The sequence below is a fragment of the Zingiber officinale genome, chromosome 5B (assembly GCF_018446385.1).
Source record: "Zingiber officinale cultivar Zhangliang chromosome 5B, Zo_v1.1, whole genome shotgun sequence".
Lineage (NCBI taxonomy): Eukaryota > Viridiplantae > Streptophyta > Magnoliopsida > Zingiberales > Zingiberaceae > Zingiber > Zingiber officinale.
Window position 1 is genome coordinate 24,884,751 of NC_055995.1, and position 72,089 is coordinate 24,956,839.

The window sequence follows — 72,089 nt, forward strand, 5'->3', positions numbered from 1 at the left end:
ATGGGGGTCTCCTATTCTAACCGCCGGATCAAGCTATAAACAGTGAAATCTTAACTAAGATAATATATGAAATTTTAGAATTTTTAGATGATGATTCCTAAGTCACCAAATGGAGTTTGCAAAAACATTCTAAAAGTAAAAATTTTCTTTATTTTGCAGTTAGTGATTTTTTTTTTTCAAAATTATCCTTCAATATTTATCCGATACAAATAAATTATAGATGGACCATTCGTCATTATGATGAGATCGTGATTACAATTTAATCATAATTAATTACGATCTCTCCTTAGATTCATCATCCCCATATTATATTTTAAATATAAACGAATGACATCCGTCCCCTGACGTCTGGCCCTCCATCATCCATTTCAACATAAATTATAACATGAGAAACGATAAATCTAAAATAAATCATAATTAATTACGATAAAATTACCATCATGACCTAATTACAATTACGAATAATACATCTCCTAATCCATTGGTTTTTTTTTTAAACTTCTCCTGACAATTTTGTCAATTGACAATCCGCCCCTATTCCCAACTCTGCGGACTCCCGAGTCACGATCGCGGAACCCAACTCGCGGAATCCCAGCGGATGCTTTCTCGTCCCGCGAAACCCTACTCCGGCTTTCGAACTCGGCGAAGAACCCTAGCGACGTTCCACTCGCGAAGGCGCGGCTTTCCCGACTCGCGATCGCGAAGAACCCTAGAGGTATTCCAGGTATTTATTTGATTAACAACAAGATTTTGGGATTTTGTTTATCCAGCACAGATCCGTTTCTGTCTGGTTGGTCGTCGTGGAAGATTTTGGTATTTATTTGATTAACAGCAAGATTTCGGCATTCTTCACTGTTGTTTTTTTTTCCCCATGAAAGACCGTGTTTTTAAGCTGAGCATTTCTCCTTGTTTTCTTCCTTGGATATCTCGGATGAATTTCTTTGTTCTCTATATTTACAGTATTCCTAGATCTGGGCTTGTTTGTTTTAGCATTGTCCTGCTGCCCTTTTGCCCTTTTGTACTTACAGCAAAGCTATTGAGTATGGCAATGAATGCATTTTATGTAATTTCCTTGACTCGGTGATCATGTAGTTTTGATTTAGTTAACTTCTGTTAGTTCTTGCTAGTTTGCTTCATACTCTGAAATAATGATGTATCCATTGATGTCCATGTTATTACTTTGATATTTTCCTGCCAACTATCTCTTGGTTCAGGGATAATGCTAAATCTTGCAACTTGTAAGTTGGACCTAAAAGACTTAAGGAATCATTTTTAAAATGCCACCCAGCTGGATGAAAGATTCACAGCAGTATGACAATTTGAAAGATGACAGTTTCTTTGCTCGTGCTTCATTTGTCTAATCTGCAATTTTTGAGCCTTTTTATTCTTCTTTATCTTTATGATCAGGATCAACTAACAGTACTCAAAGATTAGTGATGCAATTTTCTTTTATCCTTTGTACTTCCTAGTATCAATAGTTTCTCAGATTGTCCCCATTCTTTTCTTTGTGATAGCTACCTTGATATGCTTCTTTCTGTTCACTTTAAGAGATTGTTCTGCAACTACAATTATGCATTTTATTAACACAGATAATGCTCAGTTCACAAATACTATTTAATGAAGTATCATTGGATGAGCATAGCCTTTCAAGATCAACCTCTGAACTAACATATAGCTATGTCTTTAAGTAGATTCATTGTGCTCGGGGTGTCATTATCTGGGGTTAGCGTCCCGGTCATGCACTTTTAGCTGTATACCTGCATTTATCTTCCTCCATATCCGTGGGACTGGCTCCAGGGGGCTGCTGATGTGGCGGTTCCACAATTTTTTAAAGTAGATTCATTGTGTTTTAGTTTTCTGTCTAATTTAGGCTTCTTAACTATGTTCTTAGATGACTTTTACTTAGATTACTTAATTTGTTTTTGACTTGACTCAGCTGCCCCCTTTTGGATCTCATTCTTGATGTGCGATCTCATTTTAGTCTTTTTTTCGTCGTTAATGGAATCGCTCCTAATATTGGATCCTTCAATCTCATTAGGGTTGTAAACAAGCCGAGCCGAGTCGAGCTTTGGGGTGTTCAAGCTTGTTTGATAAGGTAACCAAGCCGAGCTGAGCCGAGCTTAAAATAAACCAAGCTTTTGAAATGAGTGTTCAAGCTTGGCTTGGTTTATTTTTTATGAGCTTGAGCTTGGTTCGTTTAGATGTTATCAAGCTCTCAATTCAAGCTTGGCTTGAGCTTAGTTTGAGCTTGGTTCGTTTAGATGTTATCAAACTCTCAATTCAAGCTTGTTTGATTGTTTGAAACTTTTATTTGTTTGATTGGTTATTGAACTTGATAATTTAAATTTATTTATTTTATTTTATTATTTATTTAGCATATTGAAAAGATTTTTATTAATGAATATGGTTCATGAACATTGTTCATTAACGTTATTCACGAACATTGTTCATGAATGTTGTTCGCGAACATTAACGAGCTGAATACATATGTGTTCAAGCTCTTTTATTTAGCTTAACGAGCTGTTCAAACTTGTTTGTTTAATTAATCTTATGTATATTGAACGAACATAAACAAGCTCTTACCAAGCCGAACACCAAGCTTGTTCACGAACGCTTGGTTCATTTACAACCCTAAATCTCATTAAAGTTTAGGGTTTTTTTATGCTTAAAGATCAAACCAGATTTTTTTTAAATATTACTTCTTTAAAGTAGTTGTTTCACAGTCAGATTTGTGGAAATGTTTTGCTTAAGCAGTTTTATTAGGTTCCGTAAGAGCAAGAACTTTATTTTTATTTATTTACTTTTTTGAGTAATAACTCTGAACTCAAGGCTTATAATTTTAGTCAGGAGACATGCTGCTTTTAGGTATATATATTATGTATCCTTCCATTCTTGTTGGATCATAAATAGCTTCAGTGTTGTGGTTTGATGAAGAAGTGTTCTGTTAAAACTGATAGCATGATTTTGAGTTTAGGTTGGAAGCATGTAGGGTGTGCCATCTTTGCCATTAATTTTGATTCACAAAATATTATGGATCATGGAGAAAGCTTTAACCATGCTTGATTCCTTCTCCTTATACTCGCAGTGTCATTTCTTTGTAAATATAGTTGCACTTGTATCTGATTGGTTAATAAAATTATCAGATGAACCTAAAGTTATTCAATGTAGTGGATTGCAATGAGCTAGAGTAAGATAAGTTTTTTTTCTTGATTATTTCCAGTGCACCACTAGTTGGTATCATCTATATGAATCTCATCCTATCATTGAGAATTTGAGATCTATGAAATGTTGTAGAACTAGTAATACTACTGTCATTTATTTATGTCTAGTTTTATTTGGTCTCCTGTGCTCTTTCTACCACTTACAATTTTTGCCTAATTTATTTATCATTTTATTATTATGTTTAGCCGATCCCACTTAGTCGGATAAAGATTGGTTGTTGTATTTAACTATTAAGTCCGTTAATTAATCGACTTTAATACCCCCATCTTAATTTATTTTCTAATGTTTTCTCTGTATCTTCTCAAAAATGCTGATATCTCTTCTAATAGTCATTTAGATCCATTGTAAGAGTATTTTACTTCATAATGATGCTCATAAGAAGAAGAGGGGATAGTTAAACCGTGGTGTCATTTTACATTGCATTCTCTTTCTTAAATACATGTTATCACTGAAGCAAAACAAGAAACTACCCATAATCTGTTTTAACATTTATATCCCACCAAAAATCATCAACCTGGAGCAACAGGAAATTACCTTCACATGATTAAATAGGAAATACCAAGATTGCTAATGGAGGACACAAGAATAAAGGGCTACCTATAAATATATTGGTAACAACATTACTAATGGTCACATTACTCTTAGTTCCTCCTTTGCAAGTTGGGTCCATAATTCTTCTATCTAGTTCCAAAGGGAGAAAGATCATTCTCTTCTTTGAGGATGTTGTCAAGCCACACCTTATGTCCAGATCCACTTTGAAACTTGTATTTGATCCCCCTTAGCCTAATTCACAAACTTAGCTCACCGTCTCCTTAATATAAGATTGTGTATGGCCAGCTAGAGAAGAGGATGAATACACTCAAATTTTCAATGAAGCCATGCATAAATACAAGCTTAAATTCAAGGTTAGTAATATGTGCGTGCGTGTAATAATTAGTGTTGAAATCACAATAGAAATAAAATACAAAAGAAAATAGCATATAACAACAACCAAACCTTATCCCACTAGGTGGGGTCGGTTATATGGATCATTTTGTCATTAAGCAGTATCTCCTATTATATCATCATCTATACTTAAATAAATTTTATCTTATTTTATTGTTGCTAACTAAGTTTTTTTTGTCCTTCTTGTTTGATGTGCGTGTTTGCCATAGTTTCACATAGTTTAATTGGAGCATTTATTGGTTGTCTAAGTATATATCCGTACTATCTTAAACGTGTCTCTCGGAGTTTTTCCTTAATAGATACAACTTTGATTTTCTCTTTAATGCTCTCATTTCTTATTCTATTCGTATGCCTACACATCCACCTTAATATCCTCATCTTTATAACTCTCATCTTTTGCTCATGTGCTCGAGTCAGCCTAACGCTCAGCTTCATATAACATAACAGGTATAATTTTATAGAATTTTCCTTTAAGTTTTAGATGTGTTTTATGATCATGTAAAGCATCTTATGCTCTCTTCTATTTGAGCCATTTGTTTCTATGCTATGTAGGACATCTCTCTCAATTCCTTTATTGTTTTGCAAAAATAATTCTAAATGATTAAAACACTCAGTTCAAGGCAACTCTTCATCTCATGTCGTAACAATTGTCTCATTATGTCTAATATTGTTAAATTTAAATTTCATATATTATGTCTTTATTCTACTAAGTCTAAAACATTTTCCTTTTAGTATTTTTCGTCGAGATTGTAGTTTAGCATTTACTCTTTCACATGTTTTATCTACCAAAATAATATTATATGCAAACAATATGCATTTTTTTCATCTCTCTCATTCTTATATAAGGAACTAGAGTAGTTACTTTCCATTGATCAATTTTTTTTAATATAGTGTTAAATAATTTTATAAGTCATTCAATACCTTATTTCCCTAGACACTTCCATACCTCTATTGGAATATCATCTAGTCCAACGATTTTTCCATTGTGCATCCCATTTAAAACTTGTTCTAGTTTGAATTCTATGATAAAAATTTAAATTTTTATACTCATTTGACTTATTTAAATTACTTAAGTTAAGTTGGTAACCAAACCTTCATTAAAAAGTTGATAAAAATTCATTCCACCAGTCTTTTATTTCTCTATCGTTTACTAGTACCCTATTATATTCATCGTTAATACATTTTATTTGGGTAAGATCTCTTGTCTTCTTTTTTCTCACTTTAGCTATTCTATAAATATTTTTTCCTTTTTTTGTATCCAATTTTTGATATAATCGTTCAAAAGTTTCATTGTTTATTTCATTCACTACTTTCTTGGCCTCTTTATTGGCTATTGTATATTTTTTAAATTTTTTTTCGTTCTTACAAATATATAATTCCTTATAGGTTATTCATTTTTTCTTCACTTTATTACTTTTTTATTCCACCATCAAGATTCCTTATTTAGTGGTGCATATCCCTTTGACTCATTGAGTACACTCTTAGCTACTATTTTTAATTTTGATTCTATCTTATCCCATATCATATTAGAGCATTTCACCTAATGCTTGTACTACTATTTTCTCCTTAAATATATTTTGCTTCTTATCCTTTAACTTCCACTACTTAATTCTAGGAGTCACACATATGTTCTTTCTATTGATACTATACTTGAGGCGTATATATAACATTACTACTCTATATTGGGTAATTAAACTTTGTTCAAGGATGACCTTGTAATCTTTACAAATGATTTATTATTCTTACTTTTGAATGTAATAAAGTGGTTTTTTTTTAAAGTATTAGCTAATATCATGACATATGCTATCGCAAAATTCAATATAGTTTTCCTTTTTTCATTTCTCATTTCAAATTCATAACTCTCATTTACCTTCTCATATTCTTCATTTTTCACTCCGATATGTTCATTTTAATCACCTTCTATTAAAATCATTTTATTTGGCGGAATATTTTGTAATATTTGATTTAGGTCGTCCCAAAATCTTGATTTGGTAGTTTCATCTAATCCCGCTTGTTGTGCATATATGCTAATTACGTTCATAGTGTTTTTTGCCACTATTATCTTAAGGGCTATAATTCTATCCCCTTTTCTAACTACTCATATAACTTCATTTTTTTTATCAAACTATCTACAACAATACCCATTCCATTTTTTCTTTTGCTCTTTCCTGTATACCATAACTTAAAATCCAAGTTCTTTACCATCTTTACCTTTTCGCCTACCCATTTTATTTTTTGTACACACAAAATACTAATTCTTCTCTTAATCATTGCATCTACTACCCCCATTTCTATTCTATGTTCCAAATCTTAGACTATTAGTTTTTCTATAATATTTATTCTTATTCCACATATGTTGTGAGAACTCTTGCCTTTTTAACACTACACCCAAATTCTCATGGAGATGTAGCGGTCTTTGTTGATATATTACAGTCGGATTCTGTAACGTGAACGCTTGCATATTTAGCACCACACCTGAATTCTAGAGATGTAACGGACCTTGCTGAGACGTTACAGTCAGGCCTTACAACGCGTTCCTTCCGGAGAATAATCTAACATTAACACAATAGTTTAATGGATCTATTTATTGATCATTTGCTATAGTTTAACGTTGGTTGGCAACCTTACGCAACCCTTCTCTTTTATCTGGACTTGGGACTGGTGAAAATAGCAAAAGCCTTCTAAATATCTAGTGTGGTTTAGTGCTTTACTCTTACTCTACAACCTATGATGATTCTTGCAAATCCATTACCACTGCCTACTACCTTATAAAATGAGTCAATGGGGTAAGTTTCTAATAGGTTTGCAACCTCCAAAGATAACACCTTGACCTAAATAATGGTATTTTGCAAGCTCTCTCTGCGCTTGACCCCATCCAAGATTTCTCTTAATAAGGAATCTTCACTTTTTTCATAAAGATGAAATTGGGAGACTAGAAAAGAAAAGAAAAGAGGTAAACTACCAAGTGCTTGAAGCCTTAACCTTGGTTCAAGCTCTTGGATTCCTTTGGGTACTTGATCTTGATGAGTATAGAAGTTTTAGATATTTTTCGGGAGTTCATAGCGCCTAAAAGATTTCCAAGAGCTTATATTCCCTTGACTCCAACCTTCAATTCAGAAGGATGAAAGTAAGATCTTCAGCAAGGTTTGAAATGTCATTCGGGAGGCACGGACGGTTTTTATCATCCACCGGGCGGTCGAAATCGGCACGGGAGGCGTCCCCGTCTCGACGGCGCCGGAGGAGACGTGGGACGCCTCCGGCGGCATCCCGCGACACCTTCTGTGCCGCCGAAAGCCTCCGGTAGGGTCGTCGAACGCTTCCGGCGACCCTTCCGGCGCCGCTGGAGGCGTCCGGCGCCGCTGGAGGCGTCCGGCGACGCTTCCAGCGCCGTCGGACGCCCCCAGCGGGATCGACCTCACGTACGCAGGTACGCAATTTTTTTCTGTTTTTAATAATTATTTATTTTATTTAATTAATTTAAACAATTCCCAAGGATGTGAGGAGGATGTGTGATATTTCGAAGAGGTTTTTATAAACCCTAATTAAATTATCATAATAAAATATATTTAAAATTAAATAAATTTTATTAATTAATATTCTGAAAAAATAATATTTTAAATTTCATTTAAAAATTTTAAAAAATATATAATAATTCTTATTTATATTCTAATATATTTTTTATTATTTTAAATTTTTAAAAAAATTCTAAAAAATTTTAAAAAAATTCTAATAAATTATATTTATATTCTGATATTTTTTTAAAAAAATTTACTTGATATTTTTTACTATTTAAAATATATATTATTTAATTAATAATTATTTAAATGAATAAATAGTTAATTTATATAATTATTATTAATATAAAGTAATATCTTGTATTAATTTATATTCTTATTATTATTCTTATTCTTATTATTATTATACTTCCATTTTAATTTGAATTATTGATATATTAATTCTATTTAAATAAAATTATTTTTTCTAATAATATTAAATTATTCAATAATTGAGAACTTATAATAAATCAATATACAACTTATTTTTATATACACAATAAACATATTTATCTTATAATTACTATAGATAAATAAAAAATACCGGAACTGTATCGGCAAGGCACGATACGATATCGAAACCGTATCGTTCCGGTCTGAGACTGAAACCTCGGCACGGATCGAAATTTTAAACCTTGATCTTCAGTCAACTGACGTTTGCTTTCAAACGACTCATCATACAAAATATTAACATTAAAAACCCAACAATATACTATTTAGTTGAGTAAAATGACCATCTAGTCGATTGTATCAGTATTAATTGAATTGTATCACCATCTAGTCAACTGTCAAAATCATTCTATTTGCATGTTAGTTGATTTAAATCCTTATTTTAGTTTAATTAAATCTTCTTTTATAGAAACTTTTTTGACCAGTTATAGTGTCCGATACAACTTGTAATCTACTGTTTACTTATCTTTTTAGTCGCATCAATTTATTTGTTATGAGATCCTTTCCATTTTGTAGACCATACTCCAATACAATACTGTTCGGTCCCAGCGCATATTCATCAGCAAGAATCATGCAGGTTACGTCAAAACTCTTATCTGTTCATTATTTATTTATTTTTTTTCCATTCTGCTGCTGCTGAATTTCTGGCTAGGCTCAAATGTATTCTAGAAAATCACATAATTAAAGATATAAAATTTTCTATGGAAACAAAGTTAGTAGTCAATAGGGACATAGTAGAGAACCTGATTACTTTTATTCTCTTTACATGGAGGGATAAAGTTACAAAACTATGTGGTCTTGAAACGTTATAGGCCAGTTTAATCGGTGGCATACCATTTAGATTATGCATTCCATGGTTGTCAAAATGTAACAGACCTTTGAAATATTTTTGCATCATTGCATTAGATTGTTAGGATCGATGGATCACAATTATTCAAAAACCAAGAATAAATAAATAAATTATATTTGTATTATAATTCATAATTGTTCAGTTTGATATTGATCTCAGATTAATGATAAATGTATTAGCTCTATTACTATTTTCCTTAATATATTTTATTCTTATTATATTTCAGTAGCAATAATCAATATAGATGAACAAATATTTTTATTTAAAAATTAATTTGGTATTAAATTTAATATTTTTAATTATAATGTGATATTATTTATTTTAAATACAATTTAGATAAATAAATAATAGAATATTTGAAGATATCAATTATTTAATTTTAATTTGATAAATTGATGTAATTACTAATATTATTAATTCCAAGATTAATTAATTAAATAATTTAATTAGTATTATTATTGTTTCTAATTAATCCAATATTAACCAATGATATAATTATCTTGAATATTAATCAAATATATTTTACTGATTCTCATTTAATGAGTACAAGTAACAAATAACTAATATATAATTACTGATTACTTAATATACTTATAATAATAACAAATTACTCATTCACATAGTCGGCTTGTTTGGTCCTTAATCTTAATATCTTATGTCTTTCATAATTAATCTCATCTTACACTATCTCATCAAATTACCTTTGATTACTTCCTAATTAAAAACATATTACTTATACAACAGTTGCAGTATATTAATAATTCATTAAGCACCTACGTGCACCCAACCAGCCACCCAGATTAGCAAATACTAACGTGCATTGCCAAATAAGTAGATTATTTATCCTGCCAATTAGTATATAATTATATAATTAATATATAATAACAGATTACTTAAAATACATAATATAACAACAATAACCAATCTTTATCCCACTGGCCAGTTATATGGATCCGTTTACGTCCTTTTACGTCATTGAACTCTATTCCCTACTATATCATCATTTATACTTAAATAAATTTTATCTTGTTTTATTGTTGCTAACCAAATTTTTTTTGGTCCCTTCCTCGTTTGATGTGCGTGTTTGTTTTAGTTTTATATCGTTTGACTGGAATATTTATTAGCCGTCAAGTATATGCTCGCACCATTTTAAATGTGTCTTTCAGACTTTTCCTCTATAAACACAACTTTGACTTTTTCTCTAATATTATCATTTTTTATTCTATTTATCCTCGTATGTTCACACATCGACCTTAACATTCTCATCACTGCAACTCTTATCTTCTGCTCATGTGTTCGTCATAGCCACATAGCAGGTCTACCTGTGTTTTTGTAAAACTTCCCGAAGTATTTTATGATCACATAAAACATCCGACGCTTTCTTCCATTTCAACCATTCTGTTTGTATTCTATGTAAGACATCTCTTTCAATCTCTCTATCCTTTTGCAAAAATAATCCTAAATATTTAAATTTCTCAGTTCCAGACAACTCGTCATCTCCTATCTTAACAATTTTTTCATTACGTCTAATATTGCTAAATTTAAATTTCATATATTCTATCTTGATTCTACTAAATTTAAAGCCTTTCCCTTCTAGTGTTTCTGACCAAGATTCTAGTTTAGCATTTACTTCTTCACGTGTTTTATCTATCAAAATAATATCATCTGCAAACAACATTCACCATGGTATCGTGTATTAAATGTGTGCTGAATTCGTCCATAATTAGTATAAAAAGATAGGAACTTAGAGATGATCTTCGATGTAACCCTATTTTATTGGAAATGCTCACGTTACTCCGCCTAAAGTTTTTACTCTAGTCGTTATATCCTTATACATAACCTTAATTAGTTATATATGTTACACTAACACTTTTCTTTTTTAGAATTCTTTATATAATTTTTCTTAGGACTCTATCATGAGTTTTTTCTAAGTCAATGAATATCATGTGCGGATCTTATTTTTGCTCTCGATATTTTTCAATTAGTTGTCTAAAAAGATGTATAACTTCTATTGTCGACCTTCCAAGCATGAATTTAAATTGATTTTCAGTCTCCATTAATCTTTTTCCTATTACTTTTTTTCTAAAATTTCATGGTATTACTCATTAATTTAATACTCTTATAGTTTACACAATTTTGTACGTCTCCCTTATTCTTATATAAGTGAATTGTAATACATACCCTTTGTTAATAAGACATTTTTTTATTTTCAATATCATGTTAAATAATTTTGTAAGTCATTCAATACCTTATTTCCTTATGCACTTCCATACCTCTATCGGAATATCATCTGATTCAATGACTTTTTCATTGTGCATCCTATTAAAATTTGTTTTATTTTTGAAATTTGAATTCTATGATAAAAATTTAAATTTCTATACTCATTTGATCTACTTAAATTACTTAAGTTAAGTTGGTCACCAAACTTTCATTAAAAAGTTGATAAAAATATTCATTCCACCAGTCTTTTATTTTTTTCATCATTTATCATTACCCTAATGCATTCATCTTTGATACATTTTATTTAGATAAGATCTCTTGTCCTCCTTTTTCTTACTTTAGCTATTCTACAAATGCCTCTTTCCCCTTCTTTTGTATATAATTTTTTATATAATCGTTCAAAATTTTCATTATATGCTTCATTTATTACTTTCTTAACCTCTTTCTTGGCTATTATAATTTTCTTAAATTTTCTTTATTCTTACAAATATATAATTTCTTATAAACTATTCGTTTGTTCCTTCACTTTCTTTTCTACTTTCGCATTCCACCACCAAGATTCCTTACTTAGTAGTACATGTCCCTTTGATTCATCGAGTACACTCTTAGCTATTATTTTCAACTTTGATACTATCTTATCCCATGTCGTATTAGTCACTGTATATTTCACCTAATGCTTGTACTCCTATCTTTTCTTTAAATATATTTTGTTTCCCATTCTTTAACTTCCACTACTTAATTTTAGGAGTCGTATATATTTTCTTTCTATTGATACTATGCTTGAGACATATATCCAATACTACTGACTGGGTAGTTAAGTTTTCTCCAGGAATGACCTTTTAAATAGTTGGCTTAAAATATATAATAATAGTGACAAATTACTAATTCACATAGTTGGCTTGTTAGGTCCTTCATCTTATGCTTTTCAAAATTAACTTTACTTTGCATTATTTTTATCAAATAAACTATTATTACTATCTAATTTAATGCATATACTCGTACAATACTTGCAGTATACTAAACATTCATTAAGTACCTTGCTGCACCCAATTAGCCACCCAGCAAGCATACTAGACTGTAATTTATTTCCCCACATGTTTTGTTGCTTCTTCCTGAACTGAAAGAGGGGGGGATTTGATCCTCTCAAACACGAACCGGTGTCTATGACTATGCAGTCCTGCTCAAATTCTCACGTAGTTGCATGGAGCTCAGTTTTGGCTCTGACTGTGTCTTTACACAGTGGATCCCATTGATAATGATCCTCATGTCATAGCAACTTTCCTCTTTACCATGTTCATCTTTTCCTCACCAAGTCTAGATCTAGGTCTCATTGAATAAGTTGGCTCGATTTTATCTCAGTGAAAAATTGGCTGATTTTCACTAATAATTACTGATTCTTCTTGATTTTCTCTCAATTTCAGTGATTTCATTTGAGAAATTTGCAACTTCCAAAAGTTAAATTTACAAATAATTACTTATTCTTCTTGATTATCTCTCAATTTCGGTGATTTCTTTTGAGAAATTAGCAACTTCCAAAGGTTTAGCTAATCTGTACAGTTAGCTGAGTTTAACAACCATGCCATATTACTGGTTCACTGTTTGACAATTGTTTAGTTTTTTTGTTTTTTTCTTATTTGACTGGTGATTGTGCATGTGAGTTGTTATATTTTTTTTACCTAACCCAAAGCATTTACCTGCTATTTCTTAATCAAGAGGAATTACACCTTTTAATATACTAAGCATAAATTATCAATCACTTGCAGGCATCAAGAGCTAGACTTTTTAAGGAATACAAGGAAGTGCAACGAGAGAAAGGGGTAGACCCAGATATTCAGTTAATATGTGATGATTCAAACATATTTAAGTGGACTGCTCTTATAAAGGTAAAGTGTAATTGAAGATTAAGGATACTATTTTATAATCTTTGATTGTCTGACTTTTTCTGCATTAGGGACCTTCGGAAACACCATATGAAGGTGGTGTTTTTCAGCTTGCATTTGCTATTCCAGAACAATATCCTCTATTACCTCCACAAGTTCGTTTCCTTACCAAAATTTTTCATCCAAATGTGCATTTCAAGGTAGCTTCTTGGTTCCTCAAGTTTTTGTTATTTTTCATTTCAAGATTTTTATGTATTGCTTATCAATTCAGAATAATGGATTCTAGACATGCTGATATGTTTGGAAAGTGTGTCACTCTTTAAAATTGTAACATCTCCATGAATGTGTTACCTCTGGACAAAAATTTTATGGTGAGTTGAACAATGAATTGTAGCTTCTCTAGGGATTCCAGAAATTTGATGGTGAAATAGTTTGTTGAGACTGACAATTTGATTACATGATGTGGAGACTTAATGTTGAAAATATCACTAATATTTTCATCATGAGGCGCTTGATATATTGATCATTCTTAACATTGATTGGTGCGAACCACTTTACCTAAAAGCAATCTCAAGTTATTAGAACCACTGCACTTGTCCATGGGAGGCCAATGATCATGGAGCGTTTCCACTCAAGTAATTGCCATGATGCCCATCATGGCTTATAGAGATATATTTTCTTTTATTTTTTATGACAGGATTTGAGCTTAGAGATTTGATACCATGTTAACAATAATTGGCTAACCATTTATTTTAAAAGCTTGATATTAGGAAATAGATCAATTTATATTTCATGGATCATCACATTTGCCCATGTGGAACCAATGAAAGTGGTCTTCTAGCTTCAGTAAGCTCCCTCTTGCTCATCATGATCTAGAGGTATGATTTTATTTTTATAATAGGCAGGATTCAAAGCTCAAACCCCCTGTTCCAATACCAGATTAACATTGATTGACTAGCACTCATTTAAAAGCTTGAGTTATTAGGAAATACCAATTTATATTTATATAATAGACCACCTGATGCAGATTAGGAATAAGAATCAAATTTCGATTTTTAAATTCTGGTTTTGAGTTTGGTAATTGTTCAATTTTCATTTGTTATCTTTTAATTTGGTAGCCAATCTATGGAATATTTTGTATTAACCACTTAATTATTTCCTATTTTTTGTTAATATCAAATCTATGAAAGTATCTTTGTTTTATTTAATAGTTATCGTCTTGTTAATCAATTTCGTCTTAATTTTCTATACAATTGCGGCTTAAATTATGATCGCACATTAGTTTAATATCAAAATTTTCTTGTGTCATATCAATTTGGTTTCAGAGCATTCTTTTGCTACATCAATTTGATAATGGAGAATGTTGTTGTCAATATTGTAAACCCTAAACCGCCTATGAATTTTTTGTTAACTATTTTTTATACATAATATTATAAATAATCATCATGCTTTATGTAATATATATAATTAAATGATATTTATGTATAAATAAGCTTCATATAATACAATTTATATAAGGTACAAATAAATATATAAATACAACTAACAAGATAATTAATAAAGATTCATCATCATATTAATATTAAAAAGGTAATATCATTGCTTTTGGTTTGTTGTCAATATTGTAAACCCTAGACTGCCTATGAATTTTTTTTACTATTTTTTATACATAATATTATAAATAATCATTATACTTTATGTAATATATGTGATTAAATGATATTTATGCATAAATAAGCTTCATATAATACAATTTATATAAGGTACAAATAAATATATAAATACAACTAACAAGATAATTAATAAAGATTCATCATCATATTAATATTAAAAAAGTAATATCATTACTTTTACCAAAAGTCTTAAGTTTAAAATTCAATTTCAATACAACATTACAACAAGCCAACAAGGACTAGACTAAAATAACTAATCTTCTAAACCATCAACATATGCACCATCAACTACATCCATAATCCTTTCATCATCGGACTCAAAATCGACATCTTCACTCTCCTCTGATATATCTAAATCTTCATAAGTTCTCTAATGGGGATGTTCCTTGCACTCCTCCTTGGTTGTAACACTTATCCGCTCTCGTGGCCTCCAAGACCATTCTCCAGTTCCAAACCCGACTCGACCTCATCTTCATCACCATCATCAACAAGCCAACCTTCACTAGCTTGATATAAGCAAATCTTCGTCTATTTCTCTTTACTCTTCTTCTTTATAAGATTGACGTTGAATTTGACATATATAAGATCATTCAATCTTTATGTCTCAAGTCTATTCCACTTCTTAGTATGTATCTAATCAATTGGAAAATTATCAAAAATAACAAAAAGAAAGGATAGATAATATAATTTATGAATTACTACTTACTCCTTCAAATTGACTCCAATTTCTTTCACACCCCAATAAACTACTTGTAAAAAAGAGAAATCTTATTGCCATTTTTTTTTGTAAGTTTGGAATGTCACCACCATGATTGGATCATCATCCAACTTAAAAAAGTAAAGATATAAAAAAATAATAAACCAAAAAATAGATAAAGGAGACATATATGTTAGTGAATATAAATAAAGGAAAGAGATATACTTGGATCAAAGTCATGGTACACATCCACCTTTTCATATGCCGCGACCGCTATTTTTCTTCAAAAGTTCTTGTGGGCTTGACCCGTCTAATTTGCAACCTAAACTTAAAATTTTCAACTTTTTCTGTATATTATTTTATTTTTTATTTTTTATTTTTTGGCGGGTTGCCCGTCTAGTCCACAACAAGTGTTGGTTAGGTGAAGGGTGGCCGACATTAGCATTGTAGGTGGCGGCGGATGCTATGGGTGATGAGCGAGAGAGATAGGGAAGAGGAGTGCATGTAGAGAGAAGAAAAAGAATTAAATAATTCTTGACCTTTTAAAAATACACTAACTTAATTAAATACAATTACCCCGAACTATCCTATATAAATAAACTTAGTTTTATTTAAAATGAGTCAAAATAAGTCCAAATCGAATTCATTTGGGATTTACTTGATCTTAACCATCATTCTACTTATAGGCTCTTCCTAACCCTAAAATAACTTTAGTTGAACCTTAAAATTCAAAATTATTGATTTGATTTAGCCTAATTAGTTATTTATTTTTTAAAAAATAATTTAAAATGTAAAAATTTAAATAGGATGAAATTTGATATCTAACATATATGAAAAAAAGTTCTCATGTTTTTATTTTTGTGATGTTGGGAGAGACTAAGATATCATGCTAGTTAGCGACGAAAAATCTATAGTTTGGTGACCTTGTATCAAGATTCTTCTGTTATGTTCTTCTAACTTGGGTTCAAGCATCAAGGAACAACTATGGTTCGACATGATGCCTTGATTAAATAAAAATTTATTTGATTATGAAAAGAATTAATTAATTTTTCTTTCATTATTATTTTTATTTATTTCATTGGAATAACAGTGAAAATACATGATCATTGCAATAATTGTGTATTAATCATATTAGATTAATTTTTCTAAAAAAACACTAATCACTTCAAGTTAATTAAAGGTATTAACAATTTTCAAAATTTTAAATTCTAGTTTTTTTTTCAAAAAATCTTGAATTTGAAATTTTAAATCTAATAACAAAATTCAAAATCTAATTTAGATCTAAAATATAATATTTTATCTCCTAAAATTTTTAAAATTTTGGATTTACTTATTTTTCACTTCATCCATGAGTTTTATTTAATCTTATCGAAGAATATTTAGTGTTTAAAGTTCAAATAAAATTTGGATTTACCTATTTAGTGCTCATGAGCAAATTTCAAACAAAAGTACGTCCTCAACAAAACATCTAAATAAATTTTAAATTCAATTTATATAAACCCATAAAAATATACAATTTTTTAGAAACCAAAAGTACACCCTCAATAATCAACATTCGTCAGGCCTTTAAATTTGAAATTGTTCTAAAAATCAAAGCAAACCTTAGTTTACAAAGGAACAAGGAATGACTCATTTATTCATTTGCCTCATTCCAACATTCTATTTGTAAAAGTTGAATAGTTTATAAGTGTAAATTGTTACAAAACAGAAGGTATACAATTTAAAAGTAATTTAATAGTGATTAAAGCTAAAAATTAAAGTTTAATTGGTTGCAAACATTTTAATCTTTAAAATATGTGGTAATCAAATTATTCAACAAATATAAACAAAGAACAAATGTGTATTATAATTACGTAAAAAGTTAATTATAGTAAAAGTTAATTAAAAGTTGTATCTTTATATTAATTAAAATTATTCATGGTATCAAGAATTAAACTTGAAAGGGAGCATTGGTGCAATGGTATACTTGTCATATGACCTAGTGGTCGCGGGTTTGAGTCGCAGAAATAGTCGCTTGCAATGCAGGGCAAAACCGCGTGCGATAGATCCTTCTCTGGGACCTTGCATTGGCAGGAGCTTCGTGCATTGGACTGCCCTTTTATTAAGAATTAAATTTAGCAAAACTTATGAAAACAATTCAAATTATCGAATTAGAAATTCAATACTAATAGTGGTTGATGTTGCAACAAACAAAGAGAACTCAAGCTTCTATTGAACTTAAAAATAAATTATGAGCAATAGTTTATGGCCAGGATTGGGTTTCTTTTATAGAACCCCATAATTATCTAATCTCTTAAAACCACCAATGTCTAAGATTACCTAATCTATTATAACTAGCAGGAAGTTAGTAACATAATCATAGGTTTGAGGTTTTGTGAAATTATTGTTTTAATAAATATTACTTAAAAATCTAATTATAAAGATTGAAACTAACAACTACATGAAGGGTATTTTGGTATAATGGATGGTTGGAACCTAGGTTGAATTTTTTTTTTCTCAAATAGGAGGCTCAAACTCAGAATTCTTCGTCTGTAGGCATTTAATCAGGTACTTTCCCATCATAGTATCCTTTCAAAGGTGTGAACTCAGAATTTTTCATACAGTTGCAGTAGTTTGTTTTGTGAGCATAACTTACATTGCTAAAGAGGTCTACGCCAAAGCTAATCTGCCTGAAAGAAGTGCAACTGTGTAAATGGTCTCTGTCAGTACTCGTTCTGGATCAAATGGATATTAGGTTTGTTTTATTGGAGCCTATGAAATTTAATGTGCAAATTAGTAGAAGATAAACTTTCTACTCATCAATAGGAACAGGAAGATTATTTTCTGATATTTTTTACCAAAAATTTCATTTAGTAGTAAAATTGACAGTCATTAGGCATGCCAACAATATCAGTGGCATATTTTGAGAGATTAGAATTGTAAGAATGCAATATTAATTTTTCTTGCTGCAGACATAGATATACACATATCTTATTAGCTGTTGGCAGTTACTTTGTAACTTTTCTTGATTAATCTAATTTCTTGATTCTGTTATGTTTCCAGACAGGGGAAATTTGTCTCGATATTTTGAAGAATGCATGGAGTCCTGCATGGACCCTCCAGTCTGTTTGCAGAGCTATTATTGCTTTAATGTCTCATCCAGAACCTGATAGCCCCCTTAACTGTGATTCAGGTTGGTTCTTTTGTTTCCGAAGTTTTACTTATCTAGGCATCTTTTACTTACTTTGATCCAATTTGATAATAAATTATTTTATTCCTAAATGGGATTACTAAGACTTGTTATTCTGCCTTGAGCTTGCTAGCATGACTTATGAGATGCTTTTATCTCAACACTTCTAATGCATTTGTCAAAAACTGTTGCAGCAGGTAATGCTAGTTATCCAATTTCAGAACTACCAAATTTTAGAGAGTGGAATTTGTTCACTCGTGCATTATATAAAATTGAGACTACAAAGTGAGTGCTAAAGTATTTAAGACCACTGTGCTACAAATAGTTGAGCAAGCTAGTGAAAAAAAAAGCCATTACATGTGTAATAGATAGTGCATTTTGCAAAGTCACTCTATCATAATCTGTCTGAAGTGGAGTCGGTATTCTGATTCTCCAGAGCCAGACATGATTTCCCCAGATTTGGAGATCTGCTGGATTATCAGATTGAAAGACCAATGGACATCGCTGCCTCCAGATGCAATGTTGCCAAGTTTGAACAATTGCTCCAAAAGTCTGCCACATCTTCTTAGGAAGTGAGCTGAATAGATTAAACTGCTCAATTGACTAAGTTTATCCTGGCCAAGAAATACCAAAGATGAAATGGATCTGACGCCAACCAAATAGAGCCACCATGCTTTTGAAAAAAATGGTCTCAAGAGCTGCTCCCCCCACAAAGAACACAAGTGAGATCTTTGAGTGGCACCTTCTTCCTCAACAGATCGCAGGAGTTCAACCACATGAAAAACCTTCACTTTAATAGTAGCAGAAGAGGACCAAATAATTGCATGCCTAGGCACCTCCTTGTCCGTGGAAGAAATCCACTAGGCTGATCTAATAGAGAACCACTCAATACACTAATTAATAAGTTACAACTTGTCGTTAGAAGATAACAGGTTAACTCATACAAAAATTAACATACGATCTTCTTTGAAAGAACATTTACAAGTGACAGATTAAACTTAAATTGCACTATGCCTTCCGACCATCCTGGAAAAATATAGTTGAATTCATGTGCACATCTAAACACGTAGTTGTCTATTAAATATAGTCATGAAAAAATCAAACTGTTCCTCATTTTTATCTCGGATGATCATACAGGCAATCTCCTTCGATCAGGTGATGTCAGAGGATACCGGTCGATGGCTAGAATGTATACCAAGCTTGCTGCCATGCCAAAGAAGGGTGCTGAGAGCAGCCATACATTATGATGTTTGTGCACTGCCCTATCGTTGTAAAAGAGATTTAAATTCTGGGTCATCACAAATAATTGAATGCCTTTGGTGGGGTTTCCTCGTTAATCAAGCACACTGTTGTAAAAGAGTCTCTATGGTCGTTCAATGATATTGTACCTAACCGTGATGTGACTTGCTGATGAATTGCCATTCCTGTGTCATTCCACAATGTCTAAAAGTGATGGTAGCTATCTGGATCTGCTCAACAGGAAAGATAACATTTATCATTATTCAAGTTCATGCCTCTCCTGTTTACTTTCTGGTAGATTGATATTCTGTCATAGAAAGTTGGCAGCAAATAATTTCTCATGACTTTATGGAATAGATGCTCGATTTGTCGCTGTAAAATTGCGATGATAATGTGCTGTCATAGATGGCCTTTAATTTTGTGATGAACTCTATTGCATAGGAGTGACAATCTCTGCCTCTGGTGTTTCTATCCTTTGCAAAAGCAAACTGAAAATTGGAAACAAATGTTTCAATTTTAGATTGCAATCCTCTGGCTATGACTTTCGACATTATTTTGAAGTGATGCGTTCAGATATTAATCAATTGATTATAATATAGTATGTTTAAATTTAATGGATTTAATCTATTTATGAAATTTACAATCAGAACTATATAGAAAAAAATATTATTATTTTTTAAAAAATAAAATTTTAAATTAACCGAATTAAAATGTATTTTTAATGAAAAACACAGGATCCATGCCCGTCATTAATCGACATCAAGTGGAAGAAAAACAAAACATCAATTTGATAAATTTTTAATTGGGCTCATCCTGCAAAATTAACTAATTATTAAATAAATAAAATAAAATTACTGCCGACAATTACCAGAATAATAAATATAATTTTAAAATGATTCCCGCAGACAAAATTGTTAGGTGTCGGTCTCAGTCTGACCTGCCGCGCGGGCGAAACGTGTCACCGGTCCACCCCTGTGAAAGCACCGCTTCAGCGGACCTCATGCTCCCTCGTTTTCCTTTTTTTAATTGTAATAGAGCTGCTGATTCGTAGCGTGGCGCGGCGTCGCATTGGCGGGTCTGTTCGTGAACGACTAGTCATTTGATAGGCCAGTGACGAAGCCGCGCCCACAGATCCCACCACCGTGATTGGATCAGGCAACACGAAACATCTTCTTACTTTTTTCCCACTTTGTTAGTTTCCACGCGTCCGCCGCCGGGACGCCGCAGCGACTCACGGACGTCATCGCGTCAACGTGCATCAAGGCGCAGTTGGTGGCAGGCGGTGTGACCGCGTCGCTGCTGCTGCGTTATGTTATCGCTCCGCGTACCGGACGATGCACTGATCGTAGCATATTTGCTGTGTGAGTGGATATAATTTAAATGACAAAAATAAATTTTTTATAAATCATTCAAAGATGTCTTCTTAAAGTAAAAAAATAAAAGAAATGCTCTTTTTTTAGCCATTCCAAATAATTCTGAGCTTGATAACGGCACGCGTGGGTTATTTTCGGAATTCATAACGGTTCGGGAAATCCTCAGCACGGTGTCGGTCGCATTTCTCTCGATCTCGACGTTGGTTTTAAGGCACTCACGATCTCAGATTAAAAAAATTTAATTAATTATTTTTTTTTTTTTTTGCCTCTTTCTCAAATCGTCCCCGAGTTTGCTTCGATTTAAATTACTGAATTTGTCATCCTCGCTTTATCTGTGGCTTCGTCTCGCCTGGTGAAGTGCGAAGTTGCGTTTGGATGCATCTGAGGATCACTGGAGAGTTCCGCGAGATTTCGAAGAGATCCAGCCGCGCTGTCCATGAGATTGAATTCGGTGTACAAGCGGATGTCTTCCAGGGAGCGTGCAAGCACCCCTGATATGGGCGAGGATGATATCTCAGGTGCGGCCGCTTCTTTTCTTCTTCGGTTGCTCCTCTCTTGGATCCATGTTTCAATTAAGATGTTAGATTTTGCTTTCAGAGAAATTGTTGGATCCGGCAGATCAGGACGGTGGCAATCCCTCTTGGAAGCATTCTTTGCCGCACGTCTGCGTCGCAACCATGTCATCCTTCTTGTTTGGGTACCATCTAGGGTGAGTGTTTTTGGCATGCAAGTTGCTTACTTGTATGTGTTGATCGATAGAGATTCGAAAGGTTGTGTAAAATTGTGTGTGTGTTTTTTTTGTGGATCTTTTGAATTCAAGGGTTGTGAATGAGCCGCTCGAGAGTATTTCGACGGATCTTGGGTTCTCAGGGAATACGCTAGCGGAAGGTGGTTTCCTCTCTACTTGCGATTGTGTTATCTGGGTCACAGATGTTACATGACAGTATTGGTTGCTGTTCTGGCTCAGGACTCGTTGTGAGCATGTGTTTGGGCGGCGCGCTGATTGGATGCTTGTTTAGCGGATGGATTTCTGACGGAATTGGACGCCGCAAGGCCTTCCAGTTGAGTGCCCTTCCAATGATTATCGGGGCTTCTTTGAGGTAATATCTCGATATTACAGAATTTTTCAGCATTTGTCATTTTATTATGAACTGACAATTTTGCGGTACTTCTTGTGCTCTTGAGAGGTTCTCTCCACAACCCTGTGTTAGTGCATGAATTATTTGAGTTTCTTGACATGCTTTCGCAGTGCATCAGCAACTAGACTAGCGGGAATGCTTCTTGGAAGATTTCTTGTTGGAACAGGGATGGGTCTAGGACCCCCAGTAGCCTCCCTCTACATCACTGAGGTAGCAACATGAGTGTTTCAGGTTATCTGATTGCAAAAAACCTTCATTTACGTTTTTTTTTTCCTGATTAACCCTGAATTGCTTATCTGGTCAGGTTTCTCCTTCATCTGTGAGAGGTACTTATGGGAGTTTTATTCAGATTGCAACATGCCTGGGATTGGTAGCATCACTCTTTATTGGAATTCCAGTCAAGGAATATGTAGGATGGTAACTATTTATTCAAGACATCACATTGGCTTCTCACTCTTTAAGCACTCCTGGTCACTCATTTTTGAACCTATGCAAAGATAAGTCACTTATGGAACTTATGGCTGCAGGTGGCGAATGTGTTTCGGTGTATCTATTATTCCAGCTGCTTTACTTGCTCTCTGTATGCAATTCTGTGCTGAAAGCCCTCATTGGCTCTATAAGGTCATCTATCCTTTGAACTCTTTTATGACTAGTTTACTATTTTACCAATGTTTTTTTTCTCTACTTTTTTCTACCTTATGCTTTACACGGATCTCTTTGGAAAGTGTTGCCAATTTGGCCTCACAAATTATTCGGCTGACAAATTAATACTGTTGAATTTCAGTTAAATTTCATCTCACATAAATCAGTTTAGGCCCTCTATTAATACTGTGGTAGCTTAGTTAGTACAAACTGTCGAAAAATTTGCCTTAGTGGTCTGAGGACTGAAAATATTTTACAAAATTTATTTTTGCCAAAAGTTGGTTTTGTTCAAATCAATGTCACTTTTCCTTTCAACACTAAATGATTGAACATCTTCCTAGATGCTCGTTTACTATATTCACTTAGTCTCATTCATAACATCATGTTTTGAGACTTCTGTTTCAAACTTAGTTTTGAACTTTTAATTGACACCATTCTCATGCTGACATGTTGTAAATACACAATATGGATGTAAATGTGCTGCAGCGTGGTAAATTTGGTGAATCTGAAGCTGAATTTGAAAGACTTCTGGGAGGACAGCATGTCAAATCAGCAATGGCAGAATTGTCGCGGTTAGACAGAGGGGATGAGGGGGAGACTGTAAAATATTCTGAGTTATTCCATGGACGACATTTTAGAGGTATCCATTACATGAATCAATATATCTCAAATATTCAATGCTTGATTCCCACTGCTTTAGTTTATATGTAATGTATCTTTTTTCATTGCAATTCCCTTTTTCTGCTACAGTTGTTTTTATTGGAACAATGCTATTTGCTTTACAACAGTTGTCGGGCATCAATGCTGTATTCTATTTCTCTTCTGCTGTGTTTAAAAGTGCTGGGGTGGCTTCAGATAATGCCAACATATGTGTGGGATTTGCAAACTTATCAGGTTAGATAAGCAAGTTTGCAGCCTAGTTCTCTTCTGCTCTGATGGAAGCAGACTTATATTCTTTTCATGACAGGGTCAATCGTAGCTATGCTTCTTATGGACAAACTAGGAAGGAGGGTTCTTCTTCTAGGAAGTTTCCTGGGAATGGTAAACTGGAAGTATACTTTTAATGCCTTTTCATTTGCATTTAGGTGGGCACATATGTTTCATATTTATCTTCTGGTTCAGGCAGCAGCAATGGTTCTTCAGGCTGTTGCAACAAATTTTCATCAGGAAGGTTCCTGGCATGTCTACCTTTCTGTTTGTGGAATGCTATTGTAAGTATACTGGAATGTCTCCTCATTTGACTCCTTTTTTTCGAGAAAATTTCTCAGTTAGCCATTCCAAATGACTATACTCTGGTATTGGAACATGGATTAAAGTAGGCATGCTGGTATTTTTCAACAATTCCTCTAGGCGTGCATGCTTTTCTTTTCAAAAAAGGGTACAGTTGTATTTCAAATCAATATAAATGATTCTACATGCTTTGGCCAATAGGTCAACATATATTAGAAAAGGTTAACATGTTGACAATTGGTATATATTGGATTGTTTTTACATACAAACACTATTAGATTGTTTATCCTCAACTAATGGGCAATGGATGGCTTCACATCAGGACACTCCTAGTAAACCACACACACTGCACCTAACCCCATTTCAAACTAGGTCAAGGATGTCAGTGATTTCAGCTTGATTGTTGTCCATTCTTTCATGCTTATTGTGTGGGATGTGGTGGTTGCTAACTTACCTGCATTAAAGGTTGAATTGTTAGCAGGATCATAATATGTTGGCTGGGCCAGCCAAAGATATTTCAGCTTGATTGTTTTCCATATTCTCTCATGCTTGAGATAAGATATGTGGGCCTTCACATGAAAGGTTGAATTTGCTGTTAGGATGATAACTTGTTGGTTGACTACCGGAGACATGAGACCATATGTAAAAAGATATATACATACATAGGTACATATGTATATATCAATTTTATGCAATTCAAATGCTTTTTTTTTTCTTATGTTATCCACAACTGTATGTATTTTTTTCTTGAATTTTTTTAACTACTAAGGCCGTCTTAATACTTAAATGAAGCTAATTTGGCTTATTTTGTGATATGAGTTTACTTAGATGTGAGATTCAGCTTATTGCATAATCTGAATTTACTTGTCCTCACAGCTTGATTCTGCATGTAGTAATTGATTCCTGAACTAACACTAAGCCCCCTTGTTATTTAAGTTTGAGCCTTTTTACAAGTTAGTTCTTCACATTTTGAGGGTTATGGAGAATCTTATTTCAGATTTGTGACTTGTGTAGATTTGTTCTGACATTTGCGCTGGGAGCTGGGCCAGTTCCTGGTCTCCTTTTACCTGAAATTTTTCCCAGCAGGATTCGTGCAAAAGCTATGGCTCTGTGCATGTCTGTTCACTGGGTAAATTATCTGTAAATTTCACTTTTTGCACATAACACTGAAACAATGCTTTTGTCAAGACACTTTCATACAAGGCATTTTTTCTATTACGCAAATCAAATTGGTTAATCAGAACTGTTAAATGTAATCTTTGTTTGCTACTTAACATGAATCATAACAATTCATTGTTTCATAATGTCACATTAGTTCAAACTATTTGGAGCTGGCTACATACATCTTATCTTGCTAAGATTGATATTTAAATTGATTTAATCATTATGATTGGTCAGTGTGTGCAGTCAAAATAGAAACTGAGGTGATAAATAGCTTTTGTATCATTGTCCTGAATGAGCTTACTAATATTTTGGGGGTTAAGAAAAATGGATTGCTTTAACTAAATTATCTTTTGCATGTTATTGCAGTAGTAACTTCGTTTATGATTTATTTTTGCTTCTAATGTTGACTGGTTGGTTTTGGAATTTCAGGTTGTAAACTTCTTTGTTGGTCTGTTCTTTTTGAGGTTGCTAGAGCAGTTAGGAGCCAAAATTTTGTACTCGATATTTGCATCATTTTGTTTGATGGCAGCACTCTTTGTGGCAAAGAATGTAGTTGAAACCAAAGGCAAGAGTCTCCAGGAAATTGAAATATCACTCCTCTCACCTGTGTAAAGGTATGCTCTTCCCCTAACTATTCACGTATTACAGTTTTCCATAAGGTATGCTACATACTTTACATTATTCACTGTAGTTCTCTATGTCATGATTTGCGGTTTCTATACCATTGATTATAGTATTAAAATCTTTTCATGTACAATGATTTTTGAAACCATATACTGTGGTTTTTTAAACCATGTACTACGGATTTAATTGTTCTAGTGATTTTGATTGCTGCCACCCTGTCGTAGTAATTTTACACAGGAACTTTCATCCTATTTACTGAATCATGACCATCTTCTATAGGCACAACCATCCAAGAGTTGGGTGAGTTGCCTCTTTGTGGACGTTCTGTGGTTTGATATTTTAATCATCCATGGTGGTTGTCCAGGTTTTAACATTGATGGATACATGGAAGGCTCCATCATTAAGAACGTCCGTCGTACTCGCAGCTGTTTGGCTTCATAGTGGTATAGCATAGCCACACGAGATTTTATTGTAATGAGTTTCTAGTATAAAGGACAATTTATATTCTATTTGTAGTGCCTTGATGCCACTTTTTTGCATGTAGCTCATTGCTTAATAATAGACAACCATTTTGCAGCCCGTTATTGTGGACTGCTGCTCAGTTTTCCGACAAGGGACAATGGCTTGTAACACAGGCTGCTTCCGTTTGAGCCATAGTGGAGCACCTTTCTTATCTCTGTTATCGTTGTTCACATTTCAATTGAACCAAGAAGAAGCCTTTTTCTAAGATAATACATATGGAAGTAAGTTGTTTTGATGAAGACAAATTTGTAACCTAAGAATTTTTTTTTCTCAGTTTGGAAAAGGTAGCACCTAGTTCTATGCATTCTCCAAGTGGAGGACCAGGCTTGGGGTTAGTGGTAGCACCTAGTTGATCTAATTGGCTTTGTTCTTGTATGCACTGGTTTAGCACAATACCAAAATGTGGGAACATATCGACATACCAAGTTGAGTTCAGACATTGGATCACTATTAGCAACCTAGCCGACCCTACTAACTCAAAGTTACTTTATGCATTTGTTTGACATAAATAATATTGAGTCATGGTATGCACCTTTTAAGTGCAAGGTCGGCCTATGTGTCACTATTAGCACCACTTTATGCACGTGTTGGGTGCAACATCAATGCATGCTTTAGATCGATTCTCAGTGGTGCGGAATGACTTATTATGGGTACTTATTAAGAATATAATTTAACTTGAGGATGCATTGCATAACTCAGTCATTCCATCCATCTCAATCCTTTATATATAGTCATTGACCATAGTCATCCAACACTAAAACAGAATGCATGGTCATTATGTGCACCTGTTGAGAGTAAGGTTGGACTTGTTGAGCACCATAATAAAGTGCAAGGTCAAAACTTGGTATTAGGACCCAATTAACTAGTGGCTTGAGGTCGTTGTGATCTAGACATAAAGCCACTATTAGCATCCTTTTGCCCAAACCTGACACCTCAAGGGGGCAACTTCTTCACCTGAGAAGACGTTAGGACAAGGCAGAAAAACAAAAACAAAAATAAAAATAAAAAAGATGAATTTTATTCTCTGGGATGAGACATTTAGCTAGAAATTTGTCTAGCACCTAGTCAAGTTGTTCGACAATCTCACTTTAATGAGCTTTTCAATATATTTTTTTAGTCAATTGAAATGATTTTCAATCAATTAGAGACTATCATAAGTGGACTAGTAGATTGACTATAGGGTGAAAGGCCGTCTATAGGACAGACATCAATAAAATAGAATGAGATGGATGGAATTGATTCTAATACCAAGTAAAATAGGATTATAGTGTAGGATCGAACGTATGCGATAGAGGGGGATAAATATCGTGCTTTTAAAATTTTTTCTTTTTTAACATTTTAAAGACAATCAGAATATATAGTGAAAAGTAAATGACTCGTTTAGTTACTTGGTTCAGAGCTTAGGTCGACTCCTACTCCAAGACCCGCAATCCTTAATTGCACCATTGAGCAATTCACTAAAACTTTTTTTTTCGAAAATCTCGGAAAGAAACAGTGCGTACAAGAAAATGGGTAAGATAGTAACAACCTACTATCTTACTTGAGTTAAGTACAATGCAAGTAATAAAATAAAAGTATACCGACAGTATGTTAAAGTTGAAGATCGGTCGGCACTTGAATGAAGTAATTGCTTACGAGTTGTAGTAGCAATAACATGAGCAACTTTCACAAAGATAAACTTTGAACCAACCAAAATGTGTTTTTCAGCCTCGGACCTCGAGCTCTCTTTATAAGAATCGTCGGTGTTCGGTCGACCGATCCTTGTGTTCGGTCGACCGAACTAGCTCCCTTCCATCTTTGTTGAGATCTGATGCTGATTCGATCTTCGGCATTTAATGACCATCAAGGGTTCGGTCGACCGATCCTTCTTTCCGGTCGACCGAATAGGATCCTCCCCTGTTGGTCGAGATTTGTCGAGATTCACACTTACTACACCTTTAATGTGATGATCGTTCGGTTGACCGATCCATGTGTTCAGTCGACCGATCAGCAAGCTTTCCTTCTTTGCTTCTGCTCGATCTGAATTGTGTTGAGTCATTAGGGTTCGGTCGACCGATCATCTTGTTCGGTCGATCGATCAAGCTTTGATCAGACCCTGCTCTATTTTGGTCTGAACAAATATCTGCTCCGAGTTGGCCTTGTTCAGTCAACCGATCAGGCCGAATCTGCAAAGTAGTGTTAGATAATAATCTTGCAAAACATATATTAGCACAGTAATAATAAATACATGAGTAATAATAATAGACAGTTCAACTGTCTTGATCTCAACTTGGAAACCTTCCCGGTTTCGTCAGTTTGATCCTTTCAGGAACACGACCTCACTGTCGCTTCTCCAGTTGCTTACCTCAACTTACCTGCAAAACATTGGTGCTCCAGACTTGTTTGGACTTTCTCTGCTCAGTGTCTAATCACCTGATCCACTAAGGCCTTTCATGCAATACTACATTAACCAGCAACAATAATAGTAATACAGAATGTTATGGTAAAACTAAACTTAGAATCACCAAGATCCGCTGGTCCGGTCAACCGCGCGATCAACTTTGCTTGGAGTTCACTCCTTCAAGACTTCTCGTTACCTAAGGTTATCTCCCCCTAGGATTTTCTCCATCTGGCTTCACTCACCAGAACTTAAGGTTACTACCCCTAGGGTTTTTTCCACCTGACTTCACTCATCAAGACTCAGTATTCGGCTACCCAGGGATCATGTCCTTCAGATCTATCCACCTGACTTCCACGATCTACCGAAATTTCCCTTCCTTAGCTACAATTAAGACTTAGTATTCGGTTACCCAAGGATCAGGTCCTCCAGACCTATAGAATCCACTTGACTTTCACGATCTACCGAGATTTCCCTTGCCTAGCCTACAACTAGAACTTTCCAAGACTAAGCTCCATTAAACATACTTAAATATATTTATTGGACATTAAAATCTTGAAGGTAGATTGCACCAACATATAGTTCATAGGCTAGTAGCCAAGGTAAAATCGAGGTAAATGTCTCCTTTATGTGCTAGTCACTATTCCAAAGGCTAGTAGCCATCCACGATTTACCTCCTTCGTGTTGGCCCTGGGACGGGTTGACGGGGACGCTGGGGGTGAACGTATTCGCTTATTTTTTACCACCATAGATCGCCTAAACATGATTAATACTATACAAAAATTAGCCACGAGACTCAAGTATACCTTGGATTTGAATTTCAATAGTAATTTTATCCAACAAAAGTATTGATGGTCTTCCTTACAAGCACACTTTGACGATGGCAGAGCTGAGAACTACTTCCCAATTTAAGTAGCTACCTTGACTTGTCAATTTGGAATTTACAAGTAGTCACCACCTCCTACATCAGCCAATTGCCACATCTCGCTCCATCACAAGTGAAGCTAGGGCATAAATAAGGTAACCAAGCTAAGCTTAAAATGAAATAAGCTTTTGAAATAATTGTTCAACCTTGACTTGATTTATTTTTTAAGCTTGAACTTATTTGAAACTTGATTTGAACTTGATTCGTTTAGATATTATCGAACTCTCAATTTAACCTTGGCTTAAACTTCGTTCAAACTTGACTTGAGTTTGATTCGAGCTTGATTCATTTAAATGTTATCAAACTCTCAATTTAAGCTTATTTGATTATTTAAAATTTTTAATTATTTGATTGGTTATTAAATTTGATAATTTAAATTTATTTTTTTATTTTATTATTTATTTAGTATATTGAAAAGAGTTTTATTAATGAATATGAAAAACACTGCATATTGGTGCTCCCTAATTTTTTAATATTTATCATTATCAAAGCTTTAGATGTCTGCCAAATCAACGACACCATTCAGAAATTGAGCTAGTGGAGCATTATTTCAATGAGAAAGCCTGATTGTTAGGGAAGAAACAGAATCCCAAAAGCCTGCACCAACATCTCCACTTGTTTTACTGTGCATGTGGGGACATTACAGACAGCAACATAGGTTTAAGTTGTAGAAAAATAACTAGAGTAAAGCAATCGATCAGTGAAACCCTAAATTTGATAACTAGCTAGCTGTCGGCCACCCAAGTCAGAATAGATACAAGAGGGACAAGCCAGGTGTTTGGTGAACACCATCCTCCTTGGAATGAACTTTACGCAATTCCAATTTTTTTTCTTTCCAGATCACTGGCATCCATCAGATGGCTGATTCAGATGTCCAAATGGAACCATAGACTGAGTTTCGAATAGTAAATAATGGCTAATCAGTCGCAAACAGCAATCCAAGCATTTATATTACAATTACAAGGGAAACTCGCAGAAACTCAAGCAAGCATAGTCCAACAAACTTAGGTCCTGACTTAAGCATCGGAATGTAGTAACACGCCTAAATAGTCCATTCAGAACAGCAAGCCACAAAGCATAAGCTATATAAAACAATTGATAACTAAACCCTTTCAACTTCCATTCTCAAATACACTTACAGCTATCTGATTATTGTGTCCATGATAATGTGTCTATTTCAGGTTCTTGCATTTCTCCAGGGCCCTTGGGGCTACAGAATCAATCATAGTTTTGTTAGTCTTGAGGTTGCATGGAAAATGTGAGCAAAAGCAAGCAACTTAATTGTGGCACAATAAACTCAAACTTCATTTAAGGACACACTATAACATGGAATGAAGGGATATCGAAAATCCAGAAAATGAAATGTGAAGGAAAGGATTTTACTGACCAAGTCCAATAGCATCTGAACCTTTCATGATCCTCAACCTCCTGCATGAGTTTGTGAACATCCTGAAATATTTCATTTAATTAGCAGAAAATAATGTGAATGGAAGTTTCAGGAACAACAAATAATTCATGACCAGAAAGACAAATTGCTTACATTACGTCCAAATAGAAATATACAGAATTAATGAAACAGAAAACACATGAACTATGAAAAGCAAATAAGGTTACTTACGCCCATGGCACATCACCGACAAGCATCCAGTCTCCATCCTTGTCTTCATAAGTAATGACATACTCGGAACCATTCAGGAGATCCATCAAATGATTCTCAGATAACTCCTCTCTGCCTGGTATTCCATGAGAATCACACCGACCTGAATTTGAATGGAAAGGAGTCAACTCCCCCTAAAACTTGAACATTGACAGAACCAACTGAGATGGAACTAGAGAGGAATTAGAAGAATGAAACTCCATCATATCATTTGCACCATATTAAGTTTCAACTAAATGAATTTGATTTGGATAGACAGGCTTCCATCCATGATTTAATTTATTTTCTCTTGGCAAAAAATTGAATTAAGGGTTTGATATTTGTTATTACATGATTAAAAAGAAAATAAAAAAAATGAGTATTGTTGCAAATAATGGCATAAAGAAACATATATCTGAACAAAAAACATTCTTGGTTATTTCTATTTCATTTAAAAAATAATAATAATAAGGAATAATTAAATCTCACCGATTGTGAAGCCGCTGAACATTTTCTCAAGTGCTGATGAAAGTTCCTTATAGTTTTTGTACATTTTGAGATCAACTTTCCTCAGATAAGGAGCTCCATCCATGCTAACCTTCACATAAAGACACCCTTGCCCTTGTATTCCATCAGCATCATCTTTAACCTTAGATGGATTTGTAATCATAGTATTCTTCCGATAACTACGGATTGGTGGCCAACCAACCACCTGTGCTCTGCCATATGCATGCCCGTTACATGTTCAATGTTCTAACTTCTTTCAGCATAACAGAAACAAACTAAAAATCCCATCTACATAATTAATTACATCTGTATCGTACATGATCAATAAGTAGAAGATAATTTGGCAGTAGGTCTATGGAAAAATTATGCATCTCATGTCTGTTCCAAAGTGTTATGGTTTCCAATCGAACATAAAGTAATTGATTAAATTACTTTATGATTTCAGTATCAAAACACTCAAGTCTAGAAACCCAGAAGTAGACAAAACTTGAATACATATGTTAACGTCCAAGGGAAGATCTTAGTCTCTCAAAAGCATACATAATATTTTACATAAAGTAATTGATTAAATTCCTTGCTTAGTAATGTCATTTCATGGATACAAAGATCCTGGCGCAGAGAAAAAAAAATCGATTCTTCCTATTAAATGAATGGCAGCGTTTATACCATTGCAAACCCTTGTTGAACCACAAACCACCAAACGGATGCCGATTGTCACCCAGATTCTACGTTTGTGCACCAAAAAAAGACTCTATTTTCACCGAACGTAAGGAAGAAGGGGAAAAAACAGTGAAGAGCAAACAAGAAAAAGAAAAAAATCAGTGAAACGGCGAGGGAAATTATAACAAATTCGATTAAAAGATCCAAGCTCTGCCAAAAGGGGGGAAAAACAAAAAACAGAAACCAGAACGCATGAAGATTTATGAATCTATGAAAGAAAAATCTAGGATCATTTTTATCACACTTACTTCGCTGCAGGAGCTACCGGACTATCATTCCCATCAGAACCACAGCCCTTCGGGGTGACCTTCCGCTCCTGCCCAGCCGCTTTCACCGCTAGGTCCTTCCCCACATTCCCTTGCCCAGAAAGCTGCCCTGCACTGCCACCGGACGCAACCTCCCCTCTCCCCGAAAACAAGCCGCCACCTTTTACCGAGTTCACTTCAGATCCGCCACCTTCGGCGGCAAATCCCCACGTCCCGCCCCCATCGTTGGCGTCGGAGAATCCCCTCTTGGCACCGGAGACGAAGCTCTTGGGGAGCAAATCCAGGGTGAGCCCGATCTTCTCCACGCGGTGGGGCGACTCCGACCCAGGCAGCCCCAACCTGAGTTCCGTGGCCTTGAGGTTCAGAACCCCTCCCTCGACTCCGCCGGCAGAGGAGTTCCGCTCCGACAGACCTATGTAATCATGCTCCACCGTCGACGACATCAACCTCTGCATAGAGAACAGGAGATCATCAAACTGCTGAAGATTCAAAGGTAGTCGAACAAACAATCGCAAAGGGCAGAGGAGTAAAAACCAAAAAAAAAACGGAGACACCTTTGCGTCTGGTTTTGCTGATCGTTAGCAGCTTCCTCTTCCTCCTACATTAGACTTTGGGCTTATCGTTAGCTTACAATAAACTCGATTCTCACTGGTCGATGAAGTTGTTTGTTTAGTTTTAACCAAACATAAAGCATATCATTGTCTAATCCTGTCGTTGAAATGGGAGAACCCAAAAATTAATTAAACTAAAATAATTACTTTGACATTTTTTTCAGGTATATATATATAAAAAGAAAGCCGAATTTAATTTGATAAAAAATTAATTTAAAACATTTGCAATTTATGTTCTTGCAATCAGAGGCGTGGGGGAGGCAACCTGGTACAGCCGGTGAAGGCAGCGACGGCGACAGCGGCGAAGGCGAGGCGGCCAACCGGCACCTGTCGCAGCCCTACTGCCGACATCGTCTGCGTCCGCATCTTTCTCTCTCCCCCGTAAAGAAAAACCACTACAAACAACCGCGCGTGCAGGGCACGTGGCTTGCTCTTCCATTAAATGCACTGGGTGTGCGGCGTCCCTATTGGACGGACAAGGCGGGCCCAGTGAGAGCTCATCCCCTGTCACTCACGACGCACGGAACAGGAAATCAACTCGTCGCGACCCTCGGAAAATTGCTGCCTGGGGTCTTCGCCGTACGACCCCACGCCTGGTTCCTGTCGTCAGATGGTCAGAATATCCTGCGAGCTCATAAAGAAGAAAAGCAATCAGTATGGATAGCCGGAGGACCACAAAACTGGCGAAGCAAGTGAATTAGTTGGGAGAAGAAAACAAAACCGAGTTGAATGCATGCGTGCCTTTGTCCGCATCAATTTCGTATGCAGCAAAAACGAACCGGGTCGGCTTTCTTGTGGTTCGCGAGGGCTCAAATAACCGGTCCAACCTAAATTTCTTTTTTATTATCTCCTTATAATTTTTAATTTTTAATTTTTATTTTAATATATTTTTATTATTATACTAACATTTTATTATTTATTTATTACATAAAATATTTTAATTTTTAAAATAAAATTTAATATAATTTTTAAAAAATACTTAAATTTTAAATTAAGGTCAAATCCAAACCGAATCTAACTCATTAAAAAATGTCCGCTATATTTTTGAAATCTACTCACAGATCGTATCCATTTTTAATAATCCTATCCATATGTTATGCAGCTAAGATTCTCTAGATCGTAATTTACTGTCTAGATGATGGACCACTATATTCATTAATTGATGAGATAGATCTCACGTATTAAATAACTAGAATTTATCTCCATCAATCAATCAACCTGTATGATTCATCCTCTGGATCATAGATCTATGCTCTATATTATGTCGATCCCATGAGTCATCTGAGATGATAAGTGATGATATATTTATCACATAAGGTCATTGGGTCGAACCGTAAGATTAACGGGGCGTAAATTCTTGAATCCTGTGTAATTCATCTCATCATCATTTACTTTTTTGGCTATTATAATTTATCTAGCTCATGAGGTTGAATGCGACGAGAATATTAGAGGCGAACGATTTCACCTTTTGTGGTTGTTCTATGTCATGTCCATTAAAAAAATCCAAACAAAAACAAAAAAAGGCACACGCTGTGCACCCACGAGCGCACCCACGCACCGAAGCTTGAAAATTTGGAGGAAACATCGATTGCGTCGAGTGCGCGACTCGTGAGGTTGTTTTTCTTTTTCTTCCATTGTTATGAGCCGATTTTAATGTTGTTGCTGACTATTCCCCTGTGGGCCCGACCTGTCTCCTCACCCCTCGACCAACTGGGCCCTACCGGTTTTGATTATGATTTGATTAGCGAATCCATTTTCCTCGCCTAAACTTTACCTTGCACTGTTATAGTTAAATAATATATATAAAACATTATAACTGACACTAAGAAATAAGAGACTCCGTTAAAAAGTAATCGCTTGTACTATTATAATAAATCTATCATTTTTAATAATTTATTTTTCACCAACTAGTATTATTGATAAAAATCAAATGAATATTTTATGATTATTATTATTGGCATGGTCACGAGCGCCTTTTTAATTTATTATCAAAGGAAGCTTCATCCCTCTGCTTTATATTTTATTTTTATATTATTATAATAGTTATGCATTCATAATTATTAAGATATAGATATTTAATTTTTTATCAATATAAATAAATTATATTATAAAAATTATGATTAATATTATAATAATATTTTATTTCCCATCATATTATGTTATAATAGCTTTGACTAATAACACTATTAACTATAATTCATATTACCTTGTCCCTAAAATTAGGGTGTCTTAATAAGACATCTAAATTATCATTCAAGTATTCACTATTCAATTCTTACTTATGATGTATTTATAGAAATTTTTTCTTCAAAAAAGATATGTAATTAAAAGATGTTGAATTTCTGAGTAAGTCGTTATACGTATTTTTAAATTTATCCTAATGATCGATAAAAAATTTCCATGAAATCAAACTGATTACCTAAAAATAATTCATGACGTTCACTGGATTTCTCATATAATCCACATTAACTTTCTTATCTAAATTATATAATTACTTTTTTAAATTTCAATATCTATTTTTTTTTTACTAAATCATATATCAATTTCTATATTTTGACTCCTAAATAATATTTAAGAAGTAAAATTTATTTTCTAATTAAAAAAAATATTATTCATAAATATAAAATTTAAAGATAGGATAGTTAATATAAATATTTTTTTAATTACATTTTCTAAAATTTAAAATAAAATCATTAGATACGTCAAAAACATATTGTACCAATTATAAATCATACGAAATATAATTATTATAATATAGAAAATTTTATTTATTTTTATCAAATACTAAGTTATTATTATGGTGTAATAGTTACATAAGTATAACCAGTGGCGGATCTGGGGGAGCGGAGGTGTGCTTGAGCACCCCTTTGCACCCGAAAAATTCCACCAGTATACTGTAGTCCGAGGGACAACGAGAAGAAAGACAAGCTTCAGCTCCCTTCTTTGAGCACCATCTTTTTTTTTTGTCTGGATCCGCCACTGAGTATAACGATTATAATTATGTATTAAAAGTAAAATGTAAAAAAAACGGGGGATATTCTTTGATAATAAAAAAAGAACGCTCTTAATTATTCCAATAAAAGGTAGTTTTCCCATTATTATTTGAATTTGTGGCGACCACTCCACCTTTATATTTCATATAAAATATTATTATATACTTGTGCATTCTTAAAATATTAATTTACCAATAAAAATAATGTTTTACTCCATTGAAAATGCTTAACTATATATTAATTATAATAATGAAGATTAGTTTAAAGATTAAATTTAAATTTAATTTAATATTATTACAATATTGTATTTTTATTTACTAATTCTACTATGCTACTGTGATATGGAAAGGGAGACACAGAGGGGCAGTTTTATTATTTTATTATAACACTTTCAATTAAGGATATTGTTAATAGAAGAGGAAGGAAGGGGGTCCTCGTGGGTTTTTTCCGCCGCCATCACCCAAGCACAGTCGAGCCCCCTTCCTTGGTTTGGCGTCGCCTAGTTAAAGGACTAACCATCGCCTCGCTGAAAGCCTCGCAGCCGACTCCCCTCTCGTCGATCTCCTCTCTTGTAATCTCCAACGCTAGCAACAACCCCACGTCGGTCGCCTCTCTTTCAGCGGCCAAGCCGCCTCCCTCATCGTTGGCGGCCAGCAACTGCCCCACGCTAGTCGCCTCTCTTTCAGAGGCCAAGCACTGCCCCCCTCATCGTCGCTGGCCAGCAGCCGCCCACGTTGGCGCCTCTCCTTCAGCAGCCAAGCGTTGCCCCCCTCATGCATCCCGCAGCCTACATGCCACCTCTGGCACGCCGTCGACAACCTACAACATCGTAGCCAACTTTCACAGCACAACGTCGCAGCTTTTGCGTGGCCTCCGGTGTTGCTGTCGCCTCCTCACAGGCACGCCAGCAGTCCACGTGTCACCACCTCGACACACTAGCAGCCTGTGCGTCGCCGTCGGCGCCCTCCTTTCTAGCATCCACAGCTATTGTCGCCATCTGGCCCTTGCCATAGACACGACCATCTGACTTGTGTTCCGGCCCTCGAGCCATTATATTTCAGCCCCTGTGTCACCATCCTATTCCGGCCTGCATGCCGCCATTCTATTCCCGCCTGCTTGCTATTATGGTCCAACCTACGAGTCATCGTTATGCTCTAGTCCCTGGCTCCCCAGATCTAGCTCTTCATCCAGCTCACATTCAGCTACTCTTCCGGGTCATGATAACTCGATCAGTGCTACGACCAGCTCACCAGTCTACTAGAGGGTGCCCTTGGGCCAAGGTATGATTTTCATGCTTATTTTCCACGTACTTCATTATTCTACTATTTAGCCTACGTATATATTATTGGGGCATGCCTCGAATATCAGGGTGTCAGGGATTAGGGCAACTCGGCCCCTATCTATAGGTAGCGTTGACCAGAGGTCTTCTGGCGACTTGGTTAACATAGAAAGTAGCTCATCATACCCTCCCCCTTCGGGTCATGGCAACTCGATCAACATTCCAGCCATATCATTTCAGTCTTTCTGTCTTCTCAACTTTCTGACGGGATTATATTTGACGTCGTCTGTGGGAGTTTCACCTGATCTAGAACGTGAATATGGACGACGTCGGAAAATTTCCTGCATCACTATGATCCCGGAGGATTTCAGCAAATACATTGTCGCCACAGTACAAAATGAAAATGGAACTTTTAGGCATCATTCTCGGTTGACCGGGGTGCTCGAAGATTACGGGTCTTCGTCCCGACGATACCCTTATTCTCTAGATCTTTAGGCATCACAAGCGTTAGATTCTTATTATTTTATATTTCCCCCACTCCACGAGTATTCGGGAGTCAAGGGACCGAGTCAGATCCTGAGCTGATCAGTAGGTTAGTTTTTCTATTATATTTACTCCTTCGATCACAGGATCTACTATATCTCCCTGATTAGGAACTAGGGGCATTATTCTCCGATCAGGGATTAGGGGCTCAGCTTCCCGATCAGATGTTCTACGGGCTCTGCTCCCTCATATTGCTAAGGGCTCCGCTTCCATTGATATTAGGACTCCACCTCCCCTGTTTGGGGTTGAGCTATCCCCATCGGTCTCGGACCGAAGTATCACCACCGGTCTCGGGCATGAGTATTTTCAAGGCATTCGGGTCATATACCGCACTCCTAGATCATTCCCAAGCCGTTCGGCCATATTATAACCAAGCATGCTCTCACACCATATTCTAGACTCCCAAGACATTCGACAGGGGTATAAGCGAGCATGCTCTCGTGCCATATTCAGACTCCCGAGCATCTCGGTCGGGTTATAAGCGAGAATGCTCTCGTGCTATGTCCTAGACTCCCGAGCCAGTCAGCTCGGTTATAAGTGATTATGCTCTTGCATCGTATTCCATACTCTCGAGCTGTTCGACCGAGTTATAAGCGAGCATGCTCTCGCGTCATGTCCTAGATTCCTGAGCCATTCTGTCGGGTTATGAGCAAGCATGCTCTCGTACCATATTCCAGACTTCCGAGCCATTCGGCTGAGTTATAAGCGAGCATGCTCTCGTGTCGTGTCCCAGACTCCGGAGCCGCTCTGTCAAGTTATAAACGAGCAGGCTCTCGTGCCATATTCCAGACTCCGAGTTGTATGACCGGGTTATAAGCGAGCATGCTCTCGTGCCATATTCCAAACTACCGAGCCATTCGGTCGGGTTATATGTGATCATGCTCTCACACCATATTCCAAACTCCCTAGCTGTTCGGCTGGGTTATAAGTGAGCATCCTCTAGTGCCATGCCCCAGACTTCCGAGCTGTTCAGTGGGGTTATAAGCGAGCATACTCTCATGCAATATCCCAGACTCCCTAGCCATTTGACCGGGTTATAAATGAGCCTGCCCTCGTGCTTATATTCTAGACTCCTTAGTTGTTCGACCGGGGGTTATAAGCAAGTCTGCTTTCGGACCAGACTATCGCCACTGATCTCGAACTATAGTATCTCTATCAGTATATCTTCTACAGGGCTCAACCTCTCTCATTCTGGGTCGAGCTATCTCCATTGGTCTCAGACCAGAGTATCACCACCAGTCTAGGACCAAAGTATCGCCACCAGTCTAGGACCAGAGTATCGCCACAGTCTAAGACCAGAGTATCGCCACTGGTCTCGGACCAGACTATCGCCACTGGTCTCAGACTAGAGTATCTCTATTAGTATGTCCTATTCAGGGCTCAACCTCCCCCATTTGGGGTCGAGCTATCTCCAATGGTCTCAGACCAGAGTATCACCACTATAAGAGTATCACAACTAGTCTTGAACTGGACTATTTCCACTGGTCTCGTACTATAGTATCTCTATCGGTATGTCCTTTTTAGGGTTCAACCTCCCCCATTAGGGTCGAGCTATCTCCACTGGTCTTGGACCAGAGTATCATCACTGGTTTAGGACCAGAGTATCACCACTGGTCTCGAATTACTAGAGTATCGTCACTAGTCATGGACTAGAGTATCCCAAGGGCTTTGTGCCCTTCGATCTCACATGGTTCGCGCCCACTAGGTTCACTGGCTCTATGCCCTTCAATATTTTGGGATTCGCTCCCACTCGGCTCACGGGCTATGCTCTCATTCCTTTCAACTCCCGACACCTCATTCGTCGCTCAACTGAGCACTCTGTTTGCCTCGCTCGCCATTTGGGACTTATCTCAATTGTCACTCATCGATTGGTCGACACTTGTCTCACTCGGTGCTCACATCACTTGTCACCCTGCTTGCCATTTGTGTACTTCTTGCTGAGCACCAAGATCGCCTACTCGGCATTTGCCCGATCACTCTGCTTAGCATCCACTAGGCCTTTACTAGGCCATCCGCTCGGTATTCGCAGAATCGCCGGCTCGGTATTTGCCCGATGGCTAGCTCAACATTCACCCGATCGCCTGCTCGATTATTGGCTTTGTATTATTTTTCGTTGCTCACTCAACACCGCTTTCTCTATTCACTTGGCATCGCCACAGCTACAACCAAGATGTTATATGATGAGCCCAATGATCTGACTCTATACTCGGGAGTGATTCAACCTTTGTGATGGACTGTCTAGTTAGTCGGACTTGCGCCTCCTTCGATTAGACTTGAAGGGGAGGCTTGTTATGTGGTGATATAAAAAGGAAGACACGTGGGCAAGAGGGATAGTGTTATCATTTTACTGTAGCCCATTTTATTTATTGCACTACTCATCGAAGAGGAAGGGAGGGGGTCTTCGTTGGTTTTTCCCGCCGACATCACCCAAGCATAGTCGACCCCCCTTCCCCGATTCAGCGCTGCTTCCCTAGAGAGCTTGTCGCTACCTCGCTAGAAGCCTCGCTCACAGCCGACTCCCCTCTTGTCGATCTCCTCCCTCGTGATCTCCAATGCCAACAGCCTCCCTGTAAAATACCGGAAAATAGGCGAATCTTAATAAGGGAATTGTTAGGAATTTTTCGGGAATTTTTCGGAGCTCGTACGGACAAGTTAACGGGGATAAAATGGGACCGGGGAAAAGCCTGTTTAGGCTACCCCATTTAAGCGAGGAAAAGTTTGCTTTTCTTTTATTTATTTTCTTTATTTGTTTTTTTTCTTTTCCTCCGGTTTCTATTTGTCGCCGTTCCCTCTTCTCCTGCCGAGCCCTCGTCGCGCGCCCGATTGCTCCATGCCCTAACCGCCGGCCACTCGGCGGTTCTCTCCTCTCCTCTCCCACGCGTGCATAAGCCTCGGACCAAGGGAGAAGCCGACGCTTTCTCCTCTCTGTGCTTGTGCCCGCGCGAAGCCTCATCCGAGCCTCCACTTGGCTGTGCCCTAGATCCGCCGCCGGTCGAGTTTTCTTTCCGCACGAAGCCAGCCGATTGCCGATCTCTTCTTCTGTGCTCAGCCCGTGACTTCTATCTCCCGGACGCACCTCGGCAGAGCACCTCCTTCACTGATCTCTCTATCAGTTTGTTCGAGCCAGCACCGTGTGTTCAATTCACGTGCCCTAATTGATCAAAGGAGGTAAGCTAGTTGGAATTAGGTTAAATCTTGGCAGGAATCTCCAATTTTGATCGTGATTTTCTCTTTGCTACTAACTTAGGTCACGGAATTGGAGAGGAAGTGGGGCTGTGGTGTTAATTGATCAGCAACAGTAGACTTAGTCCACAGAAATGAGGGTTGTGAGTTGAAGGAAGAATTACAGTGGGTTTCTATGTGCTGTGGATCAACAAACAATTGCTTGTTCAATGTTTTAGCAGCAAGCAACCTTCACCGTAATCTTTTGGATTGTGAATTAGGGTAAGGATTAGGTGTATTTGAGTTCTGTTGTAGATCATGTTCTGAATTGGAGGATTTAGTTAGACGATCATGTGTATATTGATTATGTTTATGTGTTTTTGGTTTAGGGTTTTGCCCTAAATAGTTTTAGGAATTTTGTTTAGCTATTTATGTAAATTGTAGCTAAATAAAATATATTTATTTATATGTGACACAGGACTTTGACGCGAGACGAGTATCTCGGAGTCAGATTTGCACCATTTTATCGGAGGCGGGTACTTTGACTTATGTCTTTTGATATGCATAATAAAGTGTTTAACATATAGCAAGAATTGTGTTTTCCATTTGATTCGGTTGGTCACTACATGATCTGTTACATGTTGTTTGTTTATTTATTATGTACTGCATGTTATTATTTATCTGACCATACATGCTTTCGGTAGTGACCCAACCATGTGATACATCATGTTCAGGACCTAGGGATTATATGATACCCTATCTGTTTGTGTACCTTCCATCTGATACATTGACTTATGGTACACCTTTTATTTATGTATGGATCTTGCTATGCTATTCGTGATATTGCCATGTTTAGAGTCATGCATCATCTAGCATGATTGCATGCTGTGCGGTTGTCTGCTCCATTATTGTGAGCGCATCGCCAGTTACATGTACTGCACACACCACCACCCATGGATTAGTGGTATAATAGACAGGTGTGTGGCGGTTCTGCTGTTTGGCTCCGTTGGTCTGAGGACTCAGCGTGGTAGCCGGCAGTCAGTTCCGCTCTGTTTGGCTCCCCTGGCATTTAGTGTAGCAGCGTAGTAGCCGGCAGATGGTGGACTTTGTTTGGCTCCGTTGGTCAGGTGACTCGGTAGCGTGAGATATCCTCCCTGCTATCAGGTACCGGGAGATGAGAGCATTGAGCTCCCCAATTTATGATTTGGGGTCAGAGGACAGGAGTACTCCGACAGCATTCCGTCCACTTTGTCGCTCTGCAGGAGCAGTGATGTCAGAGTGCACGGTCACCATATGCATTTATTGCATTTATTGTTTGTGATTGCTGCATTTACTTGCTGCATTTATATGGATGCATATGATTGACATGCATACAGGATTATGATTTCCCCGGTCTGACGACCCTGTTACCTTTGTACTTTGATCCCGGTTAGTACAATTATCTCCTGATTTCGTTTCAGTTGCATTTATCCTTCTCGTATTCAGGAGACTGTACGCATGATTAGTGTTGTTTGTTATTTGTTTTATTATGCATATCAGTTGTACCTGCTGAGTGTTGGACTCACCCCGCCTCCATTGTTGATATATTTTCAGGTTGAGGCTGTCCGGAGCAGTTCCAGTCGCTGGTCCCCACAGCCCGTAGTGCTGGTCCCCATCTGCTGGTTTTTGAGTTGTTATGTTATTTTAGCTTTTTCTCTATCAGACTTTGTTTTAGTCTTGTTTTGGATTTTACATATGGATATTGTATGGAATCCTTTCGTTTGATGGACTTTTGGTATGATTTGGATTTTATTCTACTACATGCCTGCTTGGACGGCAGAAGAGGTGAGTTCGTCGGATTTGAGTTTTATGAGTGTAGTTGAGTAGGGTGGATTTCGAGTCAGAGTATTATTATTTCTGAATATCTATATAAACTGCGTGGTGATTGTTTTTATTTATGTTATTATTCCAGCCGCATGTGGCTGAGGTATATAGTGCTTGTAGAAAAGTTTCAGATTGTCCGCCGTACATGGGAGATGCTGCCGAAATTTCTTCGGACAGAGTCTCCTCCGGGGCGTGACAATTTAGTGGTATCAGAGCCAAGTTATACGATACTTGCTATGTGTTTTGGATTTTCGTTGATTTATCTGATACTAATTTAGTTTTTGCGATCGTTGTTTTCGTATTTTGGATATTTGGGATAACCTGATACCAATTTATATGGTATCAGAGCGCCAAAGTTTGGCGATACTTGTTGGGTTTCCGTGTGTGGATTTTTGAGATTTATCTGATACCAATTTATTGGTATCAGAGCAGGTCGTGATACCTGCTTTTAGTATTCTGGATATGTTATACTAGCCCTAGTTGCGAGACATATTGGTCTAGGCAGTTATTTTGGGTTGCACGGATTTTTCCGTTTCGATTATGTTATGGACTTCCGTTTTGGATTTATATGGATTTCCGATGTTTGTTTTCCTCGTACGGAATTCCGAGGTCATTTTGGGGACTAGGATGATGGAACATCTCCGCAACAATTAGGTATGGTGTCATTTTGGTAATTGTTTATACCGTAGTAATATCCGTAATATAATTTACAGATATGAGGCGATCTACGCGTATTCGCGAGGCGTGGTCGGACGAGCACGTCGACGAAGACCGCAGGATCTCGGATCGCCGAGATGCCTTACATTGATGAGCCTCGTCACCGGAGGGAGACTCGGATATCTGTGGTGCGTCGGCCTCGACACCGATGACTCCCTTAGAGGTACCTACCTCCGCACCGACAAGATCCATTCGCACGGTATTTCCTGTACCACGGGTACCATTGGCATTCTCGACACCTCCGGCCCACCTACGGTGTATCCGCACCACCGCCACTGGACCCACCGTGTATCCGGCACCGAGCCCCTGTGCCCACATACAATCTGATGTACCCAAGAAGACTGCGATTAGGGATCTGGCTACTCCACATTCGATACCATTGCTCACAGTACATCCAAATTGTGACCACATATGTTCACCCCCTAGGACCACCGGCTTATGCTCAGTTACCCAGAGCACCGGAGTACCTCCTCGATATGCACCGGTACCACCAGCACCAGCCAAGAGTTTGCCGCCCGACAAATTGCCCGACACACCTCACCGCTTTGCGCGGCGAGATTCGGGTTGGCGAGTCAATGAAGAGTCGATTCACACTCTTCCGAGGAGAGATCCGAGTGTGGCCTTGTCTTGGATTGAGACTATGGGCGGACTTTCTTTTATATTGCTTGCTCCAGTGGGAGAAAGCGAGTGCCGCGCTTACGGACGCGACCAGACACTTGGTGGCTTACCGGCGTTCCATCATCGGGAGCGAACATCACTTGTGCAGTTCGAGAGAGGCTTTTGAGAGCCGTTTCTTTCCACGAGTTTATCGGATGGCTCGCGCGGATTTCTGAGTTTGCATGAATAATCGGACGGTGATCGAGTATAATGCGAGTTTGATGGCGAGTTTTGTCGAGCTAGTTCTTGAGGACAGTTCACGATCTAGATTCATTCAAGGACTGGATGGACATTTGCAACTAAGACTTGTCGGTCTTGGTATCACATCTTATGCGGAGATGTTGGCGAGCCCTCATTATTGAGTCGGCTCCAGTGAGAGTTTTCGGATAGGAAAAGGCGAAGAGTCGGACATCTCCGCGAGCCAGAGACCTCGTGCTACATCACGACAAACCAGCGTAGTCGATCGATCGGGTACATCGGGTATCACGTAAACCTCGAAATCGAGGCGGTCTTCTTGGGGTTTTCGGTCTTCCCAGCAGAGCCGGAACAACCACCAGCGTCACTGTTTCGAGATGTGGTCCGGAGATCATGTCACTTCCACTTATACTGCAGGCGGTCTTGCTTTCATTGCAACCGCCGGGCACCGAGCCGAGATTGTCTGTAGAAGACCAAGATATGACTGGAGGGTATGATCATGGAGGACATCCGGTCCCGAACTTATCGAGGAGGGCGACGAGCCCAACCTTCACATGGCATGAGTGCTTCACCGCAGCAGCAGATTTGGCATGCTTGGACAGAGTACTCAGCTTCCATAGCACCCCATCTTGTTCGGACTTTATTATCCGACGCAGGCGATGACGGATGCGCCTCGCCTTTAGGCGATGCAGACTTTCGACTCGGCTAGGCGCGATGTCGATCGCCGTCCTCTCGGTCTTCTCGCGCAGATACAGCTCTGGCCCGCCTCGATGGCGAGCCACGCAATTACCGGCGGCAAGCATACCTCCTCCTCCTCCGCCAGAGACTGGACGTGTTCATGCGATGACCAGAGAGGATGTGCAGCGAGCCGATAGATCCGTTTTCCGAGGTATGATTTCTATTTATGCCTTATCTGCAGATATACTGATAGATACTGGTAGCTTGCATTCATTTATATCTCTTACTTTTATGCGGGAGGTTGGTAGATTACCCACTTTCAGACCCCAGCGATTGACCGTCTCCCTACCGTCCGGTGATTCATTGGACGTCACCCAGGAGGTCAGAGGTTGCCCGTTAGATTTTGGCAACCTAATACTTACAGTGGATCTTTTAGTATTAGAAATGGTCGATTTTGATATTATTCTTGGCATGGACTGTTTGTCAGCATATCATGCCACAGTTGATTGCCAGACGAGGGTGGTCACATTTCGGCCATCATGGGTTTCACTGGCATCAGAGACGACGACTTATCGATCATTTCGGCGATACAGGCTCAGAAGTTGCTGTCACATGGCTGTCAGGGTTTTCTGTTATCTTTGATCAGTACTGAGGACAGCAGCAGTTCGCAGCTCTCCGACGTTCCTGTAGTCCGGGAGTACCCAGATGTATTTCCAGAGGAGCTGCCAGGTTTGCCTCCCAGAAGGCCAGTGGAGTTCGCTATTGAGTTGATTCCGGGAACCGCACCGACATCGAAAGCTCCTTATCGAATGGCACCAAAAGACTTGAATGAGCTGAAGGTTCAACTCCAGGAGCTTTTAGACAAGGGATTCATTCGCCCTAGTGTTTCCCCATGGGGTTCTCCGGTATTATTTGTCAAGAAAAAGGACGGCACCATGAGGTTATGTATTGACTACAGACAGCTGAATGCAGTGACCGTCAGAAATAAATATCCTTTACCACGGATCGAGGATTTGTTTGATCAGCTCAGAGGTACATCAGTGTATTCTAAGATTGATCTGCGATCCGGATATCATCAGCTGAGAGTCAGAGACTCAGATATTCAGAAGACAGCTTTCCGTACTCGATACGGTCATTATGAGTTTTTGGTAATGCCATTTGGGCTTACCAATGCTCCAGCGGTGTTTATGGATTTGATGAACCGCATATTTCTGGAGTATCTTGATCAGTTTGTTATCATTTTCATTGATGACATATTAGTCTATTCGCATTCCGAGGAGGAGCATGCACAGCATCTTCGCATAGTCTTGGAGATTCTTCGACGACATCAGCTGTACGCGAAGTTCAGCAAGTGTGTGTTCTGGCTATCCTCAGTCGGTTTTCTGGGACACGTGATTTATAGCAGAGGTATTTCAGTAGACCCTCAGAAGATCGAGGCTGTCACCGGTTGGGAGCAGCCGAAGTCAGTTCAGGAGATCCGCAGTTTTCTGGGATTGGCCGGATATTACCGACGCTTTGTCGAGGGTTTCTCGCGCATTGCTATGCCGCTGACACGCCTTACCAGGAAGGGCGTAAAGTTTACGTGGACTGAGGATTGCGAGACCAGCTTCCAGGAGCTGAAGCGGAGATTAGTGTCGGCTCCAGTTTTGGTTCTACCTTCTGGAGAGGACGGATTTGTACTCTATACCGACGCTTCTCTTCAGGGTTTGGGCGCTGTTTTGATGCAGCACGGCAGAGTAGTCTCTTATGCTTCTCGTCAGTTGAAGGAGCATGAGAAGAACTACCCAGTTCATGACTTGGAGTTAGCTGCCATCATTTTTGCTCTGAAGCTATGGCGACATCATTTATACGGTATCGCATTTGAGATTCTCACTGATCATAAGAGTCTCAAATATATTTTCACTCAAAAGGAGCTTAATCTCCGACAGAGAAGATGGATGGAGTTCTTGAAGGACTACGATTGTACCATTAGCTACCACCCAGGGAAAGCTAATGTGGTTGTCGATGCACTCAGCAGGAAGTCCAGAGCGACTTTGGCTTGCCACCGGACTTCAGTCACAGACTTGGTTCAGGGTTTCTCCGAGTTAGACCTTGAGGAGCAGGGATCTACAGAGCAGGGTATTCTGGTTACCATGGTTGCTCAGTCGTCGATCAGGACGAAGATCCGAGAGGCTCAGGCTGGTGATCAGCATTGTCAGTTCATTGGCAGTCAGATAGCTTCTGGGCAGCAGACCTAGTTTACACGAGACGAGGAGGGTGTTATATACTTCCGAGGCAGATTATGCGTACCTCAGTCTCATCCGGTCTTACAGGAGCTACTTCAGGAGGCTCACCGTTCTCGATTTGCGATCCATCCAGGCGGGACCCGTATATATCGAGATTTGAGACGTTCCTACTGGTGGAATGGCATGAAGAAAGACATCGCGGATTTCGTAGCTAGATGTCTTGTCTGTCAGTAGGTGAAGGCTGAGCATCAGAGACCTGCAGGATTACTTCAGCGGATTCCTATTCCTGAGTGGAAGTGGGATCACATCACTGTTGGAACCCCAAGGTTGTTTTGGTGTGATCAACAAGTTGAGTTAGGTTCTGCGTTGTTTCTAACCTTGTGTCTAAGTGTGCAGGAGCTTAGGAGCACAGGTACTCGAGCGGAAGACGCAGCTAGCGAGAAGGACGGCAAGCTGTGCGTCCAAGGGACGAGGTGCTGTGGAAGAGTACACCGGCGGACGAGAAGGAAGTGCGCGCGGTGGTTCCAAGCTACGAAAGCCGGAGCGGAAGATTGCTCGGGGAGCAAGAGACGCAGGGACGAAGTCTGCGGATGAGTACCCTAGTGGACGAGAAGGAACACGCGGCAATTCCGAGGGAAGAGAAGCCGGAGGGAAGCACGCTCGAGAAGACCGGAAGATGGGTTCTGGTGAGCCCTATTCTGGAAGGCCGAGATCACCCAAGCTAGGGGAGCTGGAGCGAACAGACCCGGACCAAGATGAGCCAAACTGAGACGAGTTGAACTGGAGTCGAAAAGTCAACTTATGTTGACCTTAGGGCTCCGGGCGCCCGGAACCGACCGGGGCACCCGGTACCCTTCCGGGCGCCCGAAATCGACTTTTCAACAGGATCGAGTTTTGACTCGATCCGACCGTTGGGGGATAAAATTTATCCCCCCCAGGGCGCCCGGAACCCTTCCAGGCGCCCCCGACCAAGGCTATAAATATAGCCTTGGTCCAGAAGCTTTTCATTAACTGAGAACTCAAGCATTCTTTCTACACTTGTACGCTTTTCTGTTTTAAGCTTCTGTTGTGCGCTTCATTGCTGTAAAAGGCTTCTCCGCCTGAAGGAGATACTAGTGCTACGCTTTCTTGGATTAACAACCTTCCCGGTTGTAACCAAGTAAATCTCGGTGTGCCTTTTACTCTTCTGCTTTTAGTTATTTCTCTTATTTTATGCAAGTGTCAGTTTAAGAGTTCGAGAAGGGTTGGTTTGTGTTTTGATTTCTGCAGGGCTATTCAACCCCCCTTCTAGCCGGCCCAACGGTCCTACAAGTGGTATCAGAGCCGAGACGCTTCAGGAGGACTAACCGCCGAACGAAGCAACGCGATGGCCGGACCAAGCATCCACCCGCCGAAATATGAAGGGGACTTCGCTACCTGGAAAAAACTGATGCAGGTATTTCTTACTACAGATATTGAATTATTTTTAACAATGAAATTTGGCTTTGAAGCTCCAGAGGACAAGGAAATAGATAAATGGACAAAAAAGGAGCAGGCCGACTTCGTGGCGAACGGCAAAGCAGAGTACCATCTGCTAAGTGTCCTTCCGCCTCAAGAAGTCAACAGGATCGGTAAATATAACTCCGCAAAGGAACTTTGGGAGAAGTTCCTCGAGCTGCATGAAGGTACGTCCGAAGCCAAGCTCGCTAGACGAGATCTGCTTCGCAATCAGCTCACCAGCCTGCGACTTGGGGAAGATGAGACAGTCGCACATCTGCACTCCAGAATAAAACTCACGAATCTCGGAGAAGAGGTAAGTAACCGAGATTCGCTCAGGTACGCTTTAAATTCCTTCCCTAGAAATTCAAAATGGGCATCACTAGTAGATGCATTTTACATTTCTAAAGATTTAGAAAAGACTTCATTAGAAGAATTCTTTTCAACATTTGAAGTGCATGAGTCAAGATGTGCAGGAATGAAGGAGCCTAAAAACAACGTCGCCCTCAAAGCCTCGAAAGACGAACCAGAATCTGAATCCTCTCTCGACGACGAGGAAATGGTAATGATGGTAAGAAGATTCAAGAAACTTTGTAAATCCAGATCTACTAACCATCCGCAGGGAAAGAAGAGAAGAATGATCCGCTGCTACCACTGCGACGAAGAAGGGCACGTCAAGGACAACTGCCCCAAGCTGAAGAACAAGGACAAGGAGAAGGGTAAGAAGCCTATCCAGAAGCGAAAAGCCTTAAAGGCGACGTGGGACGATACGTCGTCAGAGTCGGAAGTTGAGGCATTCTCCGGACTTGCTCTAATGGCAAGTCATCAAGACGAAGACTGCGAGTCGACCTCTTCCGAAATGAGCATCGATGAAGGGGGAGCTTCGTCAGAAGAAAGCAGCAGTTCAGGGGGAGATACGGACAACGAACTCGACAAGGTAAGTCAGGTACGTTCTCTTCCTCCGGATAAACTTTATAAATTTGTTAAGTTATTAACTAAAGACTGTTGTAAATTAGAAAGAGAAATAAAAAATTTAAAAATAATTTTAGCTAAATCCTGCCCTCTAGAAGAATTAGATAAATCAAATTTGGAAAATGAAAAATTGAAACTTGAAAATAATGATTTGAAAATTCAAGTAGATAATTTGAAAAATTATGCTTGTTCATCTAATTCTAGAAAAATAAAAAATTTAAATTGGTATTATAGATATCACCCGGGACAAATTAAGAATATCTCTAGAAAATATGTCCCCAAGAAATTTTTAATTAATCCAGTAGGCTGGAACCTTTATTGGGTTCCTAAATCTTGCTTAATCTAAATTTTATAATTAAAATTAGCGCTTTTCAGTGAGAAAATTAAACAAAGAATTTCTTTATGAGGTTTTGTCAAGGAAGTGGTTGTTGCTCCAATAACCAAGAAGGCACGACCTGGAAGCCAAAATATTGAAATAAATGTTTAATTAACTTACTAATAAAGCATTAATACAAGAATTAATTAGTGCTTTAAAAAGGGTTATTCAAAACATTTTATTTCAATTTAGAAATTTACTTAGAATTTTTTTTACTTAGTCATTTGTTTTTTTTAAAAAAAAAATGTGCTTAAAAATTCTCAAAAATCATTCCTTCTTAAGTTAAAAGATTTTTCTGAAATTATAAATTTATGCTCAAATTACTTAGAATTTTTTTTTTAGAAATATTTTTCAAAATAATTCTTGCAAAAACTTAAAATTATTTTCATGAACTTATTTTAAATATTTTTTTTAATCCTTAGATTGTTTTTTGGAACCCCATTTTTTTGTGATCAAAGGGGGAGAAGGGAAAGTATAAGTCTAGGGGGAGGTAGATAGATTTAATTTTTTTTCTATCTTTTTGTACTTAAATTGCAACTTAAGTTAAGTTACTTAATTTTATTTAAAGTCTATTTTACCCTATCTTAACTCGGGTTGATCACACCAAAAAGGGGGAGATTGTTGGAACCCCAAGGTTGTTTTGGTGTGATCAACAAGTTGAGTTAGGTTCTGCGTTGTTTCTAACCTTGTGTCTAAGTGTGCAGGAGCTTAGGAGCACAGGTACTCGAGCGGAAGACGCAGCTAGCGAGAAGGACGGCACGTTGTGCGTCCAAGGGACGAGGTGCTGCGGAAGAGTACACCGGCGGACGAAAAGGAAGTGCGCGCGGTGGTTCCGAGGTACGAAAGCCGGAGCGGAAGATTGCTCGGGGAGTAAGAGACGCAGGGACGAAGTCTGCGGATGAGTACCCTGGTGGACGAGAAGGAACACGCGACAATTCCGAGGGACGAGAAGCCGGAGGGAAGCACACTCGAGAAGACCGGAAGATGGATTCGGGTGAGCCCTATTCCGGAAGGCCGAGATCACCCAAGCTAGCGGAGCCGGAGCGAACAGACCCGGACCAAGATGATCCGAACTGAGACGAGTTGAACCGGAGTCGAAAAGTCAACTTATGTTGACCTTAGGGCTCCGGGCGCCCGGAACCATTCCGGGCGCCCGGAACCGACCGGGGCGCCCGGAACCCTTCCGGGCACCCGGAACCCTTCCGGGCACCCGGAACCCTTCCGGGCACCCGGAATCGACTTTTCAACAGGATCGAGTTTTGACTCGATCCGACCGTTGGGGGATAAAATTTATCCCCCCCAGGGCGCCCGGAACCCTTCCAGGCGCCCCGACCAAGGCTATAAATATAGCCTTGGTCCAGAAGCTTTTCATTAACTGAGAACTCAAGCATTCTTTCTACACTTGTACGCTTTTATGTTTTAAGCTTCTGTTGTGCGCTTCATTGCTGTAAAAGGCTTCTCCGCCTGAAGGAGATACTAGTGCTACGCTTTCTTGGATTAATAACCTTCCCGGTTGTAACCAAGTAAATCTCGGTGTGCCTTTTACTCTTCTGCTTTTAGTTATTTCTCTTATTTTATGCAAGTGTCAGTTTAAGAGTTCGAGAAGGGTTGGTTTGTGTTTTGATTTCTGCAGGGCTATTCAACCCCCCCCCCCCTTCTAGCCGGCCCAACGGTCCTACACTATGGACTTTGTGGTGGGTTTGCCAAGGACACGACAAGGCCATGACGCAATTTGGGTAGTCGTTGATCGATTAACCAAATCCGCGCATTTCTTAGCGATCCGGAGGACTGATTCCCTGGATCGATTGGCAGATCTGTATTGCCGAGAGATTATCAGACTACATGGTGTTCCGTTGAGTATCATTTCGGATAGAGATCCACGGTTTACGTCTCGTTTCTGGCTTGACCGGGCACACAGTTCTTTCAAGACAACCTTCCTTCCATGCATGACGGATTCTCTGACCCTCCGGCGGGGAGATCATTTGGAATGGACATGAGATCACGTCTGCTGGAGTTTCCAGTAGGACAAGCTGCAACTCAATTGGCTATCACCGTCACCGATGATGCCATAAATGCCAAGCTTTCTGTGTTGGATAAGGTACAATGGTTTGAGGTTCTTTAGGGTAAGTGTGGGAGATGATCGATCTATCGAGACGGAGGATGTCGAGGCGGGACCGCCGTAAGAGTTATCGATCGGAGACGCAGACCACTAGAGTTCTCTGTTGGTGACCATGTATTTCTATGAGTTTCACCCACGAAAGGGTGAAGAGATTTGGCATCAGAGGTAGCTCCGCAGTATATTGGTCCTTTCGAGATCTTGGAGAGGATCGGAGAAGAGCTTACCGACCGGCACTACCACCGTCCCTATTAGGCGTCCACGATGTATTTCACGTATCTATGTTGAGGAGATACGTACCTGACCCGACGCATGTCTTGGCAGATATTCCGATTCCAGTTCGCTGACATTACATATGAGGAGGTTCCGTACGGATTCTCGACCGGAAAGAGCGTCAGTATCGGAACAAGACTATGTCGGATGGCAGCATCATTCAGACGAGGAGGCTACTTGGGAGCTCGAGGATACGATCCGAGCTCGATATCCCCATCTTTTCACTTGAGGTATGTGATTTATTTACCGTTCAACATTTATACTCTATATCTGTTGTTAGTACTTGCTGATGGTAGATAACGAAATTTGGGGACCAAATTTTTGTTAGTGGGGGAGAATGTAAAATACCGGAAAATAGGCGAATCTTGATAAGGGAATTTTTGGAAATTTTTCGGGAATTTTTCGGAGCTCGTACGGACAAGTTAACGGGGATAAAATGGGACCGGGGAAAAGCCTGTTTAGGCTACCCCATTTAAGCGAGGAAAAGTTTGCTTTTCTTTTATTTCTTTTCTTTATTTGTTTTTTTTCTTTTCCTCCGGTTTCTATTTGTCGCCGTTCCCTCTTCTCCTGTCGAGCCCTCGTCGCGCGCCCGATTGCTCCATGCCCTAACCGTCGGCCACTCGGCGGTTCTCTCCTCTCCTCTCCCACGCGTGCATAAGCCTCGGACCAAGGGAGAAGCCGACGCTTTCTCCTCTCTGTGCTTGTGCCCGCGCGAAGCCTCATCCGAGCCTCCACTTGGCTGTGCCCTAGATCCGCCGCCGGTCGAGTTTTCTTTCCGCACGAAGCCAGCCGATTGCCGATCTCTTCTTCTGTGCTCAGCCCGCGACTTCTATCTCCCGGACGCACCTCGGCAGAGCACCTCCTTCACTGATCTCTCTATCAGTTTGTTCGAGCCAGCACCGTGTGTTCAATTCACGTGCCCTAATTGATCAAAGGAGGTAAGCTAGTTGGAATTAGGTTAAATCTTGGCAGGAATCTCCAATTTTGATCGTGATTTTCTCTTTGCTACTAACTTAGGTCACGGAATTGGAGAGGAAGTGGGGCTGTGGTGTTAATTGATCAGCAACAGTAGACTTAGTCCACAGAAATGAGGGTTGTGAGTTGAAGGAAGAATTACAGTGGGTTTCTGTGTGCTGTGGATCAACAAACAATTGCTTGTTCAATGTTTAGCAGCAAGCAACCTTCACCGTAATCTTTTGGATTGTGAATTAGGGTAAGGATTAGGTGTATTTGAGTTCTGTTGTAGATCATGTTCTGAATTGGAGGATTTAGTTAGACGATCATGTGTATATTGATTATGTTTATGTGTTTTTGGTTTAGGGTTTTGCCCTAAATAGTTTTAGGAATTTTGTTTAGCTATTTATGTAAATTGTAGCTAAATAAAATATATTTATTTATATGTGACACAGGACTTTGACGCGAGACGAGTCTCTCGGAGTCAGATTTGCACCATTTTATCGGAGGCGGGTACTTTGACTTATGTCTTTTGATATGCATAATAAAGTGTTTAACATATAGAAAGAATTGTGTTTTCCATTTGATTCGGTTGGTCACTACATGATCTGTTACATGTTGTTTGTTTATTTATTATGCACTGCATGTTATTATTTATCTGACCATACATGCTTTCGGTAGTGACCCAACCATGTGATACATCATGTTCAGGACCTAAGGTTTATATGATACCCTATCTGTTTGTGTACCTTCCATCTGATACATTGACTTGTGGTACACTTTTTATTTATGTATGGATCTTGCTATGCTATTCATGATATTGCCATGTTTAGAGTCATGCATCATCTAGCATGATTGCATGCTGTGCGGTTGTCTGCTCCATTATTGTGAGCGCATCGCCAGTTACATGTACTGCACACATCACCACCCATGGATTAGTGGTATATCAGACAGGTGTGTGGCGGTTCTGCTGTTTGGCTCCGTTGGTCTGAGGACTCAGCGTGGTAGCCGGCAGTCAGTTCCGCTCTGTTTGGCTCCGCTAGCATTTAGTGTAGCAGCGTAGTAGCCGGCAGATGGTGGACTTTGTTTGGCTCCGTTGGTCAGGTGACTCAGCGTGGTAGCCAGCAGAGATATCCTCCCCGTCATTGTGTACCGGGAGATGAGAGCATTGAGCTCCCCCATTTATAATTTGGGGTCAGAGGACAGGAGTACTCCGACAGCATTCCGTCCACTTTGTCGCTCTGCAGGAGCTGTGATGTCTGAGTGCACGGTCACCATATGCATTTAGTGGTATCAGAGCAGGTATACGGCACTTGTTATGTGTTTTGGATTTTCGAGATTTATCTGATATCAATTTATTTGGTATCAGAGTACGGTACGTGTTTTATAGCCCGTGTTTTGGATTTCGTGTTTTGGTCTTCTCGATGTGACTTTTCGGGTTTTGGGACCTGGCAGCAGCAGGACATTTCCAAGCTATAGGAGGTATGTTGATATACTGTTATCCTACATTTTTGTTAGTACATGCACCGTTGACTATTATAGTTTATGACATGTATTAGCACTCTTTACTAGTACCTGTCTAGTTGAGATAGTAGATATTTTATGTATTAGGTAAAACCCTGATGATGTTCGACCTTGATAGAGATTAAGGGTTACAGTTTCTGGTGATTTATCATATCATACACCAGTAGTTTTTAGCTTATGTTATTACTAGTTGGTTAGCAGATTGAGGCACATACCAGCCTCTGCATTTAATAGCTGGGTAGTGGATAGTATTTATATCTTTATGTTGACCTAGCCAGTAGTATACCATGTTATCTTAGTTAATTTCATTAGTAGATAATTGATCTACTCTTGTGAGATCGGTCAGTAGAAGTTTGATTTACCATAGTTGCTTGAAGGGGATTAATGTAATCTTGATCAGTTGGTAGATGGCCGATTTAGTTTTATTGGACCGATCAGTAGAGGACCATCATACCCTATTTTATGGAGATGCTGATCTTTGGGTTGTTTGTGCTTAGTTTGGTATCTAGAGCACATTTGAGTACATGTTTTGTACTAACGTGGAAAAGACTGAGTTGATCGTATATCATTGTCGATTTTGGTCAGTCTTTAGAGGATTGATTTATCCTATTCCGTGGGTACCTTAAATTTAGACTGTATGTACCTTGTAGGATAACTTAGAAGGTGGCGTAGGGTTTGTGTGGTAGATTGGATTTAAAATATGTTGATTATGCATATTTATGTGGCGTGTACATATGATTGTAATGAGTTGTAGGAGTTCTCTGATGGTTGGTTCATTTGCAGGAAGTGTGAGTATTCACATCTAGATATGGTTATTGTATGTTCCTTGTGGATTATAGCTTTTTAGTTAGCTGTACGTGTCTGATTGACATATTGGAGCTATCTTATTGATTTAAATCTGTGTAGTGGTATGTGCACATGGGTGTGAATGTCATGTTGGAAGTATCTTGTCGACTACGTCGGTGTTGTGATATGTACATATGTGTTTGGTGTGGTATATGAGGTATCTTGTTGATTATGTGTGATTTGCGAATGCACCTGAGTTTTAGTATGCCTTATTGGAAGTATATGTTGATTATACTCTTGGCATATATGTATATTTGTCATGTGAGTGTTGTTTGAGGGGTATTGTTGATTTTACCTACGATGATATATGCACACGGGTTCGGTATACATTGTTGGAGGTATCACGGTGATTTGTACCTATGATGTGAGTATTTTTGGTGTGTACCAATTGGAGGATTATGTCGATCATACATATGTTGTGTGTGCATGTGTGTCAGATGTATGGTTGGTAGCATCATGATGATTCTACCTATGTTAAAAGTAGAATGTTAAATGTCTACATTATGATATTGGTTGTTTTACCCTGTCAACTAATTCTAACATTAGTGGGTGACCGACCCACTAGGAGGATGATAGAGTTGACTATGGATTTGATTTGCTTACTGGGTGGTTATACCCTAGGCTACCCACAGTGATCTGTAGTAGAGAGATCTCGTGCAATCTCTAGTTAGATAGTTAGGTGCTTTGGGCACTTACGTATTGTTGTGGTAGAGCGTAGCTTCCACATGTTATGGATCGTTTGTGGTAGAGCGTAACTTCCACATATTCTGAATTCCCACATATTTAGGGATTGTTTTGTAGTGGAGCGTTGCTCCCACATATTGCGGATTGCTTGTAGTGGAGCATTGCTCCCATGTTTATTGTAGATACAGATTTCGGATTATCCCACATATGGAGGATTTCTTGTGGTAGAGCGTTGCTCCCACATATGTGGTGTTTCGTGTGATGGAGCATTTCTCTCGCACTAGAGGATCTATTCTTTGGTGATTATATATCGTTGGTGATCAGATCTGTTTATTGTTGAGGATCTTATGGTTAGGAATGTCTGTGATACGAACATTATGTGTCTTGGTTTTACCATTAGTGCTTGCGGTGCCCTAGATATTATCATGGACTCGATGATTTGGGTATCCCTAGGATGTTTGAATTGGTTTCCATTGTCTTTGTTGACGATGTGGTGATATATTTCTGATCCGTGGTGGGTCACATACATCATCTTTGTATAGTTCTAGAGATGTTTTGTCGGAAACATCTATATGTGAAGATCAGTAGTGTGTATTTTTGGTTGTCTTCTGTGAGATGTTTGAGACACACGGTCACTAGTAGGAGTGTACCGTGGTTTTCATAGGAGATAGAGGTTGTTATCGTTGGGAGTAGACGAAGTCTATAGAAGAGGCTCGCAACTTCCTTTGGTTTGACTCGATATTTCCGGAGATACGTTGAGGGTTTCTCTCGGATTGTTATGCCACTGACACGTCTGACCAGAAAGGACGTGAAGTTTACTTGGACTGAGGATTTCAAGACCAGCTTCCAGGAGCTGAAGCAGAGACTAGTGTCGGCTTCGATTTTTGGTTTTACCTTCTGGAGAGTATGGATTCGTGCTCTATACCGACGCATCTCTACAGGGTTGAGTGCTGTTTTGATGCAGCACGGCAGGGTAGTCTCCTACTTCTCGGTAGTTGAGGGAGTATGAGGAGAACTACCCAGTACATGACTTGTGACTGAACGCCAGTATGTTTGACTTGAAGATTTGGCAGCATTATCGGTGCGGTGTTACAATTGAGATTCTCACTGACCATAAGAATCTCAAATGTCTGTTCACTCAGCAGGAACTTAATCTCCGACAGAGGAGATGGATGGAGTTCCTGAAGGATTATGGTTGTACCATTAGCTATTACCCGAGGAGAGCTGATGTTGTTGCCGTTGCACTTAGCAGGAAGTCCAGAGGGACTTTAGCTTGCCACCGAGTTGTGGTCACAGACTTGATTCAAGGTTTCTCCGGGTTAGGCCTTGAGGAGTAAGAATGGACAGAGAAAGGTATTCTTGTTACCATGGTTGTTCAGTCGTCGATCAGGACGAGGATCCAAGAGGTATAGGCTGCTGATCAGCATTTGTAATTTATTGACAGCCAGATAGCTTCCGGGCAGCAAACCGAGTTCACACGAGACGAGGAGGGTATTATATACTCCCGAGGCAGATTATGCGTACCTCAGTCTTACCCGGTTTTTGTCGGAGCTATTTCAGGAGGCTCATCGTTCTCGATTTGCGATCCATCTAAGCAAGACCGCATGTATCGAGATTTGAGGTGTTCCTATTGGTGGAACAGTATAAAGAAAGACATCGCGGATATTGTAGCTAGATGTCTTGTCTGTCAGCAGGTGAGGGCTGAACACCAGATACCTGCCGGATTATTTTAGCGGATTTCTATTCCTGAGTGGAAATGGGAACATATTACCATAGACTTTGTGGTGAGTCTATCTAGGACACGACGAGGCCATGACGCGATTTGGGTAATCGGTGATCGATTAACCAAATCCGCGCATTTCTTAGCGATCCGGAGGACTGATTCCCTGGATCGATTGGCAGATCTGTATTGCCGAGAGATTATCAGACTACATGGTGTTCCGTTGAGTATCATTTCGGATAGAGATCCACGGTTTACGTCTAGTTTCTGGCAGAGTCTGCAGCATGCCTTGGGCACACAGCTCCGTTTCAATACTGCCTTCCATCCACAGACAGATGGACAGTCAGAGCGGACCATTCAGACTATAGAGGATCTGCTGAGGTCATGTGTTATGGATTTCGAAGGAAGTTGGGAGGACCATCTGTCGTTGGTAGAGTTTGCTTACAACAACAGCTTTCATTCGGTTATCTAAATGGCACCGTTTGAGGCGTTGTATGGTAGACCTTGTCGGACACCCGTCCTCTAGGATGAGGTAGGAGAGGCCCAGTTGTTGGGACCTCATAGAGTTCAGCAGGATGCAGAGTTGATCCATACTATCAAACGGAGGATGTCAGAGGCGCAGGACCGCCAGAAGAGTTATGCTGATCGGAGACGCAGACCACTAGAGTTCTCAGTTGGCGACCATGTATTTCTGCGAGTTTCACCCACGAAAGGGGTGAAGAGATTTGGCCTCAGAGGTAAGCTAGCTCCGCGGTACATTGGTCCTTTCGAGATCTTGGAGAGGATCGGAGCGGTAGCTTACGACTTGGCACTACCACCGTCCCTGGCAGGAGTTCACGATGTATCTGACCCGACGCATGTGCTGGCAGATATTCCAGTTCCAGTTCAGCCTGACATTACATATGAGGAGGTTCCGGTACGGATTCTCGACCGGAAAGAGCGCCAGTTGCGGAACAAGACTATCCGGCTGGTTAAAGTCAGATGGCATCATCATTCAGATGAGGAGGCTACTTGGGAGCTCGAAGATACGATCCGAGCTCGATATCCCCATCTTTTCACTTGAGGTATGTGATTTATTTACCGTTCAGCATTTATACTCTATATCTGTTGTTAGTACTTGCTGATGGTAGATAACGAAATTTGGGGACCAAATTTTTGTTAGTGGGGGAGAATGTAAAATACCGAAAAATAGGCGAATCTTGATAAGGGAATTTTTAGGAATTTTTGGAAATTTTTCGGGAATTTTTCGGAGCTCGTATGGACGAGTTAACGGGGATCAAGATGGGGCCCGGAAAAGCCTGTTTAGGCTACCCAGTTTTAATATGGAAAAGTTTTATTTTCTTTTCCTTTTTCCTTTTCTTTTTCTTTATATTTTTCTTTATTTCCTCCGTTTCTCTCCCTCGCGCACCCGAGCCGCTCCTTTCTTCTTCCCGACGCCGTTCTTTTCTCCTTTCGAGCCCTAACCACCCTAACCGGCGATCCCTTCCACTTCTTCTTCTCTTCTCTTCTGCACTGCCGCCCCAATCGTCTGTGCCCTAGCCGCCGGCGACGCACGGAGCAGCGCCGCACCTCCTGTGCCCTAGCCGCCGGCCGCCGGCCGCCATTGAGCCCTGCCGAAGCCGCTACCCTCTATGGACCGGAGCAGTGCCAACCGTGACCTTGATTGGGTTCACCGCGAGCCGACTTCCTGTGCCCTATCGCCGGCCTTCTACCGCGAGGCTGACCGCCTCTACCGTCGGCGACGAGCCACCTCTCCGACTCTCTCTGTGCCAGCGACCGAGCCTCCTTTTCTCCCCACGACAAAGCACCCCGGCAGAGCACCACTCCTCCCCTTACTGTGCCGTGCCTAGTTTAGGTGCGGCCGAGCTTTCCTCTGTGTCCTAGGTTCCAGTTGAGGTAAGTTTGGAATGTCGATTTTTGCATCTTCTGTTCTTTATCCGAACAGTGTAAATCGTTCCCAACTAAGAGTTGTTTTGTTCTTGATCCTGTTCTGGACAGAATCTGTGAGGTGGATTTTAGCAGCAAAGCTTTTAAAGCTTCAGCAGCAACGATCCTTGCTATTGAGCCACAACGACTGTGGTTGAGGTATAGTGAAGGAATTGATTTTTGTTGTAGATGAGAAGTGTTAGCAAAAATTGTTAACTTGGGTACATGTGTTTGTTTGGGCAGCAACCCTTTGATTTACAGCAGCAATTTATCTTTGCTAGCAGTAAAGTTTTGTTTTCCAGCAGCATCTTGGTCCAGCAGCAGTAAGGTAAGGGTTTAGTTTATGGGTTGAGTTGGCACGCTATTGATACATGTTGTTTTAGGTATGAAATGATACATACATAATTTGGTTATAGGATGATACATTGATGGCGGATCCTTATTGTAGATTGAGTTGGTTTTAAATGAATCTAATGGAACGATTAGGGTTAAGACCATTAACCTTAGTCAATGGTTAGAATTAATTTTGGGTAGGCAATTGGTGATGTTAATTAGGGCTTTCCTTGATATTAGTTTTGTGGATTTTATTAAGCTATTTAAATTCATTTGAATTGTAGCTAAATAAAATATATCTATATGTTCTACACAGGACAATGATTCGGGACGGTATCTCGACGAGTATCTTGATTACCGGATTGGACCACTTTATTGGAGGCGGGTACTTTGACTTATGTCTTTTGATATGCATAATAAAGTGTTTAACATATAGCAAGAATTGTGTTTTCCATTTGATTCGGTTGGTCACTACATGATCTGTTACATGTTGTTTGTTTATTTATTATGCACTGCATGTTATTATTTATCTAACCATACATGCTTTCGGTAGTGACCCAACCATGTGATACATCATGTTCAGGACCTAAGGTTTATATGATACCCTATCTGTTTGTGTACCTTCCATCTGATACATTGACTTGTGGTACACCTTTTATTTATGTATGGATCTTGCTATGCTATTCATGATATTACCATGTTTAGAGTCATGCATCATCTAGCATGATTGCATGCTGTGCGGTTGAGCCCAGCGCCAGTTACATGTACTGCACACACCACCACCCATGGATTAGTGGTATATCGGGCAGGTGTGTGTTCCGCTCTGCTTGGCTCCGTTGGTCCGAGGACTCGTGGTGCCGACAGTCGGTTCTATGTTTGGCTCACCGGCATTTAGTGTAGCGTAGTAGCGGTAGATGATGGACTCTGTTTGGCTCCTGGTCGTGTGACTCGGTGGTGGCGCGAGATATCCTCCCGTCATTGTGTACCGGGAGATGAGAGCATTGAGCTCCCCATTTATGATTTGGGGTCGAGGAGGGCAGAGTACTCCGGACGATCCCGTCCACTTTGTCGCCTCTGCAGGAGCAGTGATGTCGAGTGCACGATCACTATATGCATTTATTGCATTTATTGTTTGTGATTCTTGCATTTATTGCATTTATATGGATGCATATGATTGACATGCATACGGGATTATGATCTCTCTGACGACCCTGCTACCTTTGTACTTTGATCCCTTGCTAGTGCTTATCTCCGATTTTGTTTCAATTGCATTTATCCTTCTCGTATTCAGGAGACTGATTAGTGTTGTCTGTTATTTGTTTTATTATGCATATCAGTTGTACCTGCTGAGTGTTGGACTCACCCCGTTTCCATTGTTGATATATTTTCAGGTTGAGGCTGTCCGGAGCAGTTCCAGTCGCTGGTCCCCACAGCACGTAGTGCTAGTCCATCTGCTGATTTTTGAGTTGTTATGTTATTTTAGCTTTTCTCTATCAGACTTTGTTTTAGTCTTGTTTTGGATTTTACATATGGATATTGTATGGAATCCTTCCGTTTGATGGACTTTTGGTATGATTTGGATTTTATTCTACTACATGCCTGCCAGGACGGCAGAAGAGGTGAGTTCGTCGGATTTGAGTTTTACGAGTGTAGTTGAGTAGGGTGGAATTCGAGTCAGAGTATATTTGTTTGTGATTACTATTATTAACTGCGTGGTTGTGACAGCCAGATGTTGAATATCTATATAAACTGCGTGGTGATTGTTTTTATTTGTGTTATTATTCCAGCCGCATGTGGCTGAGGTATATAGTGCTTGTAGAAAAGTTTCAGATTGTCCGCCATACAGGGGAGATGCTGCAGAAATTTTCTTTCCGCATGTGGCTGATGGACTCTTGTGCCCGCGCGAAGCCTCATCCGAGCCTCCACTTGGCTGTGCCCTAGATCCGCCGCCGGTCGAGTTTTCTTTCCGCACGAAGCCAGCCGATTGCCGATCTCTTCTTCTGTGCTCAGCCCGTGACTTCTATCTCCCGGACGCACCTCGGCAGAGCACCTCCTTCACTGATCTCTCTGTCAGTTTGTTCGAGCCAGCACCGTGTGTTCAATTCACGTGCCCTAATTGATCAAAGGAGGTAAGCTAGTTGGAATTAGGTTAAATCTTGGCAGGAATCTCCAATTTTGATCGTGATTTTCTCTTTGCTACTAACTTAGGTCACGGAATTGGAGAGAAAGTGGGGCTGTGGGGTTAATTGATCAGCAACAGTAGACTTAGTCCACAGAAATGAGGGTTGTGAGTTGAAGGAAGAATTACAGTGGGTTTCTGTGTGCTGTGGATCAACAAACAATTGCTTGTTCAATGTTTTAGCAGCAAGCAACCTTCACCGTAATCTTTTGGATTGTGAAGTAGGGTAAGGATTAGGTGTATTTGAGTTCTGTTGTAGATCATGTTCTGAATTGGAGGATTTAGTTAGACGATCATGTGTATATTGATTATGTTTATGTGTTTTTGGTTTAGGGTTTTGCCCTAAATAGTTTTAGGAATTTTGTTTAGCTATTTATGTAAATTGTAGCTAAATAAAATATATTTATTTATATGTGACACAGGACTTTGACGCGAGACGAGTATCTCGGAGTTAGATTTGCACCATTTTATCGGAGGTGGGTACTTTGACTTATGTCTTTTGATATGCATAATAAAGTGTTTAACATATAGCAAGAATTGTGTTTTCCATTTGATTCGGTTGGTCACTACATGATCTGTTACATGTTGTTTGTTTATTTATTATGCACTGCATGTTATTATTTATCTGACCATACATGCTTTTGGTAGTGACCCAACCATGTGATACATCTGTTGGAGCAATCCCGATGGTCCACGGGACCATGTGTTTTGGTGTTTGGGCAAAGGGTTTAAGTTAGGTTCACCCTTGTATTTGATATGTGTATTTGAGTTGTGCAGGTTTGCAGGATACACATGTGACTCAGGTTGATGGCTTCGGGTCCGGTGAAGGATGGAGCATCCGAGGGACCGTGGACAAGACAGCGAGGACAAGAGCCAAGGGAAGCGACTTCAAGGCATACGCGAAGGATGGCATTGGGGATGAGCCGCGGGCTTGAATGCATCCGAGGGACGAGAGCCAAAGGAAGTAGGCTTGAAGGCAAAAGGTCAAAGCTGCAAAGGAAGAATCAAGTGAGTCATAAGGGTGAGGGTACGAGTGCACGAGAGATTGTACTCGGAGTAAAATCCTAGTTTTAGGGTTTTACTGTAGCAGACCGTAGCAGTCGACTGCATGTTTTAGCAGTCGATTGCATGTTTTGGCAGTCGACTGACAGCGATCAGAATGGACGCCGGTTAATGTGGAATCGAGCCGTTGGGATGTAACGGTCGAATTTCCACAGAGGGCAGTCGACTGCATGTTTTAGCAGTCGACTGGTAGGCGGGGTTTTCCAACCCGTGGCCTATAAAACCAAAGCTTGGGAGCTTGGTTTGAGTTGACGAAATTAGTGGTGGGTAACCTCTAATTAGTAGTCAACTAGTGCCCTAGCAATCCAAGTGCTCTTGATCGAGTTGTGGTGAGGTTTCTCCACCGACAAGGAGGATTGTGCTAGCCGGAGTTTCCGGGGATTAATCCACCGACGGATTGAGGGATCGTCCACCTTACGGACACGCCGTGGAGTAGGAGCTTTATCTCCGAACCACGTAAATCGACGTGTGTTGGTTTGTTTGCTCTTTCTTATTCTTGTCTTTAGTTTAGCTTGTTTGTTTTGTATTTCCGCTGCGCAAGCTAACATCGTAGGAGAAGCGAGTATTTGGGGGCGCCGTCTATCCAACCCCCCTTCAAGCCGGCCGTCCGATTCCCAACAAGTGGTATCAGATCAAGGGTGCACTTCATCGGACTAACCACCGAGAAGAGCAACGCATAAGAAGATGGCCGGGTTGATTGTCCCTCCAAAGTTTGAAGGAGGAAGCCTTGTGGACATCACATTTTGGATGATGAAGATGGAAGTCTTCTTCAACACGGATTGGGACACCATGATGGTTGTAAAGGAGTCATTCAAAGTCCCAAAGGACAAGAAAGAAAAGAAGCTCCGAACACGACATTGGACGGAGGAGCAAACCTCACGATCGGAGGCAAACTCAAAGGTAATAGCAATTTTAATTGATTTATTGCCTCCTAATGTGATAAGTGGTGTAGGTAAATATGAGAATGCCCATGAATTGTGGAGCAAAGTGAAGAAATTACCATGGGAGGAATTTTTGCCTACACAAGAAGATGAAAAATCCGAAGAAAGTGATGAAGTGGTCCAAGAGGAGAAGAAGGACCAATCGGATGTGGAGAGCAATTCAACATCAAAAGAAGAAGAACCCAAGGAGATGGGTTTAATTGCTCAAGTTGAGGAGGAGGAAAATGAAGATGAGGCATTATCTACATCCTCAAGAATTGAAGAAAATTCCAAGGCAAGTGAAGAGGATGAAGAAGAGGTCTTGGAAGTGGCCAACATAGCAAGCACCTCCACCGAAGTGAAGTCAAAGGACAACATAATATGTTTCGAGTGCAATGAGAAGGGACACTACAAGAGTAGATGTCCATTGGGTAAGAAGAAGGTAAATCCTAAACCCGTTCAAGTTAATTTAAACACTAACAAGGGTTGTAGGAATAAAGAAACCCAAGGAAAAAGGATGCGTATCATATGCTTCACGTGTGGGGAGAAGGGCATTACCACACAAAATGCCCCAAGAAGAGGGAGATCAAGAAGCTTGCAAATTAAAGAAATGGGAGAAAGAGAAGAAGAAGAAAAGCTCAAGTCAAGGGGGAGCTTCAAGGGTAAGGGAGGTATACCCTAATTTGAAGTGTAACTCAAATTCAAATTCTTATGTTCCCATGCATGTTAGGAAAAATAATGTTAATCATTATATGCCCATGAAAAATTTTGGTTTTAAATATCATGATAGGAATAGGGTTAATGTAGATCAAAACCCTAGGAAATCTATGCATGAAAAATCTAGAAACAATAGACCTAGGGAGACCCAAGACATTAATCCCAAAAAGGGGAGACACATGCCTAGGAAGGGTAGGTCTAGGAATGTCCAATTTGGACAAATTAACTCTAGGGTTAGAAACCTAGAGAAGGAGAATCAAGCTTTAAGGGGAAAGCTTGATAAGTTGGAACAATTCCTTAAGAGATTCAATGTTGGATCTAAGGAATTAAGGATGATGTTGGGTAGCCAAAGACCCAATAATGATAGATCGGGCTTGGGATACCGATCTAGTCCCTCCAAGGCCAATGAGAGTTCATATGCTAGGGTGGCAAATGATCATGGCAAGGGAGAGGTCTCCAAGGCTAAGGGAAAGTCTTATGCTAGGGTTGCATATGACTATAGCAAGGAGAAATCAATTAATGGCAAGGGAAAGTCATTTAATGGTAAGAAGAAATTAACCAAGGACAAGGTGTCCAAGGTTAAGAAAGTTACGTTTGTAGGCCAAGTGTCACCGGGGGTGGACCGATGTGGCCTAGCCATTGTGGATGAGTCACCTAGGGAGGTGGCTAAGGCTAAGAGCTCTAGGGGGAGCTCAAAGAGTCAATTTGGGACCCATGGCCAATGGATCTCAGGTGGGTTCTACTTGGGGGTCTAGAGGAGCCATGGAGTGTGCCAAGTGGTTTAGAGACGGACTTGAGTCTCAAACCTAGGGAATTGGCACACATGGTTTATGTTTCATGCAAGAAATATGACAATTGGGGTCATATTGCATGATAATTGGTTTTGGAAGTATAGATGCCATATAAACCAATGCTAGGGATGCATTGTGGGTTGGTATGGGCAAATACATCAAGAGGAAGCCAAAACTAGGACTTTAGGTCAAGGTTCAATTGAACTTTTTAGCTAGTTTTGTGTTTTGTGTCAATCTTGGGATTGGTGATAGATATATTTTTATATATATTTTCCCATGTAGATATTGATATAATAGACCTCTCCACAAAATTTGGGGATTTTTGGAGGTCTGTGGAATTTCTGGCGCATTTCTGAAGTTGGCCAGAAAAGGCTGATTTTTTCATGAATAGTGTACCAGTCGACTGGTACAGTTACCAGTCGACTGGTAACACTGTTCACGAGCACAGAATGTCTCTGTAAGCTCGTTTTCATGGGGGCAGTCGACTGGTACTTCTTGCAGTCGACTGATACCAGTCTGAAAGTGTTTTCAGCACTAGATTTTGACCGGGTCAGCTCATATAGATGTATGCGATCCATGGGTGATACATACATGAGTTTAGGGTCATTTGGATGACAAGTTTTCAATAATTGGGATATTGTTGGAGAACTTTTTGGATGTTAGGCAAAGGGGGAGAAGTAAGGTTTAGTTAGGAAAACCTAAAAGTACCTTTGTGTAGGGGGAGCCTTGGGATAGGTTCTTAAAAAGCCCGTTGTAAAAATCCTAGCTCAATGGAGAGCTTAGGTAAAGGGGGAGCCTTGGGATAGGTCTTTCAAAAGCCTTATGTGGAAAATCCTAGCTCAATGGGAGCTTAGGTGTAGGGGGAGCCTTGGGATAGGTTCTTAAAAAGCCCTGTGCATTGTTACGGCGGTTGCCTTTGGCAACGTAAGTCCATTTGGCGTTGTAAGTCCAAGTGTGTAGCCTTGGCATCGTAAGTCCATTTGGCGTTGTAAGTCCAAGTGTGTAGCCTTGGCATCGTAAGTCCATTTGGCGTTGTAAGTCCAAGTGTGTAGCCTTGGCAACGTAAGTCCATTCGGCGGAGTAAGTCCAAGTGTGTAGCCTTGGCATCGTAAGTCCATTGTATTAGCATGTTTATTTGCTATTTGTTTTCCCTAACTTAAACGTATTGCCAAACACCAAAAAGGGGGAGATTGTTGGAGCAATCCCGATGGTCCACGGGACCATGTGTTTTGGTGTTTGGGCAAAGGGTTTAAGTTAGGTTCACCCTTGTATTTGATATGTGTATTTGAGTTGTGCAGGTTTGCAGGATACACATGTGACTCAGGTTGATGGCTTCGGGTCCGGTGAAGGATGGAGCATCCGAGGGACCGTGGACAAGGCAGCGAGGACAAGGGCCGAGGGAAGCGACTTCGAGGCATACGCGAAGGATGGCATTGGGTACGAGCCGCGGGCTTGAATGCATCCGAGGGACGAGAGCCAAAGGAAGTAGGCTTGAAGGCAAAAGGTCAAAGCTGCAAAGGAAGAATCAAGTGAGTCATAAGGGTGAGGGTACGAGTGCACGAGAGATTGTACTCGGAGTAAAATCCTAGTTTTAGGGTTTTACCGTAGCGACCGTAGCGCCATCGTAGCAAGATCTATGTGATCATTGCATGTTTTGGCGGTCGGTGATGCGATCGCGCTGAGGCGATCGGCGTGAGCGTAATATGTGGAATCGAGCCGTTGGGATGTAATTCGAATTTCCCAGAGGCGCGATCGCATGTTTTAGCAATGACGGTGGTAGGCGGGTTTTCCAACCGTGGCCTATAAAACCAAAGCTTGGGAGCTTGGTTTGAGTTGACGAAATTAGTGGTGGGTAACCTCTAATTAGTAGTCAACTAGTGCCCTAGCAATCCAAGTGCTCTTGATCGAGTTGTGGTGAGGTTTCTCCACCGACAAGGAGGATTGTGCTAGCCGGAGTTTCCGGGGATTAATCCACCGACGGATTGAGGGATCGTCCACCTTACGGACACGCCGTGGAGTAGGAGCTTTATCTCCGAACCACGTAAATCGACGTGTGTTGGTTTGTTTGCTCTTTCTTATTCTTGTCTTTAGTTTAGCTTGTTTGTTTTGTATTTCCGCTGCGCAAGCTAACATCGTAGGAGAAGCGAGTATTTGGGGGCGCCGTCTATCCAACCCCCCTTCAAGCCGGCCGTCCGATTCCCAACAACATCATGTTCAGGACCTAGGGTTTATATGATACCCTATCTGTTTGTGTACCTTCCATCTGATACATTGACTTGTGGTACACCTTTTATTTATGTATGGATCTTGCTATGCTATTCATGATATTGCCATGTTTAGAGTCATGCATCATCTAGCATGATTGCATGCTGTGCGGTTGTCTGCTCCATTATTGTGAAAGCATCGCTAGTTACATGTACTGCACACACCACCACCCATGGATTAGTGGTATATCATGTTGGTGCGGTTAGCACTAACGATTTAACCCAGGTTTTGATGAATGACAAATAGGTTAAGTTAGTTTTGTTGTTGTCTGACACTTTGATCGAGTGTGAAACAGGTCGACGGGCTGACCGGATGTCTGGCACGAAGTCCAGCTAGGTCGACGGGCTGACCAGATAGCTGGCGAGAAGTCCAAGCGGGTCGACGGGCTGACCGGACGCTTGTCGAGAAGTCCAGCTAGGTCGACGGGCTGACCGGATAGCTGGCGAGAAGTCCAAGCGGGTCGACGGGCTGACTGGACGCTTGGCGAGAAGTCCAGACGGGTCGACGGGCTGACCGGACGTCTGGCAGGTAAGTGAGGTAAGTCACTGGAGGGGAGTTACTGCGAGGACGCGTTCCCGGGAAGGGAACATTAGGCATCGATCCGGCTTAGATCCATTTCGGATGTCTAAGTCGAGATCGTGACTAGATTCCGGTCTCGGAAAGACGGAATCTAAGTCATACTCTTTGCTATTACTTTGTTGAACTTTAATTGTGCTAACAATCTGCTTTACAGGATATATATTTGCCTCCGGACTAACGTTTGTCGTGCAGGACGGATTCTGCGAGAAAACAGGGTCCGAGCGCCCGGAAGGGATCCGGGCGCCCGGGAGGCAAACTTTATCCTGATTGCGCATCGCCACGTGGAGCATCTCGGTTTGAGCAGCTACGTCACATTCCAGGCGCCCGGAAGGGATCCAGGCGCCCGCAACAGCATATAAAAGAAGCCCCAGACAGGAGCTTCAGAATGCAATTCATCTGAGAACTCTTCTACTGCTGGTCTTGCTGCTCGACATTCAGTGCGACGCCAACAACGCTCCGACAAAGTGCTCCTTCGGCTTTTATTTAATTTCCTTATCGGTATTGCTTTATTTTCACTAGCATTTCCTGTATTCATTCTGTAATCATATTTCGACTTGTTAGTGATTGCCCAACGAAAGTGGTCAAGGACCACGGGCCTTCGAGTAGGAGTCGTCACAGGCTCCGAACGAAGTAAAAAACATTTGTGTCTATTCTACTTTTCCGCTGCGTTTATACTCTAAGTTTTCGAATCGATATTCACCCCCCCTCTATCGAATCTAACAGTCCTACATATCAGACAGGTGTGTGGCGGTTCTGCTGTTTGGCTCCGTTGGTCTGAGGACTCAGCGTGGTAGCCGGCAGTCAGTTCCGCTCTGTTTGGCTCCGCTGGCATTTAGTGTAGCAGCGTAGTAGCCGGCAGATGGTGGACTTTGTTTGGCTCCGTTGGTCAGGTGACTCAGCGTGGTAGCCGGCAGAGATATCCTCCCCGTCATTGTGTACCGGGAGATGAGAGCATTGAACTCCCCCATTTATGATTTGGGGTCAGAGGACAGGAGTACTCCGACAGCATTCCGTCCACTTTGTCGCTCTGCAGGAGCAGTGATGTCAGAGTGCACGGTCACCATATGCATTTATTGCATTTATTGTTTGTGATTGCTGCATTTACTTGCTGCATTTATATGGATGCATATGATTGACATGCATACAGGATTATGATTTCCCCAGTCTGACGACCCTGTTACCTTTGTACTTTGATCCCGGTTAGTACAGTTATCTCCTGATTTCGTTTCAGTTGCATTTATCCTTCTCGTATTCAGGAGACTGTACGCATGATTAATGTTGTCTGTTATTTGTTTTATTATGCATATCAGTTGTACCTGCTGAGTGTTGGACTCACCCTGCCTCCATTGTTGATATATTTTCAGGTTGAGGCTGTCCGGAGCAGTTCCAGTCGCTGGTCCCCACAGCCCGTAGTGCTGGTCCCCATCTGCTGGTTTTTGAGTTGTTATGTTATTTTAGCTTTTTCTCTATCAGACTTTGTTTTAGTCTTGTTTTGGATTTTACATATGGATATTGTATGGAATCCTTTCGTTTGATGGACTTTTGGTATGATTTGGATTTTATTCTACTACATGCCTGCCTGGACGGCAGAAGAGGTGAGTTCGTTGGATTTGAGTTTTACGAGTGTAGTTGAGTAGGGTGGATTTCGAGTCAGAGTATTATTATTTCTGAATATCTATATAAACTGCGTGGTGATTGTTTTTATTTGTGTTATTATTCCATCCGCATGTGGCTGAGGTATATAGTGCTTGTAGAAAAGTTTCAGATTGTCCGCCGTACAGGGGAGATGCTGGCGAAATTTCTTCGGGCAGAGACTCCTCCGGGGCGTGACACTCCCATGCCGGTCGCCTCTCTTTTAGCAGCCAAGGGTCGCCCCCTCGTTGTTGCTGGATAGCAATTGCTCCATGCCGGTCACCTCTCTTTCAGCCCCCTTTCATGCATCTGATAGCCTATACGCCTTTCGTTTTTTCCCTCCAAAACTGTTTTTGAAAAACACATCATCATCTTTTCACCGTTGCTTAGTATTGATAAAATATTACATTTTCAAAATTTTGGAATAATATTTTTTATTAATATTTTAATAATATTTTATTATTATTTTTTTGAAAATAGTGAAATATTATTTTTTCAGCACTGCTAATCCAAGACCAAGTCTTGGGATTTTTTTCTGTTTCTCTGTGTGCAAGAATAATGACTATTCAAGAAGGACGGAACCCCTGCGAACCACCACCATACGATCATGAAGACTTCAACTACTGGAAGCGCTTAATGGAATGCTTCTTAGGAAGCGTAGACATTGATTATTGGCTGATATTGAGAAAACCTTCTCAGAACTCAGAACTAAACACAAATGTAAGTAAAATCATTTGTAATGTTTTACCTAACAATGTTTTATGCAGAGTAAAAAAGTACAAAGATGCACATGAGCT

The 72,089-nt window shown here is 39.6% G+C and overlaps 3 protein-coding genes across 10 annotated transcripts; 2 read left to right on the forward strand and 1 right to left on the reverse strand.

Annotated features, from left to right (window-relative positions):
• Window positions 1-507: 507 nt before the first annotated feature.
• On the forward strand, window positions 508-20,166 carry LOC121984254 (protein PEROXIN-4). 3 transcript variants are annotated; one of them, XM_042537095.1, is made up of 7 exons: window positions 508-715; window positions 2,039-2,095; window positions 8,688-8,748; window positions 13,005-13,124; window positions 13,193-13,321; window positions 18,534-18,663; window positions 19,798-20,166. In XM_042537095.1, the coding sequence occupies exons 3-7, from the start codon at window positions 8,743-8,745 to the stop codon at window positions 19,905-19,907; spliced, it is 495 nt and encodes a 164-aa protein (XP_042393029.1). In that variant the 5' UTR covers window positions 508-715; window positions 2,039-2,095; window positions 8,688-8,742; the 3' UTR covers window positions 19,908-20,166. The 3 variants fall into 3 exon arrangements, with proteins under 3 accessions (XP_042393029.1, XP_042393026.1, XP_042393027.1); XM_042537092.1 differs by lacking the exon at window positions 2,039-2,095 and having other exon boundaries at window positions 508-724; XM_042537093.1 differs by lacking the exon at window positions 2,039-2,095.
• Window positions 20,167-21,531: 1,365 nt separating this feature from the next.
• LOC121984255 (probable plastidic glucose transporter 2) lies at window positions 21,532-27,050 on the forward strand. Of its 4 annotated transcripts, XR_006112830.1 has the most exons (15): window positions 21,532-21,790; window positions 21,870-21,981; window positions 22,093-22,160; window positions 22,240-22,372; window positions 22,522-22,621; window positions 22,716-22,828; window positions 22,939-23,032; window positions 23,540-23,693; window positions 23,804-23,947; window positions 24,021-24,094; window positions 24,176-24,264; window positions 25,298-25,412; window positions 25,877-26,061; window positions 26,436-26,514; window positions 26,649-27,050. XR_006112830.1 is itself a non-coding variant. In XM_042537097.1 (14 exons), exons 1-13 carry the CDS (start codon window positions 21,709-21,711, stop codon window positions 26,057-26,059), a joined length of 1,461 nt encoding a protein of 486 aa, XP_042393031.1. In that variant the 5' UTR covers window positions 21,532-21,708; the 3' UTR covers window positions 26,060-26,061; window positions 26,649-27,050. The 4 variants fall into 4 exon arrangements, 3 of the variants coding, with proteins under 3 accessions (XP_042393031.1, XP_042393032.1, XP_042393030.1); XM_042537097.1 differs by lacking the exon at window positions 26,436-26,514; XM_042537096.1 differs by lacking the exon at window positions 26,649-27,050 and having other exon boundaries at window positions 21,533-21,790; window positions 26,436-26,642.
• Window positions 27,051-30,824: 3,774 nt separating this feature from the next.
• LOC121984256 (auxin-responsive protein IAA17-like) lies at window positions 30,825-33,732 on the reverse strand. 3 transcript variants are annotated; one of them, XM_042537100.1, is made up of 6 exons: window positions 33,579-33,732; window positions 33,007-33,473; window positions 32,021-32,250; window positions 31,514-31,655; window positions 31,283-31,344; window positions 30,825-31,105 (listed from the first exon to the last, which is right to left on the reverse strand). In XM_042537100.1, exons 2-6 carry the CDS (start codon window positions 33,465-33,467, stop codon window positions 31,068-31,070), a joined length of 933 nt encoding a protein of 310 aa, XP_042393034.1. In that variant the 5' UTR covers window positions 33,468-33,473; window positions 33,579-33,732; the 3' UTR covers window positions 30,825-31,067. The 3 variants fall into 3 exon arrangements, with proteins under 3 accessions (XP_042393034.1, XP_042393035.1, XP_042393033.1); XM_042537101.1 differs by having other exon boundaries at window positions 33,559-33,695; XM_042537099.1 differs by lacking the exon at window positions 33,579-33,732 and having other exon boundaries at window positions 33,007-33,548.
• Window positions 33,733-72,089: the final 38,357 nt, after the last annotated feature.

Bases quoted from the DNA above. Each gene is read 5' to 3' on its own strand.
- LOC121984256 (XM_042537099.1), bottom strand. From the start codon at position 33,479: ATGCAGAGGTTGATGTCGTCGACGGTGGAGCATGATTACATAGGTCTG. The intron at 32,251-33,006 runs GTAAGTGTGATA...TGCATATGGCAG, and splicing joins CCGGTAGCTCCTGCAGCGAA to AGCACAGGTGGTTGGTTGGC. The intron at 31,106-31,282 runs GTCAGTAAAATC...TTGATTCTGTAG, and splicing joins TTCAGATGCTATTGGACTTG to CCCCAAGGGCCCTGGAGAAA.
- LOC121984255 (XM_042537097.1), top strand. From the start codon at position 21,709: ATGAGATTGAATTCGGTGTACAAGCGGATGTCTTCCAGGGAGCGTGCA. The intron at 23,694-23,803 runs GTATCCATTACA...TTTCTGCTACAG, and splicing joins CCATGGACGACATTTTAGAG to TTGTTTTTATTGGAACAATG. The intron at 24,265-25,297 runs GTAAGTATACTG...TGACTTGTGTAG, and splicing joins TCTGTTTGTGGAATGCTATT to ATTTGTTCTGACATTTGCGC.
- LOC121984254 (XM_042537092.1), top strand. The intron at 13,125-13,192 runs GTAAAGTGTAAT...TTTCTGCATTAG, and splicing joins AGTGGACTGCTCTTATAAAG to GGACCTTCGGAAACACCATA. The intron at 13,322-18,533 runs GTAGCTTCTTGG...TTATGTTTCCAG, and splicing joins ATCCAAATGTGCATTTCAAG to ACAGGGGAAATTTGTCTCGA.